The sequence below is a fragment of the Nuphar pumila genome, chromosome 11 (assembly GCF_984573655.1).
Source record: "Nuphar pumila chromosome 11, dmNupPumi1.hap1.1, whole genome shotgun sequence".
Lineage (NCBI taxonomy): Eukaryota > Viridiplantae > Streptophyta > Magnoliopsida > Nymphaeales > Nymphaeaceae > Nuphar > Nuphar pumila.
In genome coordinates, this window is record NC_143259.1 from 116,743,399 (window position 1) to 116,815,487 (window position 72,089).

General features: G+C 37.7%; 3 protein-coding genes across 7 annotated transcripts; all 3 read left to right on the forward strand.

Moving 5' to 3' along the window:
• Nucleotides 1-29,746: 29,746 nt before the first annotated feature.
• Nucleotides 29,747-36,912, forward strand: LOC149823029 (calcium/calmodulin-regulated receptor-like kinase 1). Of its 4 annotated transcripts, XM_089980505.1 has the most exons (9): nt 29,793-29,896; nt 30,105-30,316; nt 31,957-32,324; nt 32,579-32,732; nt 33,633-33,759; nt 34,405-34,490; nt 34,580-34,651; nt 35,671-35,874; nt 36,429-36,912. In XM_089980505.1, the coding sequence occupies exons 3-9, from the start codon at nt 32,011-32,013 to the stop codon at nt 36,759-36,761; spliced, it is 1,290 nt and encodes a 429-aa protein (XP_089836631.1). In that variant the 5' UTR covers nt 29,793-29,896; nt 30,105-30,316; nt 31,957-32,010; the 3' UTR covers nt 36,762-36,912. The 4 variants fall into 4 exon arrangements, with proteins under 4 accessions (XP_089836632.1, XP_089836629.1, XP_089836631.1 ...); XM_089980506.1 differs by lacking the exon at nt 30,105-30,316 and having other exon boundaries at nt 29,747-29,896; nt 36,389-36,912; XM_089980503.1 differs by lacking the exon at nt 30,105-30,316 and having other exon boundaries at nt 29,751-29,896.
• Nucleotides 36,913-39,592: 2,680 nt separating this feature from the next.
• LOC149823030 (large ribosomal subunit protein uL24c-like) lies at nt 39,593-54,507 on the forward strand. Of its 2 annotated transcripts, none has more exons than XM_089980508.1 (4): nt 39,593-39,782; nt 51,405-51,443; nt 51,662-51,892; nt 54,082-54,507. In XM_089980508.1, the coding sequence occupies exons 1-4, from the start codon at nt 39,681-39,683 to the stop codon at nt 54,274-54,276; spliced, it is 567 nt and encodes a 188-aa protein (XP_089836634.1). In that variant the 5' UTR covers nt 39,593-39,680; the 3' UTR covers nt 54,277-54,507. The 2 variants fall into 2 exon arrangements, with proteins under 2 accessions (XP_089836634.1, XP_089836633.1); XM_089980507.1 differs by having other exon boundaries at nt 39,607-39,782; nt 51,399-51,443.
• A 6,267-nt stretch (nt 54,508-60,774) lies between these two features.
• Nucleotides 60,775-71,157, forward strand: LOC149823031 (putative anthocyanidin reductase). The gene is made up of 6 exons (XM_089980509.1): nt 60,775-60,969; nt 65,997-66,152; nt 67,210-67,430; nt 68,030-68,189; nt 69,324-69,534; nt 70,801-71,157. Exons 1-6 carry the CDS (start codon nt 60,834-60,836, stop codon nt 70,958-70,960), a joined length of 1,044 nt encoding a protein of 347 aa, XP_089836635.1. The 5' UTR covers nt 60,775-60,833; the 3' UTR covers nt 70,961-71,157.
• The last annotated feature ends 932 nt before the right edge of the window (nt 71,158-72,089 follow it).

Below are 72,089 nucleotides of genomic sequence, written 5' to 3' on the forward strand. Positions count from 1 at the left end.
GCCCTTATCATGATGTCAAAATTTGACTTTATTTCGTCTCTGAGGGCTTCGTACACCTGGCTTGGTAGCTAGTTCAGTTTAAAAGCAATTATTTTCTTTTTTAATGACCAATGAAAACCCTCACCGAAATTCGAATCACTTCCTGCAACGTAAAACTCAGAGTTGTGAACACAAAACCACAAAGCCTTACATGCCTCAAACTCAGAGTTATTATTCAACGTACCACTCGGGTTTGAACCTGCAATGTCTCACAACGGAGACATGCACTGATAGCTCCTACCAACCACGTGGAGCCCCCATTGGTAAGAAAACAATGATGGTATGCATTCCAAAATACCTAGATCTTCTCAAGATATCAAAGTTTCGAAAAATCTAGATAACTATATTGCGATTAGGGTTTGTAAATAAACCGAACAACTAGCTTGTTCACAAAACATATACATTGTTTCGGAACTAAAAGTTATACAATAACAAAAAAAAAAATACATTATTTATGAGTTGAAAGCTTAGATTTTATCTATAAACCAAATATTTTAATTATTTGCTCTACCCTATATTATATGATATAATATACATCAAAAATATATTTATTACTACTTAACAAGTTTATTGAGCAGAGTTTAATTAGCGGAACAATATTGTTCATGTTTGGCTTGTTGCATCTTGTTTTTCAACCCTAAACTCATTATAGTTTACAAGACTTGGAGTTATTCTTGAAATAGGTCATGTGGCATTGGGATATGGCACTTGGACCAGCTTGATGTGGACTAAACTTAAGCAATTAATACAAGAAAAGATGTTAGAGATGTCAACAAAAGAGCTGACATGACATGAGAATGCAGCTGTAATGTCTTCTTTTGACTTCATGAATGGGGATGATGATGATGATATTTTGTCACATTAATGTGATATTTATAAGTCTGACCAAACGGGTTCAACTAAATTTCAGAGTCCACATGGAAGAATACAACCCTTTACTGCAATGGAATATTTTTTTTTTTAATTGTAGAACCAAATACTCATTACTAAGGGTCAAGGGTAAGCCCACAGAGTTTAGAGTTTTACGCTGCCAAGACAAGTGATCGTAAGTAGGGGTGCCAATCGGTCTGGTTTACCTGGATCCTACCCCCGACCAAACCTTATAGGATCGGGGTATGGTGATAAATAGGAAGACCCCATTAAAACCCAAGTCCAGATCCAAAGGTACGATTAATTAATACATGAACTCAGGTATAATTTGTGAAATTTTATACTAGATCCAAACCCAACCCGAGTTTTGATTAAGAACTGTAATTTTTCAATGTAAAAATGATAAAATTTATTATTTTACTGGGTATGGTCCGGGTCTGATTCATGTAGTTTTTATCAGATCCAGGTATGGTTTCTCTTATAGTAGACCGGATTAGACCCAGGTCTAGACCCAATAATATAGCTGAAAATGTGGTCCAAGTCTGATTCTACCTGATTCACATGACATATTTTTAGATCTTGTAATTAAGGCTTGTGAACGAACACCTGCCAGGGTCACCAGGGTGGTTGTGGGTCTGGAGAGCAGGTGCTGACCATTTCGTCTCAGGTTTGACGACGCGCACCGGGTGTGCATGTGCTTTTAACTGGTGGGCTTTTTATGAGTTCCGATATTGGTGACCCCACCCGGGGTTCCCCTTGCAGGGGATGGCCTATTAAGTGACCTGGTTCTTGGCAAAGGTTACTCGTCATAAAAAAAAAGGTTGGTAAATGAGTCAAACAAACAGAGCAGAGGATCTTCAAGCCCAACTCTTTCTTGTTGTGAGTCAAGCTGACCTCGAGCTTATGGTGAGCCTTAGTTAAACGAGTCAAGCTCAAGATGGCTCATTTATATAAAAAATTATTTTTTAAATTTGAAAATGATAAAATTCTAAGTTGAAATCTACTCAACCAAGCCAAAATTGGCTCATTTGTTAAACAAATGTGTTGTTTGGAAGTTGTAAGAAATAGGGTTTCAAGCAGAGTTACAGAAAGCTTCTTAGATAGTTGGAAAGCTCGTTTCTTGAAAACTCGCTTCGAAAGCGCGATACTCCTCGCTTCCGGAACTTGATGAGAATCTCGATTCTCTTATGCTTCTCGTATGCTTTCCACATGTTTCATCTATTTCTTTTATATATTTTCTCACTCTACTTTTCATATTTTTTATGTGTTTTCTCTCACACTTTACATTCACTTTCATATGCTTTCTCTAAATTGGTAGTCATATTTTTTAGATTTTATTTAAAATTTAATTCTTATACTGAAAAATCACAAAAATTAATAATAATCAACTTTATTTTAGTTTTTATTTGCATTCCATTTTGATTCCCATTCAATTATATTGTTTTTTTATTTCTTGCTTCCCGCTTCCTACACATTTTAAAATGCATCACTTCTTGCTTCTGCTGCTTGTATCATTTCTTGCTTCCACTTCTTAGTCTGACAACCTTAGTTTGAACTTTAAAAATTGTTGCTTGCAAGCCAAACACTTTCAACAATTTTACTCTACTATATGAAATATATGTATTAATAGTTAACCAGCCTGAATATGAACTGCACTGAACAAGGGCTTGTTGTTTTTCAGCTTGTCGAGCCTATTTTACGAGTTAAAACAAGTTCTTTACAAATCGACCATGATTCTAACTGCAAGTTGCATGTCTTGTTTCCCAACCTATGTATCATGAACTGCAAAAATTTTAAAGTGAGTCATAAATTACTTTGATTGTTATGGTTTTACATGTGGTTTGATGAAGATGTATGGTGATATCCATATCGTCCAGTCAAAAGTAGGGATGTAAATGGATTGGATTAGGTTGGACATAGTGACAAAAGTTAAAAATGGCAAATTCTCGGGAGTAAAAAAAATTGAGAGATTTTAAAAATTTTCATAAATCTTGCATTTTTTGGCAAAATCTTGGTAATAAAAAATAAATTAAAAAATAAAAAAATAATTTTTATAAATAAAACACATTTAAAAATAAAAAACTTGGGTTTTTTTTTATGATAAATATATGCTAAAACAGTAAATATCATGATATTTGTCACGGTTTGAAAATCTCGTGAGGCAATTTTTTGCAATACTATCGGGAGATTTTTATAAATCTCACGATATTTGTTACAGAGATCTGAAATGAGATTTTATTCTTGGATATAGATCTTGAAACTAATGTGCATTTGTAACCATTTAATTGTATTTTTTCTGAATTGGGATTTGGATTAAGTACATGAAAATATATGTCTTCAGGTCCGGATTCTTTGTACCTTTTTACATGAAAATACTTGCTAATTTTCAGCCTTTCTTTTCTGGATTCAGCATTACCATATGTAATAATTTTGATCCATATTCAAATTTATTTCATGGGTTCTTATTTAGATCTGGACTGTATCCAGATTTATGTTAGAATATTCATATTTGGAATCCGGCCAACTACGTTGCGAGACATATCCAATTTGTTGCACTCATATTCAAAATTGCGATCTTCGAGAGTTGGGTTTGATCTGTACCGATCGGTACCAATCTATAGGGTCAAGGTTTGGTGATAAATAAGAAGGTCCGATTAAAATCTGGATCAGACCCGAAGGGTCTGATTAATATATGGAGTCAGATATAGCTTGTGAAAGTTCATACCAGACTCGGGCCCAACACGATTTTCAATGTAAAAAAGATAAATTTTTTTATTATTTTACCAGGTATGGTCTGAGTCTGGTTCATGTAATCTTTATAAGATTCGGGTATGGTTGCTCTTATGGTGGGTCTGATTGGACCCGAATCCAGATCCGATACCATCATCTCAAATCAGGTCTGGGTTTGGTTCCACTTGGCTCGGAACCAAAGCCCACCTGTTGGCATCCCTATTTGTGTGTGATTAGAAAGGATTATCTTGGTATAAATGGACCATGTTGTCATATGCAGAACTTGATGCATTAACATTGTATTTGAGGCTGTTAATAACCAACATCTAGCAGGTCATACTAGTTCTTGATTTATCTATTTATTTATTTTATATTTTTTTTAAATCAATCCCTCCATATATGATCTACATAATCTGTATAGTAAGCAACATTTTTGGTGGCCCCAAAGCAGTTTGGTGTAGTGGGATGGGACCTAGGCTGCTAGGTAGGGGATCTAGGTTCAAATCGTATATATGGGCATCACCTCTTGTTCAAGCCAAAGTGCGACAACTCTCTTGTTCCAACAATAATGATATCCACACATTCTTTGTCATAAAAACCTGGCTTACACAAGCCAGACCAAGTTGAAGTTTGAAAAGCTAGGAAAGTACAGAACAAGTCAGACCAAGTTGAAGTTTGAAACGCTAGGAAAGGACAGAACAAGTCGGACCAAGTTGAAGTTTGCAACGCTATGAAAGGGATCGGTCTCTAGATTTGAACACAAAGACATTAAGCTGAATAATCAAAGTCCAGTTATGAGGCATTCCTGTCATGAAGTCAAAGTTAGATTCCTTCTGTCTGTAAATATTTAACACTGCAATCAGGGTTTGAAAAAGTGATCTCTCTTAATTAGGGCGGGTAAACCAGCTGAACGGACCGAACAGGGCATGATCGGGCTCAACTCTTTTACCAGCTGACCGAGCTCGTGCTAGTGTTTAGCTGAGCCAAGCTCGAGCTTGGCACGTGCGTGAACGACACTATTTGAACATGAGCTTGCTTATGTAAATAATCCATGTTAATATACATACAATATATATAATGCTTATATATTACTCTTAAAATTATATGTATTTTATATATTACACATAATAATTCATGTTTTATATATATTTTTCATGCATCTTTCTCTTTATATTTATATTCTATGAATTCTTATTTTCATATATTACACATAAAATTAGCGATGAATTTTATTTCGTCTCCATATCCATCACAACTTAGCGACGTATCAACGACAGAACTGTTCAGTCGCTAAGTCATCGTCAAATAACAATGACTTAGCGTCGAAATGTGACCATCGCGAATCCATCGTTAATTTCTCCGTAAATCCCTAATTTCCCCCCTTTCTTTCTCTTTTTTGTTTCGTCTCCGCTGCATTTTCCCGGCCCGCCTCTTGTCGCCCCCGGCCCGCTTCCTATCGCCCCCTGGCCCCCCTCCTGTCGCCCCCTGACCCGGCAACATCGCCGCTGACCCTCCTACCTAACTCACTGCTACCCCCTCCCTCTCTGGCAGCCTTGCTGACCCCCTTCCACCGCGCACCGGACCTAGGCCGACACCCCCGTCTGGACATCCCCTTTCCTGCTCTTTTCCGCTCGTGTTTCGGACATCCCCGACGCCTTACCCTCATCTTCGGCGACCTTGCAAGTAACCCTCCGGCCCGCCTCCCTGTATTGTACTGTATATTTGTGCTTCGTAGGTATATTGCTGAACTAATTGTGCGATGTTTAGTGCTAAGCATCGCATGTGGCTAAAAATGCAATGCAAACAGAAAGAAGAAAAAAATGCAAAGGCATAAGCAATTCAAATTGGGTAAATAACCGTGGTGAGTAAGTTATGCAAGCACATCACATGTTATTTAATTTATTGGATGCAACATTTTTCTGTTCACACGCTCACTTAGTTGTGGATATCTAGGACTGCTTTGATGGAGTTTGGAGATCATGTTGAGCATGATTTTAATATATGAAAATAGAAGTGTTCTTATTTTTGAGTAAGGATTTCATGCTCAGTGTGGTAGTAGTTAGCGGGATATTGGAGTGTGTTTGCTACAGGTACATGTTTGATATATGTTTTGATATGAATGATTTAAATGTATTGCAATGTTTGATGTGTCTGTATCCATGCTTGCACGAAGTTATTTTCCATTTGATTATGCCTTCCATATAAAATTGTATCCTGAAAACATACTTCAAATAAATGTATCATTTTATGAAATGTGATTTCATATTTCTAAATATCCTCGTGATGTGTATAAATATGATGTGATGGTGTTACACAAAAAAATTTACGTATTAAAAAAATTGCTAACAAATAATCACCAAACAAGAATTAATAGATAAATTAGATATTTTTTTATCATAAGATTATTAAGATTTTTTTTAACTGGTGAGGATAATATATGTAATATTATAGGACAAAATGGCTGGAAACTGTGAATGGATGTACCGTAGGATAGTTGATAATGAGGTGTCGCATGAATATATGGATGGTGTTGACAGTTTTATTGAATTCGCAATGGCAAGTGTCAGTACAGTGGATCTCACCGGTCGGATCAGATGCCCCTGCACGATGTGTAAGAACAATCGATTTGCAGAACCTCATGGTGTTAGACATTACCTATACCATAAGGGTTTTGTTAGTGGTTATCAGAATTGGATGCTTTATGGTGAAGAATTTTAGAATAATTTTGACGCACGGGTAAATGTGGTGCACGATAATCCATATGTGGATTTGATATTTAATATCGTAGAACCAGAAATGGGTTCTGCTATGGGACATAGTGATGCACCAACTGGGGTAGAGGAAGAAGCAATAAACGATGTAGCTAGTATATTTTATGACTTACATAGAGATGCTGATGAGCCAATGTGGAATGATTGTAAGAGTCACACTATCTTGTCTGCAGTTCTTCAACTACTGAATTTGAAGTCAGAGTATAACTTGAGTCAATCATGTTTTGGCCGTCATTGGTTTGATTCTACAACAACAAGAGTCGACAAAGCCTCAAACATTGTGGAGGTGAATCATAAATCAAGGTTTGGAACATATGAATCATTCATATTAGCCTCGCAAGCTCAACAAGTTTATTATACTTCATATCCGAGTACAAGGAAGTCAGATAGAAATGAATGGTGGGCAATTTGTAAGGTGAAGTCTAAACTATACCCCGAGTATGATCAGTTACAGGAAGACAAGATTGCTGAAGATGGTGATTACTATCAATCAGATGATGACTTCTCTTATGATCATGATGTCGCACATGGTATGCATGTCATATCTCCATTGTCTGATAGCACATGCATGGAAGAATGTGATCCAAATGATATACCAAGTGGATAAATGCTAAATGAATAAGAAAAAGATGATGACGAAAAGGAGGAGAAAAAAGAAAAAGTGTATGAAAGTCAAATAACTGACAAGAAATCATTCTCGAGCTAGTGAAATACATCTTGTAATACATACCTGTATTTGATCTGATTGATTAGAATGATTTGAATGTATTGAAATGTATTGCATGAACTTATTTTCGATTTGATTATGTATCTTTGATAGGTTTCAACTACTGAATTAAATGTATTGTAACGTGTTAGAATTATTTGAATGTATTGCAATATTTGAATGTCTTACATGCAGTTTTTTTATTTGATTATGTATTTATGAAGATATAGAGTTATGTAACTGATCTAATTGTATTGCAAGTTAAGGATAAGTATTGCAATATTCGATATCTTATGTTTTAATGTAGGTCCATGAAAATATCTTATATTTTAATGTATTACAATATTTGATGTGAATGATTTGAATGTATTAAAATGTATTGCAATGTTTGAATGTATTGCATAATATTTTTTATTTGTTAGAATATGGTTCGTGGAGGTCATAGTCATCGAGCACCCAGTGATAGCCAGTCTAAGCCTTCATCTTCACGGACTGCTTCGACAGGTATATCATTTAAATAATTGTATATTTGATTAGTTTAAATATGCAATGTGTGAATTTCTAACTCATTATTTTGTAGGTGTTGTTTCACCTACACATGACTCACCTACGCTGGATGCAGGGTCTTCTCAGTGTGACACACGATGAGTAATTCAAATAGTGTACATCGATAGTCGACCGTAAGTATTTTATAGTTACTTATCCAATACTTAACTTATAAAAAATGTATATCGACAATCGATTGTTAATGTGTATCAATTCATGTGCAGTGTGAGGTTTAAGCAACAAGAAATAATACGAGAAATTACGAAGTCATTACTGCATCATCTTTCAGGATCGATATCGCAATGGAAAGAGTATCCGAGAGAGGTGTTGGACAGATTAATGTCCTCATTCATGGTATGCAATCGTTTATCATAATAAGAAGTGTTTCATATTTATGTGTGCTAAATTTTTGAAAGTATTTGTAGGCTTTCTATCACTTCGCGACTGCAAATGAGGAGAAAAATACGAGGGTAGTGTGGCAGAAGGTGACTGCCATTCGATTTGCTGACATGTTGCACAATATAAGGAGTGCAGCAAAAAAAACAGCTGGTGGGATAGATGATCCACTGCAGTAGAAGGGCCATGGGCCTTCTACTATCAGGAAAGATTATTGGGAGGGCATGTGCGATAAATGGGCAAGCAATGAATTTTGAAACCGCTCAGCAAAGGTTGCACAAAATCGAGCAAAGATGCCCGATGCCCATCTACACACAAGTGGATCTAGGACTTTTGGGAGCCACTAGAAGAAAATGATAACTCATCAATATATATATATATATTATCGAAATTATAAGTATTTCAACATACTTATTAATCGATTTTTTATCATTTAACATTGCAAGAAGCAGAAAAAAAAGACATTGTGCCTTATAAGGATGTGTTTGTTGAAACACACACTACAAGAAAAACCCTTATTAGCGACGAATCTTTGCGACAGATTTTTTCCGTCGCAAATTAGCGACGGACTTAGCGAGAGAACATTATCCGTCGCGAATCTTTGAAATATTTTTGAAATTAGCGACGGTATAAATTCTGTCTCAAATTCGTCGCTAATTATCGACAGATCGACGACAAAAAAATTTCACTGCAAAACTATAGGAAATTAGCGAAAGAATTAGCGACGAAATTTTTCCCTCGCTAATTCCGTCGCTAATTTTCGATTTAAATCGTCCCACCTAAGGCGCGGAATTTTCCCTCTCTCCCCTGTTCGAAATTTAAACTGATGTTCGATTTAAACCGAACCTTGTGCTCCCGCTGGTTGATGAAGCTGAGCCTCATGCTCGCCACAGTAAGGCTCACCGGACGATCCTGCTGGACGATGTCGACCGCCGCGACTGCCGTCGCCCAACTCTGACGCAGCAGAGGAGGGTGAAGGAATCTCGATGAAGGTCATGCAGATAGCGGGGCGGCCGTTGTACCTGGACATTCAGGCGACGTCGCCGGTGGACCCGCGGGTGTTGGACGCGATGCTGCCCTTCTTCACTGGTCGCTTCAGCAACCCCCATTCCTGCACTCACCTCTACGGCTGGGAGTCGGATGAGGCGGTCGAGCGCGCCAGGGAGCAGGTCGCTTCCACGCCACCTACCTCTCTGTCGGCTTTGACGACCTCCTCAACCTCGATCGCCTCCGCGACGCCATCCGCTCCGACACCGGCCTCGTCTCCGTCATGGCCATCAACAACGAGATCGGTCCATTTCGACCTCTGCGAGACCCAATCAGAGATCTTGGGGTCGAGGGAGTACGACTTGCTGGGATCCGGTGGTGGGTCGTCCTCCTCCTTCGTCGTCGTCGACGAATAGCTCCAAGTTCGGCCTATTGCTGCCAGAATACCTCCCGGCAGCGAGCAAATTTTTTTTTAATTTTTTTTTTAAATTTAGCGACGGATTAGTGGCAAATATTATTCATCACTAATTTAAAATAGCGAAGGACTCGTGACAGATATTATCCATCGCTAATTTAAAATAGTGACAGACTCGCGACAATTCATTTTTGTCGCTAATCCATCGCAAATTAGCAACGGATAAGTTTTGTCGCTACTTAGCGTCAAAAAATTCGCGATAAAAGCTATCTGTCTCTAATCTGACGCTAATTCATCGCTAAACTGTTTAGCGATGAATTAGCGATGGATTAGCGACGGATTTAGGTCGTCGCTAATCCACAGGTTTCTTGTAGTGACATAAATATAAGAGTACGAGAGATTTTGTATCAGAGAAAGCTAGAGCAACATCGGTATGTATTTATTGTATTAATAAACATTGTAATATATAAGTTACTTTGAATTACGTTATCATAAAAAATATAATTCTAAATTATTAATTCATATTCTAATCATTACTTTGTAAGAGTCATACGAGCAGCAAATGGTACAACGATATGACGATGACTCCACTCAGCATCCGCCTTTTGATCCTGCAGCATGGGTGACTGCAACTAGTGAACCCAAAAAGGGTTGTGTGTTCGGATTTGAAAGTAACATGAACACCACACCAGTCGTTGCCTTTTGCAGCCACGACTCTCAGAGTTCTCCCGCCAGCATCAACTCCCAACGTCTGATTGACACTGCTATGTCTTGGGATGGTGTTTGTCAGCGTCTTGAGGACAAAATGCAATACTTATTAAATGAAGTCATTCCCAACATTGTCCGTTATGAGTTGTGCAACTTTTTCAGGACAGAGAAACTTCGTCTGCATTCAACATGAGCTCTGGTGCCCGTCAGGTATAAAGATTCATGTCATTTGTTTCATGTCGTTAGATTTTAAGCTAGTATATGCATGATTGAATACATATATGCATGATTGCCTCACTATGATTTTTTTTGACATTTTATAACACATATATGCATGATTGATTCACTATACAAATTTTTTTGACACCCTTATAACATATATACGCATGATTGAATCACTATGGAAGTTTTTTTATAACCTTACAACACATATATGCATGAATTCATCACTATAAATTTTTCTTAGTACCTTATAACACATATATGCATGATTTAATCGCTATAAAAGTTTTTTGACAACTTTAGAACACATACAAGCATGCTTTCATCACTATGACGACCTTAGAACACATATGAGCCTGATATTAGCATATATGAAAGTTTTTTAATGTCTTATAACACATATATGCATGATTGAATAACTATACCTTTTTTTTTACTGTTTTAGAACATGATAGGCATGATTGAATCACATATAAAGATTTTTGACTGCCTTAAAACACATATAAGCATGATTTCATCACTGTGAAAGTTTTTCGACTATCTTGCAACACATATATGCATGATTGTGATACATAACACATTTATTTGACAGCCTTATAAACTATATATGCATGCGTGAATCACTGTGAAATTATTTGACAAACTTAAAACATATATCTGCATGATTGAGTCAGTGTATATTTTTTTCAGTCTTAGAACACATATTTGAATTTTGTTAATGTCCTTGAGTTTATTGCTATTCTTTGTGTCATTCAATCATTTACTTTGTTGCATTAGATTAGGTGCATTGCATATAATTTATTTCATTATATTTTGTTTATAAATACTCATTTTTTTTCTCTTGTAGGATGTTGGAGATGATCAACGTAGAGAAGTTGATGTAGGCATGGAGGGAGGCGCAGATCGACAAAATGAAGAGGATGATGCCCAAAATCTTGACGAGGATTAGATTTATTTGTTTAATTTCTTTGACATACTTGTAACTAATTATAACTTGGCAAGGACTGTATTTGGTTGTTAAAGTTTGCCTAACTTAGAACTTGTGTTACATTTGTTCTACCTGCATATGTATTTTTTTATGTGTATTTTGTTTTTTATAAGCAGGTTATATGATTTGTATAACGAGAAATTATTCTCGAGTTTAAAAAAATTTAAATTTTTTTTTAAACTTAGCGACGGATAATATCCATCGCCAATTTGAAGCAGTCATCGATTTGTGACGAAATTAAATTTGTCGCTAATGTCCATTGCTAAATTAATGATGGACATTAGCGACAGATACGTATCCCTCGCTAAATAGTAGTGACTGATTAAATTTCATTGCATAACCAAATCAATCTCTATTTAGCGACAGATTAATGATAGATTGACGACAAATAAATTCTGTCGCAGTTTAGCGACTAGGGTTATGCGACGGATGCTATCCGCCGCAAATCCATCGCTAACATGTTTAGCGACGGATAGCGTCTGTCGCTAATATGCATTTTTCTTGTAGTGTGAGCTGAGCCAAGCCAAGCCAAACACAAGGTGTTTTGGCTTAACTTGTTTAAGCTGAAAGAGATGCTCACAACTTGGCTCATCAGTTATACAAATGGATCACGAATGAGTTCATGATAAGCCAAACTGAGATGAGTCAAGAGTTGCTCGGTTCGTTTACTAGCCCTAATTAACACGTATCTAGCAAATGAAACAAGCAAAATATTGGGGCATCTTTTACTCACCCCACCTCCTAAACAGTTTTATCTCCTAAGCATTGAAAACACTTAAAGCAACATAGTTGCATGTTTCTACCCGAACAAGTTCGAGCCGCGCTTAAACGAGTTCGAGTTCGAGCTCGAGCAAAGCCCGAGCTAGTTTGGCTCTTTGTGCATGTCTAGTCATAATCTAGAGTATGCTAAACTACTTTACATCTGTATTGCATTATGCTCTTTAGTTATACTACAACGATCTTTGAAACCTAAAATTAGGCTCTATTTGGGAGCCGGTGTCAGGAGGGATATCAGAGGAGCGCCAACATCTGCATATTTTACAACATTCTCGCATGGACATAGCTGAAATCCACAGATTTTAACACTAATGCCACTCAGATCTCCTCTCCTTATCCCAAATCCATGCTACCGAACCAAATTAGTTTCACTCATTCCCTATATCATCCCTATCTTCATACCCCTCGTTGGGATTTCATTGATGCAAGTTGTTTTGATCAAGTCAGAATCCATACTGGTCTACATCATTCATTTAGTGAAGATCGACATTTAAATCACTGGAATCCAACTTGCATGTAGAATTTTCCGATGATTCAAAAATGGTTGGCAAAATATAAAATCTTGTGATCTAAAAATCACATTTTTTCATTGAAAAAATATGGTCTAAGCATCGATGCTTATTAAATCGACCATGCTAAATCTATCTATAGGGTTAGATCTGATCAAAACAACTTGCATCTTAAGATTTAGGTGGGATATGAAGATGGGAGATGACATAGGGGATGATTGGAACTGAACTGCTGCCAAATGGTGGACACTGCTGCAGATTTAGTGAATCCCCGTTGCCATTCCTAACATGGTCTCCCAAACAGAGACTTAGCCTCTCATACATGGAAAATCTGAACTTTAGCTTTGAAAGCTTAGATGTGATCTAACTAAAGGCTAAAATAAATTATTAGTTCGCAAAAAAAAAAAAAGGTTTCCTCTTGTCTGTCTTGCCAATGGTAGTATCGAGCCATTCTATCTTGCATGCATAGCCTTCTCTCCTAGCGTTAATAATCGGTGGCTAAATCCTAACCCTTGGCATAGTTTATCTACTAATCTGATTGTGTGTGCGTGTGGCGCATGTGTCTGTGTGCAAACGCGTGTGATCCTCAATGGGAGGTTATGCAGATTGTCATATCAGCTCTTTCGCTTAAGAAGAACAAATCCAATAATCGAACCGAGCACTTAACAAAGTATTCTGACCATAAGTATAATAATAAATTTTTTATACCGCGCATATTGCGTGCAGCAATTGTTGCTGTTTCATACCAATGGGGGCTCTGTTTGTCTGGTAGGAGCAGCTAGTGCACGTCACCTTGCATTGGGACGTTGTAGGTTCAAAACCCAATGGTATAGTTGTATAACTGGTAGGGTCAGCCTAACCCTAGCTTGCCTTTCAAAAAAAAAAAAAATTTGTTACTGTTTCGTGCAGTGATTTTTTGTGCCGAGTAAGTTGACGTCGACTGCTCGACCCTATCATTGGATCTGCTCTCATGCTTAAGTGTTACACTACCCACATGCCCAAAATACCTGAACGTGGACTTTGGTTTGAGGGGCCGTTTGTTTCATGCCCTTTCCTATGAAAGAGTCTTTCATGGGAACAAGGTATCTTTCCAACAAACAGCGAAACAAACATGTCTATGAAAAATATATGCTGGGACCTAAGCAGCTTTCATGTTGAAATGGGCTTATACATCCTTTCGGGGGGAAGCACTTTCCATCCAAAGTGGCGCTTTCAAAGGAAAGAGGCTTCCCTTGAGTGAGAGTGTAACAAATGCCTCCTAAAGGAATTCTTTGCTTGTTTCTCCCCAACTTTTCAAGGAGAAATTAAACAATTGGTTTTGGATTTTCATTTCTCATTATCATCTTTATGGGTTCAAGCTCGGGTTTGGGTTATGCCCGGTTGAGAAAATGAAATCCCAATACCAAACCATATGATATAGAAAAATATCCAAATTAAAATAAGAAAAAGTACATGTAGAATAGTCAGTTAGGGTGAGTATTGTTAGGGTTCTTCGTCTTCCCGCTACTTTGATTTGGGTCGGGCAGGGTATCTGACATAGATCCACATTGATTATTCTATGTGAGATCTTGCGCTGAATAATTTGGGATCAATTCTTCTTGCGCCACTTTTTTCTTTTTGGCCCTTATTCACACAAAATGAAAATGACATTCGCATTGGATCTGGTTCTGGATAAATATGAATGCCCTTTTCCACAATATTTTAAAATTTTCAGTGAGGTATCGATCTGTATCCAAATACATAATGTATGGTTGTTGGGTACATGGATTAGATCCATATTCATGTTCACCAATATCCTGCCTATATATGCATAGAACTACACTTCAATCAACCTAAGTTTTATGAATTGCTGAATAATTTGGGATCCAAATGCATGTGTTTGCTTTCAACTTCATCAGATCTCTTCACACTAAGGAAGCACAGTACAATTGCTTTGTCCTCAAAAGCAAATACAAACACATCAATGAGAGATAGACAGTGAGTTCAGGTTGAATGCATGCACACGCTCACATATGCATGCACTTGCACACATGCATGACTGCATATGAGCCCGTCTGTCGCGCAAGTTTGGATCAGGTAATACGGTGCATTACAACGTTAATGCAAAACATCAAGCAAGATGTGACACCTGTCTTGTTTGGTATTCCAAGTAGCTGTAAGTAGGGGTGTCAACAGGTCGGATTTGGTTCAGATCCAAGTGAGACCAGTCTTGGACCAGATTTGTTTGGGTATGATATCGGGTCTGGACCCTGGTCTAATCGAGTCCACTATAAGAAAAATCATACCCAGACCCGATAAGAACTACATGAACCAAACCTGGTAAAACCATATATTTTATCATTTTTATGTACTGTCCTCACCATATGGACCCAAACCAAGGTCCAAACTGGTCTTGCCTAAGCTTCATCAGGTCAGCCCTTTGCCCACACATGGAAACTCGGGTCAGGTCCAGGTATAAAATTTCACAAACTATACCCAGGTCCTTGCATTAATCGGACCTTCAGGTCCGGACCCGAGTCTTAATCGAGTCTTCTTATTTTTCACCTTACCCGGACCCTATAGGGTTTGGTTCGGGTAAACCAGGCCCGTTAATACCCCTAGCTATAAGTCCTACAACATAGGACGGGTGTGCTCTTTTTGTTAGATGCTTTGCATAACATAAGTGCATGTCCCTTGCCACGATGCCGAAGCTGGGTATACTCCCTAATGGGCAAGGGGGACCTGGGGTTTTTACATCAATAAGATTTCAGGTAGGTCTGGTAAACGAACCGATGAGCTCATTGCTTGGCTCAGTTCGGCTCGTGATGAATGTGATTTTGAATGGTTTGTGTAGCTGGAGAGCCAAAAACCTTGAGCAGCTCATTTAGCTTAAATGAGTAGAGCACAAATAGAAATAGGACGGCTCTGCTCAGCTTGAGCAAACTTGCATAGATGAAATATATATGTTTTTTAAGTGTAATACATGTGATTAAGATTATTGTTTGATTTTTACTTGGAGAAACCACCACAGGATCATAGACCTAGTTGGGCTGGCTCTGCCGCGAGCAGGTTGTATGTTCCCCCCGCAAACATGGGGCTGCATGTTCGGGGGGTCCGAATGAGTGCCACGTTGGCACTCATTCGGGAGTTATGTACGGAGGAATATCTTGGGATCCACAATATTCCTTCGTACACACCCAAACTGACGAATGAGTGCCAACGTGGCACTCATTCGGACCCCCGAACACGCGGCCCCGTGTTCCACGGGGAACATACACCACCCTCTCGGCTCTGCCTCCTATATATATAGGGTCACTGTCCTGACAGCGTAAAACTCTTAGGGCTTACCCCTCACCCCTGGGGTGATTAATTAAGATTATTTGGTATAACAGCTTATAGCAGGTGGGTTTCAATTTCAATGTCTATGTTTCAAATCTCACTGTCTCCGTTTCTTAAAAACACGGACAGGCCTGCTCGTGTTTGGATTGTTTAGCTTGGGACAAGTAGACTTGGCTAAACACAAGCATGAGCCCAGCCCATTCCACTAGTACATGAGCCGAGCCCCAACACATTGTATTTGGTTTGTTTGTTTACCTGTGCTACTCGCAAGCGAGGTAGTTTTTCCTGTTATCCCATGCTCCCCACCCCACACGAAAAAAAAAACAAAACAAAAGAAGAAACATTTTGCTTGATCTGCTCTCTCTATATATCATGCTTATATATGCTATGCATGTGGAATACACTAGCCGCTTTTGTTTGTCTCGGAATTGTGTATTTTGAACCTTCATATTTGGCCATTTACCCACCTTTTTGCCTAATAGTTTTTTTGAAGAGAAATGTCTATTTTATGGAAATTATTTGGTTCCATATTGATCGTGTAGAAGAACTCCTCAGGGTTAATTTATATAGAGTAGAAGTGACTAACGGGTTGCCCTACTCTTCTCTTAATAAAGTTTATTTTATTCGTCATGAAAGAAGTGACTTCTAGGATTAAGCTCTTTAGGGTATGTCAATTGAACTTTAAACTTTGACTTGGATTTGGATTTGAATTTGGTTTTGGCTTTAAAATTGACCTGATCCAATTTTTGCTTAGATTGGATTTGGTCTTGGTTATAATTTGGTTTGATTTTGACTGTGGGCTATTGTTTAACACTTTTATCTGGAGTCTTTAAAAGAGTTGAGATCGTAGTGTTATGGCTAGCCATTGGCTGGGTGGCGCACTCAAAACAAATAATTAAAAAAAAATTGGCCCTTGACTGGTCAGTCAAACTCTCAAGACATTAAATTTTTAAGTACTCCTTTTAAAAAAGATAAAAAGGATAAAACACCACTCAAAACAAGTCAAAAATGACTCTTGACCCATCAAACTCCTAGGACATTACACTTTTAAAGACTAGCAGTGATAAGAGAGTGGCTAAGTGCCATGATCTATTTGACACAGCCTATCACATGACAACATTTCATGTGGGGCCTGCACTCTGTAGCTGTGGGGCCCCATACAAAGCTGTTATGTGATTGGCTATGGCATTTGCAATATGTTTGGCCAATGTACCACTGTGGTCTTATTGCGAAACCGTTCGACCTAGGGTCCTTGTGTACCCTAGTTGGTCCCTGGTCCCTGGTCTCTTCTTCTTCTTCTTCTTCTTCTTTCTTGTGTTTGCCTTTGAAGCTGCTCAAGGTTACAATATCATGATGGTCAATCCTCTTAGTGCAAAACTATGTCTTATGAATACACCATTTTGGTGGCGTGTCCTGGGTGATACAAGCAGACATGGTCGGACACATGAACACAGACACTGGAATGTATGGTCAATATTTTAATAAAAACTTATTTTGATATTAGAATATCAAAATATTAATCTTTTCCAAAAGAATGTTTGAACTTGTGTCATGCGTTTTTAGTGTCCAAGTATTTTGTGACATAGGTGCAAAGGAAGAATGGTAGAGTATGATAAGGTACAGACTTTGGTTGTGTCCCAAAAGCGCACCCTACTGCACCTAGGTCTTCACTTGGAGAGCTAACTGTCACTTCTAATAAAGTGACATTGCTGCATGACTCCAAGCCATTTAGGGTCGCCTCTCGGTACTCTCAGTTCGTGGTTTTCCAACACTAACTAATGGCGTGTCCCCTATGACACGATCAGACACTTAGAAACTAAAAGTGACACATATTTGTAATATTTTAATATTATTTTCATATTTTCAATACTTTTATGTGTTATTTTAACAAAATTAAAATATCAAAAAAGGTTTTTATTGATTAAAAAATTTAAAAAAACTGTGTCCTCGTGTCCTATTTTTCAAAAAAAAATCTAACTTACAAGTCGCATCCCGCATCCTCGTGCCTTCGTGTCTCTGTGACATAGCTTATATATAAGACCAGAAAGAATTTCATGATAGGTGAATCAATGGACGGTGCTGGTAACGTTGTGACACAAGCTTAATACGACAATCTACCAAGCGGGAATCCTAACATGATCAGTATCATAGGTAAAGTCATAGCACTGATCACATATTGATTTTCAGTGGGGTCCATGCAAGAGGGAAGATCACGTGCAATGTGATTGCACACTTTAGGTGTGCTGCTGCACATGATCACCGTCCATCTGTTGTTGGGCCCTCAGCTGAAAGGTTGTATCCGAAAGATGAAGGGTGATCAGGTGCAGCAGCACAGTAAGTGTGCAATCACATTGCACCTGATCCTCCCTCCCCATGCAATGCTGCTATGTAATTGGTCATTCTGATATCACTTATGACAGTTTTCTTATGAGTGAATTGGGTCGTCTACGTAATTTACTGGCCATGATATTCTCAATAGATTTCAAAATTTTCATTTTTTATGGGTTTATGCGAAAAAGCTCATCCAAAATAAATACATTAAAGACATTTGGGTGGCGCGTCTCTATGCTTAGACATGTGGACATTGACACTGACATGTATGGATAATATTTTAATAATATTTTGTTATTTGTTAACGTTATAAGGTTTTGTTTTTAATAAAATATATTTGTTTACATTAAAATATCAAAAAATATTTTATTATTGATTAAAAATTTAAAAAAGGAGTTTTAAGAGTTTTGGTTGGAACTGCTCTTCTTGACCCAGTCCCAACGTGGGCTTGGGTTGGACCTGGCCAACCCTTATTGGAGGCTATAATTGGATCCACTTAACCCCCACCCTCTTGTAACCTACCAAAAAGCATGCTGTTTTATAAGTATGAGATTACCTATGCCAACTTTAGTGAAAGAGTTATGTTGAAATGTTAGTATCACAAAATATACATTTTTATATCTGTGGTTTTGTTATAATGGATAGGCTACTAATCCAAATCTCAACTACCATTTCTGAACCATGCTTTCTTCAATAAAGAATATTTGTCCTGTGACTTTTTCTCCGTCCTTGACCTAAGCGTTTTCTAAATTCTAACCCATACATTACCACGACTCCCAAAATCTAGTCACCAAAACCAACCAACCTGACTAAATTAATCAAATGAGTCCCACCCCAAATAGGTTGCTTGGATAACTAGGGGTGTCAATGGGTCTGGTTTACCCAGACCAAACCCTATAGGTCCGGGTAGGTGATAAATAATAACACACGATTAAGACCCAGGTCTAGACTTGAAGATCCTATTAATACATGAATTCAGGTATAGTTTGTGAAATTTTATACCAGACCTAACCCCGACCCGAGTTCCGATTTAGACTGTAATTTTTCAATATAAAAATTATAAAAAATTATTATTTTATCGGGTATGATCCGGGTCTGGTTCATGTAGTTCTTATCGGGTCCGGGTATGGTTTCTCTTATAAAGGATCCGATTATTAGACTTGGGTCCCAACCCGATACCATACCCAAAAATCGAGCCCATGTCTGGTTCTACCAGGGTCCAAACCAAACCCGACCCGATGACACCCCTATGGATAACCCACATATTTTTATGAATTGAATTTTAGCAATTTATCTCTTGAATGGGTGGTATTCTATAAAATAAGTATGCATAAGCTGAAGACATGGAAAGTCCCATCTCCTTTTTTTTTTATTTGGGGTGGGGGGGGAATAATCCAAGGAAAAAGCCCCTATCACCAACCACACATTAGATGGCCTCCTGTTGGTAAAACCAAGGTTGCTAGGAAGGGAAACGAAAACAAGAAACGTGTTGGGAAACAGAAACGGGAAACGAGGCTTTCTAAAATTCATGTGAAATATGAAACATGATATGCGTGTGGAGCAAAAATGAAAATGCCAACAATATGCACGAAGAATATTATATGTTTACATAAACTTTACTTTTTGCCTGTTATTATAATAAACTAAAACTATTAATTTTTTATAAAATATATAATTACATTGATTACAACTAAAATGAGTAATAACAAATTTTAACGACACATATATATATCTCAATTTTTTATTGAAAAAAGATCCTTATTTAAGGAAAACTTGTAAGAATAGTACGAAAACATATTTTCCAAATAAGGAAAATGTGTTTCCCATATAAAGTAAGTAGATCTTCATGTGATGGGAAACATGTTTCTCACTTGATGGAAAACGGTTTCAGAAATGCAAGGTTTCTGGTTTCGAAAATGGTTTCTCAAGAAACGAGTTTCCCATGTGAAACCCTGAGTAAAACCCTTGAGGTTCTCGTTGCCCAACAGGAATGCATACCCAGCTTCGACCTTGTAACAAGGGATGCCACCCATGGGTTTTGAACTTATGACGTCCCATCAACTTGGTGACATTCACAAGTCGCCCCCTACCATATGAGCGGGAGCCCTTGTGGGTGGAACTCCCAGGTCTTAATGATACATTTGGACATCACATATGACCGAGTCCATGAACTCCCAATACTTTTCTACCAGTAGAAAGTTCTTGTTCCAACATTTCAGAGTAGAAAGTTCTTGTTCCAACATTTCAAAGCTGGACCTTATGGGCTTGGTCAAGTTTCAGACTAAAGCTAGATGCACCCCTATAAAGCAAAAACTAATTTTGATATGTTCAAAATATATCTAAAAAAATGCCTCTCTTTTTCTAGATACAAGACTTTTCAGGGTTTTCAAATTTTTCCTTTAAAATGAACAAATGAAATCCAAGAAACTTTGGTCTAAGCAGCTTACCTATATCTGGATTCCAGGTACTGTTTGAAAATTTGGAAGCCCCTGAAGTTCTCGAGACGTTTAGAAGCCGTTTGATTGCCGGTACTAGGGTTATCAGAAACTCCTCTTGAATGTGGGAAACCCATTTAATGAGAAACCGATTCCAAAACATGGATCAACATTTCAAAAACTTGTGTGAAATTCATGGAAATCATGTTTTGGATCGTGTGAGAAACTTGTTTTCCATCACTTAAGAAACCTATTTATTTTATATGAAAAACACATTTTATACTTGTTTTTCATGTATTTCCCTTAAATAAAAAAATTTATTAAAAAAAGCCATAGACACGTTTTTCATTTCACATGAGCCTAAAAATGTCCTTGTTTTATGTTTTTGTTTCCCAAGATGCTTCCTGTTTCCATTTTCTTTCTTGGCAACCTTGGGTCAGGACACACTCTTCTATAAGGGCATGTTTGGAAGTGGGAAAGATGTAGGAAAAGTGATACAAAATGAAACACTGGTATGGTTTTTCCCACCTTTTCAAACAAGAGAAATTTTTTTCTAAGAGAATTTTTTAAAAAGTACACTTTTTGATATGAAATATTCTTTCATGAGGGGAGGTGGAGGAATGTTTTATAAAGAAAATGTTGATGACCACTCTCCACCTCTCATCTCACTACATCTCATGACCACCACCACCATTCACTATCTCACCACCAGTCACCTACCACTCGTGCCCCACGATAATTTTTCACAACCACCCACCATCATCCATCTCTCAGAAAAAAGCTCTTCCCACCATCCATCACCACCCACATCCTGAAAAATGTTGCCCAACAAGTTCCACCACCATGACCTCACAATGATTTTTCACCACCACCCATAATCACCTACCTCCTGAAAAACGGCGTCGGAGAAGCTCCACCACCATCCCCTCCTCCTCTCTCTTATTCTTTTAAGATTTTTTTTTTTATTTTATTTTTCAGATGCTATCCAAACAAGGGAAAATTTTTCATTTAAAAACAAAAAATTATCATATAAAAACTTTTCATAGGCAATTTTTTTTTCCTATGAGAAATTCTTTTTGCTTTCAAACATGCCCTAAGGGTGAGTGTGTCCCACCCAATGTTGTCGGTATCAGTATCGGCCCTGAATTTTTTTATCACCGATTCATCTGTATCATCAGATACAGATACTCTAGTGAATCATTATGTAGCAGCCAAACAAAAAAAAAATTTATGTATCAATTATAACGGGACCCGTGTTAAAATAATATTAAAAAAATACTTTTTAGTATTTTTTATATTTATTAAAAATTAGCCTATTCAGGGGGTGAAGGGTATTGATTTTCTGCCGATACTCACCGATACAGATAACATTAGTCCCACCTCACGTCATCAATCAATTGTGATACCCTGCACTCTAGGGACAGACATGTCCTACAAATGCTTTTTGTCCTTGAAATATGAGACACAAGGAGATGGGGAAAAAGAACTCTTGCATCCCGGATAAAAGGCTTGGAGGGGCTTACTTTCCACACTCCAAATGCACCCTTAGGCTACGTCACACCATTAATTAGTTGAACAAATTTGAAGATCGAGAGTAAGTTTCATTTCTTTAGGAAAATACGGACAAACGTTGCCATCCTCAACATAGAATCCAAGAAATTTCGTGTTTTGGAGTTCCAAGTAGTGGAAAGGAACTTTCAAACCAATGAAATTGTGAAGATGTTGATCTTTTAGTTTTAAGGTCCAACTACTCCCTTATAACGTAAAGTGATGATCATAACATTTGGTTGAACAAAATTTGAATAATTAGGGGTTTTTCAATAAAGAAGTAAACGCAGCAGCCCAACCTCATGCTTATCTTGTCCATATATATTTTTAAAGGACATATATATGAGAACTTATTGTGAACAGCTATTTTTATGGGTTTTTTTTTACCCTTTTTTCTTGAATCTAACGGTACCAATGTGATCTACATGCTTGGATTTATAAGAACCTGCTCTTGAATCATCAGATTTTGATTTAAGGGTTTAAAATCAATGGCTCATAATCTTCATAAATATTTAATCATTTAAAAATCACATTTTTTCATCCAAAATATATGATCAAATGGTTGGTTCGTAGCAAATTCACAATGCCAAGCACATCCACGTGGTTGGATTTGCACAAAAAGTGTTGGAAATGCTCATATTTTTAGTTACTATATATATATATATATATTGGCTACTAATGAAGGTAACTAAGTAATGAGTAAAAAACACTCAAATTTTTAATTTTTTGTAGATTAAATGTTATTGATGTGATCGACATGGTTTGTTTATTAAGAAACTTGTTTTGAATCATGTGAATATGACAAGTAATTAGGTTTTTAAATGAGTCAAAAAATCAACAGCCCACAATGTGGGAAAATTTCATAAATCAAAGGATCATATTTTTACATCAGAAAAGTATGATCCAAGGGTGGTTAATCTTTAGCAAACAAACCGTGTTTGACACATCTCTGTGTCTAGATTGAGTCGTTACAACTTGCACCTATGATTTCTTGCTCATTAGTTTTTTACCTTCATTTTTTTTACATCTTTCTCCCTTCCAAACAGTTCCCTAGAGGTTGTTGGGCTCGAATTCTCCCAGCTCTGTTATGAAAAAAAAATACTCCCCTACTCTTTTCAAAACCGGTATTGATCCGAAGCTAAAACAACCCAATTCAGAATTCTCACCACCAACATCTCGATTCAAGCAATGATCAGAGGGCCACTTTGTCAAGCCGGAAAGTGATGCCATCTTGAAATTCCGACCACCATCTTCTTCAATAAACCCCTCCTCTCCATTCCCCAATCAACCGAGACCATGGTCGTTCTATCTCAAGTGACGAACTGCAGTCACCCCTTAATCATGAAAGCAGAGTCCTTGTGAACAAAGAAGACAATTATTAAAAATAATAACATGGTGAATGCACTAACCATGGACCATGAGGGCAATTAACACACATTTACATGAGAAGTAAAAGAGAAAATCTACAATCATGAAATTCTGAGAAGTGAGAACTAGGGATGCAAACGGTAAAAAGTTAAATACATGGACCATAGAAGTATTTGTAGCTACTAATTAAATTGAAACTTCACCCTAAGAACCTTCTTGAAGAAAGTATCACTCGATATCGGTAGAATCCACGAGCTTCTTGTGTAGAGTAGGGAGTAGATGCCTACAGCAAGCAAACGAAGGTTTTCAGGATTTTTTTTTTTCAAATCTGATCATGCAGGTGTGTTCGACATAGTCTATTTGCTAAAAATCCATACATGGATCGTGTTTTTTCATGAAAGAAGTGAGTTCTTAAGCTTAAATATTTATAAAAATTCTACACTCAATTATCAAACCTTATAAAAACTTACCCGTGTGATGATCCAGTCCATTCCTATAAAATCAAGCATATACAACACAACTGGTCAAATTTAAGAAAAATATCAAAAAACAAAAAACCTTGAGAAACCCTATATTATATATATAAGGAAATGGGTCCCTATTAAACCTATTTGGTGCTAAAGCTCTGACCGTCCATCACGTGCATTGATGGACGGTCAGTGTGCAAAAAAATTGTGTCAAAAACTCATTATTGGCGCACGAAAAGCACCAGTAAAGGTCTCGGTAAAGGTTTGAGACCTTTACTGTCGCTTTTATTGCACCACTAAAAACCTTTTTAAAAAATGTGTTTCGCTTTTAGTATGCCACTAAAGGTCTTTTTTCCCAAAAATCATATTTTTGAAGCCATTTTTACATTTTTTGTATGCTGACATGTGCGATGGACAGTAAGCGTGCTTTAGATCCGATTTAGCACTAATGTGGTTTAGCATGGACCCATTACTATATATATATATGAGAAGTGAATATATTAGGCCCCATTTCTCGTTCTGCCCCATTGGTTTTAAGTGTTTTATGATAGATTTGAACCGTTAAATATGTTTAGCATACTCGATTTAATAGGAATTGGCTCTTAGATCATGTTTTTGTGACAAAAAACATATTTTTATGAGTCGGAAAAAAATGATACCTTCATACCATTGATTTTGGATCATTGAAAAACCTGTCAGATTCTAGCAATCCAAAAACGGCTCCCACTAACCAAAACCTATAGATCACATCTAGGGTGTTAGACGTGAGAAAAAAATCTTATTTTTTAAGGAGCTTAATGAAACCTAAGGAAAAAAGAAGGCCTCAAGAACGCATTACTCTCTCTCTCTCTCTCTCTCTCTCTCTCTCTCTCTCTCTCTCTCTCTCTCTCTCTCTATATATATATATATATATATATATATATATATATATATATATATATATATATATATATATATATATATATATACACTGGCGGAAGGCACAGATCGGGCAAATATCACCTACATTATTGTGTATTCAATGTTATCATTAAAGTTTCATAAATATTTTGGTGACCATAGTTATTTTGGCTGGCCCATAACTTTTTTGGTTTACACCTTTAGGAGTCCTTTTTCTTTTTCCCCCTTTTCTTCTTTTCTTGAAGTTGAGGTTGAGATTGTAATTGCACAAAATTGGTCAGTGCATGTTCTACAGACCCAGTAAAACTTGATCGACTCACATTAAAGTTCGTGAACTTAGTTATGTTTGATGCAGTATATATAGATTACCAGAGTTCCTGAAATTGGCCATCTTCCACGTAATACCAAAACGCATGCCTACCAAACCAATTTGATGAAAAGTATTTGTTAGGTTTGACATTATGCAATGATGTTAATAACCTAGTGATATGTGTAGGGCACAAACATAGCACTATATCTTATTAAGACAAAAAAATATAAACAATGAAAGGTGAGGAGTAAATCCTTTAGTAATATAATAGCTACTTGTTTTTTTCCTTATTGTAAAATGCCTCTTACTCACCTAAAAGTTGAACAATCATATTTTAGCAACCTTTCTTTAATCAACAAATGACTTAATGGAGCACCAATGTTAAATGGAGTTAGTTTAGCTAAAAAAAAACATGCACTTGCCCGCAAGGGCGCCGCTTATCTAGCAGTGCGTGATGTCACAAGTTCGAAACCCACGGGTGGTGTCCTTTGCCGGAAGGTCAAAGCTGGGTTAGTCTCTGGTGGGCAGGAGTGACTTCAAGGGTTTTACCAACGGGAGGGCAGCCAATGTGCAGCTGGTGATTAGAGGGTTTTTCCCTTTGGATTATCCAAAAAAAGATAACCTTGTACTTGCATGTCAATTTCAAATGACAATGATGCATACAAAGACAATCACAAGTTGCTGCCTCTCTAAAGAAACTGGATGAAACCCAAGTTAAAAAATAGTGCCCCAAGGGGGTTGGCTTAGTGGGTGGGACCTTGGATGCTAGACAAGTAATCAAGGTTCTATTTTCATGGGTACCACCCCTCTGCGCAAGCCAATGCATAGCATATGCTCTGGGAACAGGGGTCCTAGCCTCGGAACTTTACTCTGCCAGCATGACGACCGTAGGATTGGCAGGCTGAGTCAGCACAACCAGGTCTTCGTGTCGGGTGCAGTTTCTTCGGGTTATAAATCCAAAAAAAAGTGAGAAAAATAACCAATTTTTTAAAAAAATTACATTTTTATTCTGATATTAATGCTATAAAAACAATGTTTGTAGCTTATTTAGTTTGTTTGTACTTTATTTATGTTATATTCTACACAGTTTTCATATTTTTGTATAGGTCGATACTTTCTCAAGATTTTCCTGAGAGAAACCAAAATTTTCAAAATATCGTGAGATTTTTCACCCAAACATGATTTGTGATACTGTGTCCTACTAACCTAGGATTAACTTTTAACATAATGGAAGATATATATGATATTGGCCCATGAGGGAATGTCACCAGGCGTTTTATGAAGTGAGGCCATAGCCTTGTGTGCCCTGGTTGGGCAAGGGGAATTTGGGGCTTTTATACTCACAAGTGAGCGAGTGTGATTTTTCTTGATTATAAAAAAAAATACATTTTCTCAACAAAAATATTTCACTCACCCTAGATTATGGTTTTGCCATCACCAAGTAAGGATTTGACTTATGTATGAAAGATTAAGAGAAACAAGTTTATTCAAGTTAGGTGGCATTTCACTTCATCCAAAATTTTCATATAAAACTTTAAACATGATGTTAATCTATAGTAGTTTCTAGACTTATATAGAGTAGGATGTCCAACTTCTTTCTTTCTCTTTTTTTTTTTTTTACTCAAAAAAATCACCCACAATCATAAACCTAGTGGCGCATAAAACTCTAAGTGGTTACCCCAAGCCTAAGGGGAGTCATCCACGCTTCCCCTTGCATAGAGGGCGATGCTCATGCCATTTGAACCTAAACTTGGGGCTCCTCAACTATGATAACTTAACCTAACCATCCAGCTATCTCGAACCTCGAGGAGTCACCCACATGGTCTCAAGCTCGGAGATAAGGTCTTTTCTTCGAGTTTCCGTGCAGGCACCCCCTCCCGCAAGGTGAAGCAAGAGGCTAGGGACAACCACAAAGTTTTACACCGCTAGGACAACGACTACAAGTACAACAAGCTGAGCCCAGCGCGGCCAGGTCTTCTCTCCCGAGTGCAGTTTATCGGTGTAATAAAAAAAAAATCAGCTATTTGCATATATTATTTAAATTAAAAATGTGGAAAGTTTTTTAATTATAAAAACTTTGATCGTGGCCAGCTATTGAGTTTTCAGATTCTTGCAAAACCTTATATGAAACATTAATATTCTTTAATTTAATACTTCTCCACTAAAATACAACTAACAAGATCAGATTGTACCATGAAACATTCACTGCAAATATATAAAATAAACGAAACTATTAAATAGTATGGTCTATGGTTGCATAGATAATAAGGCGTCAACGGGTCAGATCTGGTTTGGACCCGACTTTGAGGTGTGGGTATGGGGTTTGGACCTGGGTTCGATTGGGTCCACCATAAGAAAAAACATACCCAAGTCCTATAAGGTTTACATGAACCAGACCAGGTCAATAAATTTTTTATCTTTTTTATATTGAAAATTCAGGGGTCTTAATTGGAACTCGGGTTGAACCCGGGTCTGCTATGAAATTTTACAAACCATACTCTGCTCTAATCGATATTTCTTCTTTATCACCAAATCCTGGGTTTGGTACGGGTGGGTTCTAGGTCAAACCTAACCCATTGACACCCTTAATAGATAATACAAAAGTTCAGGGATGCAAACGGGTCGGATATCTAACATGGGTTTGGATTGATCCACCTGATATCATCATATATAGCGGACTCCAGGTTGTATTCGGAACAAATATGACTGAATTTTATTTGCATCCAGGTTGGAATTGGATAAACAAATGTGATTAGTTTTAGGCTGGAATCCAATTTAATCCGACCCATAAAATTTTCATATAAAAATCCATACTTTTTTGCCCATTCCGAACAGATCTAGTACCATAGGAACCCAAATCATAACCGAACTTATCACATTTGATCAAGAACTGGAACCAAAACTCCTCAAGATTCATATATAGTTTTGCGTTTTGATCTAGGAATGTCAACAGACTGGATTTTATCCTACATCCGACCCAATATGACTCCATTTAGTTGGACTTGGTAAGCCAAAACCTATCCAACTATAATTGGATTCGGATACAATTTTGATTTTTTCCATAGCAACTGATAGATAATTGGATTTATGGGTTTACAAATCTAATTACATGTAAAAAATCGGTTCGACTTTACTTCAATATGAATTCGAATCCAAATATGTTTAATCAATATCTGATTAGCCTAATCTGTTATCGGCCACATCTAACCAAATTTTTACTGTTTACATCCCTATCTTGTTCCGGTCCATATCGGACTAATTTTAGACCCATTTTTGTCACTAATAATAGAGTTGTCAATTTGTCAGGTACCCAAACCATTAGGGTGTATCCAAACCTGCCCAAATAACTAGCTTATAGATTCAGGTTAAATCCCAAACTCGTATCCATATAATTTTAAAAACTTATATTCTTTAAAATAAAAAAATTACTCGGGTCATGCGAGGTCGGATTGTATATCCAAAAAAATCATATTCCAAACCCGGCCACGTGTTACTCCAAGCTGAATAACATTCGGTTTGGTTCACACCCGTATCCCCGTATTGAGGTTTGGATCGGGTCAGGTACCTGATATAATCCCAACCCATTGAGGTGATCTGGTTTGGACTAAGGTGATTATAAACCTGAATCTGATTTTAATGTGCGAGTACCCGAGTTGGGACTTGGGTCTAATCGGGTCCACTATAAAAAAAAGGCATACCCAAGTTCTATAAGGATTACATGAACAAGATCCGATTCATACCCAGTAAAATGATATTTTTTTACTTTCTTTTAAACTAAAAAATCACAGCTCTTAATCGAACTCTGGTGGAACTCGAGTCTGGTATATAATCTTACAAACCATATTCCACATAGACCATTCGGATCTGACCTGGATTTTAATAGAACCTCCTTCCTTATCACCAAACCTTGACCCAATAAGGTTTGGTACGGGTTGGATATTTGGTTCAGACCCAGTGGAACCAAACCCAGACCTGATTTGAGATGATAGTACTGAGTCCAGTGTCGAGTTCAATCAGACCCACCATAAGAGAAACCATACCCAGCTGCCATAAGGATTACATAAACCAGACCCGGACTATACTCAATAAAATAATAATTTTTATTTTTATTACATTGAAAAATTAAGATTCTAATTGAACCTTCTTATTTATCACCAAACCCTGACCCTATAGTGTTTGGTACAGATCGGGTCCGGGTCAAACCCGACCCATTGACACCCTTAGTAGTAACTAGTACGCGATAAACATGAAAGGGCGATTCAGGTATTACGAAAACTTGACGGGATACTTTCGTACTTTGTCCACTTTCTCGCGGGTAAATCAGTGCGCGTTAAATGACCGACGGCGACTCACGGCGTTGATTTAAAAAAAAATTAAAAATTTGACTTTTCTTGCGCCAGGCGAGACGCCCACCCTACCATTTTCACCATCTCTCTCTCTCTCTCTGTCTCTGTATATCATCATCATCTCTTCTTATCTTCATCTAAACCCTAATTCTGGTGCATCTTCCATCACTCGTGGCCCTCTGCTCTGCAATTCTTTGGAACCGCACTCGGTGAGTCTGTTTCAGCGTGATTTCTCAGGCTCTGATTGGGCCGTGACGTAGCGATTATGCTCCTTTCTCTCTTCTTTTAATTTTTCTGCCGACGAGTTTGTTTTGGATCAAAATTCTTGTTTTCGCAGATTTTGCCCCGTTTACGGTGTAGTCCTTGCCCTGGATTTTAGTTTGACTAGTTTTTTTATGCTCTAGCTTGATTTCCTAGACGATTTTCTAGAATTTCGGTGATTCGTTCTGTTGATTTTGGCCGTACTTTCTGAAGATTCGTTCGGTTTTGGAGTCTTGTGGGGCACGGACGATGAGATTCAGCTGAATTAGTGCCAAATTAGGCTCCTGTTCTTCCGATAAATTCTGATTTCTTGTCCAGTTGTTAAAAAAATTGCGGATTGATGTGGTGTGCGATGCATGGAGTAATTCGTAAGTCTTTACTGTGATTCAGTAGTTAGCTTGCCTTAGAAGCTTCTGTTTTTTTTAATGCTTATAATCCTTGGATTCCTCCTTTTCTGTTTCATTTTAATTTGTCCCTATACTAGTTTAGTGTCGGTTTGTTTGAGGAAGGAATGAGAATTACATCGAGATATTAAGCGAGCAAGTATCTTGATTTTTTCTGAACTTGATGGAGCCGTAGGAGAATCGTGGTGTCTGATTCAGCAGGAACTGTACGCTTAGAAGAAATTTTGCCGTTCATCTGTTGGATTTGAGGCTTCTGCGTCTGGAATCTTGTCGACTGCGTGCATCTTACTTGTTTATGTTAAGTTTCCACTATTTTTTGATGTATTTTGTTGGAGAAACTCTTCTGTTCAGGAGACTCGACTTAATCCCCTCAGTTAGCCTGGGGAAGCTAGTCAGTGCGGAAATCGACTCTTTTTCCTAGTTGTTTTGAGATTGCGTTGCTTTTAGACTTGTATGTCTTGAAGTCTTTTACGGTTTGGTCCAGTTTGGTCCGGTTCGGTCTCTGTAGATTGACCTTCGTCGTTCAGTATTAGGCTACTAGAGTGCACAGATTTGTTTGTCTAATGATCCAGGTAGGCATTCTTAACCTTGAAGAGGTTCTATGAGTATTTCACCCTTTGTGATGTGTCCTGGACGAAGGTTTAAACCTGAGATCCTGCTAGTGCTCAAGTATTGTGGTAAAAGATTAAGTTCCTATCTTTGCAAGAAGCACATTGGTTGTCGTTGTATCAAAGCCAAATGAATGTTGTGGAAGTTTGTTATGTAGAATAGGATGCCTTATGATCATTGACACATATTTTGCAGAGTCCAGGATAGCTTTCAGCGCCAGAATTAGTTGTGTTAATTGCTGGGATTACAGAAAGAATGTATGCTTACATGGTGTAAAAATCTACATTTTGGACGGTATTCAAGGCTTCTTGTCGGGGTCCCATCAACTTGTTCTTAAAAAGGGAAAGCTTTAGGTTGTTTTTTTTGGGGAATAGGTATTTCATTGTTTTCTCTTTGATACCTTGTCTATGGTTACATAACATAGTATTTGGCTTGCTATTAAATGAAGAAATTAAAGCTACACATCTTACTATGACAGTCAGCAGCTAACTTAAATTGAGAATGTGGTGATTGACTGATGTTATAGCATGTGTTAACAAAATAGATGCTATAATTTTGGTACCTATTTGATTATAAGTGTGATGTTGGGGTTTAGCTCTTGTTCTGCTGAACAAATGAGCAGGATGAAGAGGAAAATGGTTTTTATGTAACTGCATATTTGCCTTTGAAATGCATGTTTAGATAATAAGTTTTTTGTGATGGATTTGACGTAATGTGTCATTCTTTAACTTTTCTGTGGTTTTACCACCGTGGGGGTCGCCCGCGTGGTTGTGAGGGTGCTGAGATGAAAGCACCAGAATAAATCCCACTGGCACACAGGTGTGTCCGTGGCTTTCAGAGGTGGGCCACATAAGGCAGGGTGGTCGTGGGGCCCCACCCAGGGTTTTCCTCGCTTCGGCGAGGGTTCCTCATCATCAAAAACTTTTCTGTGGTTTTGTTTGGTATGTGGTCTTAATGCTTCAGCTTCTCGACTCTGCTGACAGTTTCTTCTGCAGGAATTTATATGGGGTAGAATATTGAACCTGAGAAGTATTTCCTCATGCGTAGAAATGAAAGGTGCATCACGGGGATTGATAATTGGCATCACAATAGGGGTTATGATAGGACTGCTTTTGGCTGTATTTGTTCTCCTTTGCATTCGATTTCGGGGAAGACGTGCACAGATTGGTAGCAGCAGTTCACGAAGGGCTGCCACCATCCCCATTCGTGTCAATGGCGTGGATGCTAGTACAATAATGTCTGATTCAACCATTGGTCCGGATTCACCGAGACATTCAGATGCAAATGGCATGTACTCATGGTTTGACGGTCCTAAAAGAAAGAGTTTAGCTTCGATGTCTGGAATACCAAAATATTCGTACAGGTATCATGCTCAAAATGAGCAGTTTGTTTTTCTAAAAATAGGTCACCTAGTGGACTTGTGTCTAAAACTTTAAAAGGTTAATCTAGTCATTCTGCACTTTCTCTCTTTTTTAAATTGTTTCCAATGAAATTATATTATTTGTAGTGCACAAACAATTGAAAGCATCCATTTCAGTCTCTTCATTCATCCATTCAGATATTCTTTATATTTGGGAGCTTTCTTTTGATCGATCCTTTTTGGCAAAATATTCACAGGGATCTTCAGAAAGCCACTCATAACTTCAAAACGTTAATAGGACAGGGGGCATTTGGTGCTGTTTACAAAGCACAGATGCCAGGTGGTGAGATAGTTGCTGTTAAAGTTCTTGCAAAAAATTCTAAGCAAGGGGAAAAGGAGTTCCAGTCAGAGGTAGCATGATTAATAGTTTTTGAAATTTGATTGTCATAGTTTGTAGCATTAGTAATGATCTGCCTGTAATGATGGTTTAACAAGTTCACTATTTAAATGTATGCATTATGTACTAATCCATGGTGTCTTATTTTCACCTTTTCTGCATATTTATGCAGAATGCATGTTCTCATCTTTGGAATCTCAGATTTTTAAATGCATGATTTTCATCAGCTGAGTTTAAATACTCTTGGTCGTTTGTCATTGTTCTTAATTATCCTTTTCTTCTTTTGGACAGCATGCTTGGGAATGGCCCCCTGTGGGATTTGAACCTAGGACCTCTTGGCTACCAGCATGACCTGACTAACTCTAGCTATATTTTCAAGCCATGATGTCCTGTGATCATGAATGTTATGGTTGGGAATTTGGCAAGGCAATATTGTAGAAGTTTTAACCAACAAAATTTCTCTGCAAATTTTATGAAAAAGAAAATTGATTAAATATAAAAGAATATGTTGGTATTTACTATTGTAATTTTTTGGATAATATCTGAATAATCTGATGCTATTGTTGTTATAACATATGGAGACATTTAAATTAAATCTTCTGTACATTTCCAAATTTATTGGGAATTATTTGCATTGAATGTCTTTGAGAGAGTATTTACAGAGGTTATCATTTGAAACTTTGAACTGATCTTTTTCTCCCCTTCTTCGATTGTTGCATTGCTGTGAAAAGACCATTTAACATTTAATTTCAAGGTTAAGTGGTCTCAGGATATGACCATTACAAGTTGAGCATATATTTTTTGCTGTTTTATCTTGATTTTCTTCTTGTTTGCTTTGGTTAAACTATGTGAGAGTAATGATTCTGGCAATTTTTTTGTAAAAACAATTATTGATCCTTTTCTTTCATTGGAAGGTTCTACTACTTGGGAGGTTACATCATAGAAACCTTGTAAATTTGGTGGGCTATTGTTATGAGAAAGGCCAGAACATGCTTGTATATGTCTACATGAGCAACGGAAGCCTTGCTTCTCATTTATATAGTAAGTAGATCTATCAACCCTACTTTAGGGGTGTGAGCATGTCCCTGTGCTCTTATCGTATCATATATGAAATCTAAATTACTGTTATTTTGTTAACACTATCAGGATTCACATTTTGGTGCAATTTTTACAGCCTTTCCAACATGACATGTGGATATTGTGTTCTTGCATTCTTGCCTTTCTGCAATTAGTTGGCAGTGTTTTATGGAAGAAGATTAATTGATTTGAATTATTTTATATCCTCGTGGGTTAATCCAATGCTACCTATGTTTGAGCACAGACCAATTCTCTCTGATTCAGGCACCTGATGACAAAATTTTATGCCTGGCATCTCAATTTACATTTATTTTTCTTTTCCTTGGTCATGAATGGTATCGATTACTTCCTGTTATAGTCTGTGTAATTGTGCAATATACACAGTAATTCGATGTTCCTTTCAAGTACTTCATAAACAACCTCTCGGATCCTCAGAGAAAAAGCTAGCAGCATGACCTTTTTGCTCCACATATTGGCTGTTCTGAACATTTTAAACAAAATTGGCAACTGAAAGTCCCTGGAAGACTTCAAAATGTTACCTGATTGTGATGATGGGTGAAAATTTTTCTTGATAATCATTCTAGTTTCCTGCTTCGGTTACATGTGCAGATAATAAACATGAACCTTTGAAGTGGGATCTAAGGGTGCTCATAGCACAGGATGTTGCAAGGGGTTTGGAGTACCTTCATGATGGGGTGAGTTTCTTGGTATTTTATCAGCTGAATGCATGCCTATTGGGTTTCTAGCTTTATATATGTCTTGATTTTGTTTAACTTCTATACAGGCTGTGCCACCAGTTTTGCATAGGGATATAAAGTCTGCTAACATACTATTGGACAAGTCCATGAGAGCCAGAGTATGCATTCTCCACTAGTCCTAAAGGATTTAATTTAGTTCTGATTTTACTTGTCTACTTTTTTTGGGCTTGTCTTTTGGTACTGTAATTATGTAAAAAGTTAATGAGAGTTGCAGATCATTGGGCTCCCCTTGAACTTGGATACGGGCTGAGAATATGGTGTATGTTTGAGTTTAATCTAATCAAATGATCTTGATATCAAATAATCTACTAATAGTAATGATATATTTTAAATAAAATTTTGTCCTGTTGAAACGCCTCCCTATAACTACTGAAAATATAATCCAATACATAAAAATAGCTGATAATAGTGAGTAGGAAATGACCATCTTTTCCCAAACTAGTTCAAGCAAACTACAAAAAAATTGGGGAAAGAAACCTCTGTGTAATGCTTCCTGATAAAAAGTAGCCATCCTAACACTCTTTGGTGTCAATCTATTTCATGCAATGGTCTGATATTGATATCATTGCAACGGCTTGACGAAATCATGTCTTGTAATAGAGAAACATAAAGGTTTTTGTCTGGGAACTTCTGGGAATGGAGTACATCTGTCAGCATTTCCTCTGTTAAGGAGTGTGTTTTGTGGGTTTCTTCTATTTCTGTGGAAAAGAACTTCACAGTGTCAATGTAGTTGCCAGAAGCAGTTTTGTTTTTTTGAAAGCTGCTCTAACTACTGAAATTTTTTAGGAAATTTCCCCTTGCAGGAAGGTCTGAACTCTGAACTGCTATTGTTTTTCCTAGGATTAGCAAACTTTAGTTTTTTCTTGCAACAGTAAGATCTTTGATGCACGGGGACTAGCCCACATTGTCTGATTTGCTCAAACTATACAACAACAACAACAACTACGCCTTCATCCCAAAACAACTTAATTTGAACTCTCAATAAAATCATGCCTGTGTTGTTCTTCATTGGGCACTGCGTACGCCTGTAGCTCATAGATCATTTTTGACAATTGGATTATGAATTATTCATGTTTTTAAGCAGTCTTGAGTAATTCATCAAGGCATTCTTGACCAGGTGGCTGATTTTGGGCTTTCAAGGGAGGAATCAGTTAGTCAACGGGGCAATGATATCCGGGGAACCCTTGGGTATCTCGACCCTCATTACATGTCAACAAGGTCCTACACCAAGAAGAGCGATGTTTACAGCTTTGGAGTGTTGCTCTTTGAATTGATCACGGGCAAAAATCCCAACCAGGGGCTTCTTGAATTAGTAGACCTTGTAATGCTTCTTTCCTCTTTAATCTGTCTGATTTAATATTATCTCATGCATTGGCACTTGCATAAAACTAAAATTGGTTAATTTCTCTTTGATGCTAAACATTAGTTTCATCAGCTCATATTCAGCAATTGGTCACTATGATTAACCGAAGCAAGCCAACTTTGATTAGACATTTAACTGTGAAACTTGTGCATATACAGGAATACTGTTTGCAAATTTGCATTACCTTTAGATTGTTCAAACCAGATTAGTCAAGTTCATTTTACTTGATGCTGAAGTTTCTGGAGAACACTTCACAGTAAATAACTGGCCGCTGCTATGTGTTGATGATTTGATGAAAACACACAAACGCATGCCAAAGAGAAAATTCACTCGTCCTATCTGGTCATCGGTTATTTTGTTTTGTTTTACTATAATTCTCCCTTCTTCTTTGCCTAAAGCATCATACAGTTTATTCTGAGGTCTTGGTGGTCCGTAGTTGGGTTTCTAATCTCTGGTGAGTGGTGACATAAAGGGGCCTTTGTTTTTAAAATCCCTTGTATGTTTCCACACAGGCTGCAATGAGTGCCGAAGGAAAAAGTGGTTGGGAAGAAATTGTTGATCCTCGACTTGATGGCAACTATGATCTTAAAGCATTGAATGGTGTGGCAAGGCTTGCATACAAATGCATGAACCAGACCCTGGAGAAGCGACCGTCAATGGGGGGCATTGTGCAGGCTCTGTCTCAGATCTACAAGCCAAGGTACAGCAAGGGCCATACACCAACATTGTCTCTTACAATGGAAGATACTGCTTTAGATATGAGCAGGCTAGAATCTCAGACCCCTGATAGAGAACTCCGCAGAGAAGAATCTGTCGACAGCATACCAGACCCTACAAAAGTGTAAAAGACTCTTGCATTAGATATGCATATACTTGCACCGTGTAAAAGGAAAAAAACTGTGGTTAAATTATACCTTCTATGTTTCAGTGGTTGACAGTGTTTGCAGGTCCCTTGTATCTTGTTCAATTGTAATATAGTCTTTTTGGGATCTTCAATTCTTTGTTTATTTTTCTTAGACTTCTTTTGAAACCGATACCAGTAGCTAACTTGCAAATTTGTAGAAATTCATTTTGGTCGGTTACTTAAAAATACTTTACCAGTGTACTGCATGTCTTACAATTGAGGAAAGTTGAGATTAATTTTCTTTGGATGATAACTTGATTCCTCAAGACAACTGATGTGTACCAAGATCAGTAGAACATCTCTTTGGAGGAGTATTAAAAGTTCCATTGGTTACAATCTTTGTGCAACTGCTGCAGCCATCTTCTGGTTTGGACTTGGCTTGGTGATTGATTGGAGCCCAGTTGGTCTTTGCCGGAATTTGGACTGAACCATACCAAACCATGACCTATAAAGCCTAGGTTTGGGTGGTTCTCATCTTAAGCTTGCACGAACCTAGAGCAGTAGAGCTAGGTCCAAGGGCTTGCTAATCTTCAAGCTTACGTCAAGAATTCTCTTCTCCTAAGCCCTAGGGGATATTATTGGAAGAGAGAACATTTCTCATAGGAAAGGAAAAGTTTTGATATATATATATATATATATATATATATATATATATATATATATATATATATATATATATATATATATATATATGAGAAGTTTTTCAAAAGAAATTTTTTAGCTTGTTTGTGTAGCATGAGAAAAACAAAAGTGGGAAAATCTTGAAAAAAATGAGAGAGGCAGATGGTGGTGGAGTTTCTCCACCACTGCTCTCTCTTTCGCCTTAGATCGAATCATCGCCAATCGAGGGCCTCCATTCTTGAGCTCGCTGGAATTCATCATCCTCATTACCAACGCCGTGGTCGGGGTGTGGTAGGAGAGTAACGCCGAGAAGGCGCTCGAGGCCCTGAAGCGCATCCAGTCGGAGACTGCCGTGGCGAGGTGTGAGGGAAACTTCGTCCCCAACCTCTCCGCCCATGACCTCATCCCCAGCAACATCGTCAAGCTCCGTGTCGGAGACAAGGATCATGTGCCTGATCAGGTCGATGGACCGGGTGGAACAGGGAATGCTCACCGGCGAGAGCATCATCGTGAACAAAATGCACCACCACGTCGAGGACACCGACATCCAGGGCAAGGAATGCATGGTCTTCTCCAGCACCACAGTCGTCAATGGCTGCTGCATATGCATCGTGCTGCAAACAGGGATGAACACCGAGATCGGGAAGGTGCATTCCCAGATCCGCAAGGCGTCGCAGAGCGAGGAGGACACCCCGCTCAAGAAGAAGCTCAACGAGCTCAGCGAGGCTGGTGGTGGTAACCACTGCCCACCACCTGCTGGGATTCTGTCGGTGGTGGTGGTGGTGAAATGGGTGGTGAGTGTAAAAATTTAGTAGGAAACATTCCTTCACCCACTTCTTGGAGGAATGTTTCCTATCAAAAAGTATACTTTTTAGAAAAGCTGTTTCAGAGATAAAGTTTCTCTCGTTTTGAATCGAAAGGGTCGAAAAATCTGTATGGATTTTCTATTTTGCATTACTTTTTCTGCATCTTTCTGGCTTTCAAACGTGTCGTAAGTGCTAAGTTTCAAAAAAAATTCATCAGTCCATGTCTGGATCTGAATTAAATCCAATCCGTTTAATGAAAAAAAGCTTGTTTTCAACAATTTTTTCCTAATCCTCCATGGCCAGCGGCGGATTGGTTGTGAGTAGGGGTGGCCATCGAGCTGGGTGCCCAATGGGTTGTCATGTACTTGGCCCATATCGGGTAGGCTTTGGGAGCCCAAATGAACTCGGGTCAGGATTGGCCCGATTAAATAATCGGGCCCAATTCTGGACGAGCTTTGGGGCTCGACAGGCCATGGCCCACTAATTGGGTTGGGCCTAAAGGGTTCAGTCTAAGCCCAACCTAAGCCTGAATATAAGCGGCTGAGATATGGGTCAGGCCTGTCAGGTTCTTATTGGGCCCTAATTGAGCCAAACCAGCCAGCCAGATGGCCATCCGTAGTTGTGAGGATGCTGAGATGAAGGTACCCGATCAAACTCCTCTGTCCCATTGGGTGTATGCATAGCTTTTAGAGGTGGGCCATGTAAGGTAGGATAGTTGTGGGGCCTAGCTTGGGTTTTCTTAGCTTAGGCAAGAGTTCTTCGTCATAAAAAAAACTCTAATTCACTACTGCCATGTAAAATCTGTTCCGGATTCAATTCCACTTCAATGGATCTAATGCTCTACCATCTTAGATAGAGAGAGGTGCACATGATAAAAGTCACGGCTTTCACCAAACACTAGTCTTATTGTCATTAGGTACAATTTTGATGTTTAGATTTCACGTTGTTGTTAGATTAGGACGTGAAACCTACAAACCAAATCTGGTTTACTAACCAAAAGACATTCTTACAAGGGCTCATCCGGTAGGGGTGACTTGTGAATGTCACCAAGTTGACAGGACGCCACGAGTTTGAAACCCATGGGTGGCATCCCTTAAAGGTGAGGTTCAAGCTGGGTGTACTCTTTGGTGGGCAGGATGACCTGAAGGGTTTACCAACCGAAGGCCAGCCAATATACGGTAGGTGATAGAGGGGTTTTATCCTTGAACTATAAAAAAAAAAACGAAAGGACAGAAGAATGAACTAGGTAAACTTGAACCTGCCAATCCTATATCCAAACTAAACCCGATCCGAGAGAAAGAAAGAGAGAGAATGGAAGAAAACAAAGAAAAAAAGGGGGAGAAAAAGGGACTCGTTTGCCCATCAAAACGTCATCTGCTTAGCCATTCGTACATCCTCCGAAGTGTGGAGTTCCGGCAGAGAGGAAGCCAAACATGGCAGCCATGGCGGCCTTGCAACTCTCCATGTCTTCCCTTTCTCTCTCTAACTCATTCTTTGGCCAACGCCTTTCTCCTTCCCTTTACCCATCCCACCAGGTAACCCTCTCTCTCTCAAATTCTGCGTTGGGAAGTTTGGAACAATGATGGGTTTCTAACAAGTCTTGTGAAATTGTGAGACTGCAATAGTAGTTCCCATTTATCATCATTAGCGCCTTGTGGCCAATGTTTTTTTCTCAAGTTTCCCTTCTTTCTGATCTTTATTTTACTTCTCTTTAGGACCAAACTTGTGTATCTCCTTTGCAGTATGTTGTATTGAAGTTTTTAACTGTTAAGATGGCATAAATTTCATGCTCTTGATGTCCATTTTGTTGTTTCCTGTAACGGTTGTTGTGTGGTTGGATTTTGAGCGTGTGCAACAGAGTCTCGTTCTTTCTTTAGTGTTAATGATCTTGTGATGGCGCTAGTTGATTCAATGTCATTACGAGCCAGTTGAGTTCGGTGGAGAACAACTTTGAAGATGATGTCCGGGCATTGATACTGTTGTCCTCTCATTTGGCAACAAAGTAAATGTTACGAGCAAGTCATTTTGTATTAAGGTATTAGATGATTGAGTCGCGCAAAACTTTATCCTCATATGTACCATTCATCAAATTGGTCCCATCCAAACCCAAATTCAGCCATTTTAAGATCCTATTTCAACGAGAAACCCTTATTCACCAATATTAAATGCAAATCCCAATGCAAAGGCTCATAATTATTAAATAAATCCCCTTTATAAAGGGTCCAGAAATTCAGGGCGTTATAGCTATTAGGGTGCATTTGAATTAAATCTGAGGGATCTCAACAAGGGATAATCCTATTAAATTATATATATATATATATATATATGAGGTTGGACAGCATTGGACCCAAGTCAACTTAGTTTACTTGGAGGCCCAACGGTTGGATTTCCAGCCGTTGGACTAAGGCCCAATGGCTAGAAATCTAGCCGTTGGAGCCTTGTGTTCTCTCTTTATGCTCTCTCTCTTGGCTCTCCTCTCTGGCTCTTATGTGTATAAATAGAGGTCTATCTCCCTTGGAAAAGTATGCTTCTTGCATACTTGTTCTTCAATATCTTTTGTCTATGCCCTTAGTGGCACTTATGATTGTGCTCTCAGTAGCACTTGCGATTGTGTCCTTGTTGACACTTGTGCTTGTGTATTGCACTTGGTGGTGAATGATTTATTGGTGCTTGAAGGTGTTCAATCCCTCTTTACACCGTATTAGAGCTTAGGACTATTTAAGCCTATTTAAAGATCTTAAAGTGTTGGTGATCTTGCAAGAGTTTGAATTGATCATGTGAACCATTGGTGGAGTCCTTGTGTTGCACATATTGCTTTCTTCCCTCTTCACTTCTAATCTTCTCTTTCTCTCTTCCTTTTTTAGCCCTTGTAAAATGAATTACAATGATAATGTCACCATCAAACTCAATGATTTCAATTATGTAACATAGGTTTCTATTATGAAGCACCTTATTTGGGAAAATGGGTTATGTGGACTAGTAGATGGGTATGATATGGAACCTAAGCTAGTTCACACTAAGGTAGAATGTGAGAAAGAGGCGCCTCTATCCGAAAATGAAAAGACCAAGGTTACAACCTCTTATGACAAAAAGTCGAAGGAATGGAGGACGAGACATGTCAAGATTATGTCTTGGCTTATTAATAGTATGGATGTGAAAAAATGTTCAAGTCTTGCCAAATTTAAGCATACTAATAAGGCTTGAAATTATCTTAAAAGAATGTATTCTCTTAAAGATATTGCACATATATGCAATGTGCAAGATAGAGTTTGGACTATGGTCTAAGGATATAAAACTATTAGAGAATACTTTAATGACCTATCTAAACTCTGGAAAGAATTGGCTCTTCTAGAGCCAAAGTGGCATTGTCCCGAAGATATAAAACTCTGCTAAAGACAAATAGATGTGGAGCACTTTTACCAATTCATTAATGGTCTAAGACTAGAATTTGAATCTACAATGTTTATTCTTCTCCATAAAAGAAAAATGCCCTCTATTAAAGATACTATAGAAGAGTTGAGTATGGAAGAAAATAGATTGAAAAAGCATGTAAGCAAAAGTGAAGATGACTCAGTCTTAGTAGTTTATAGACCAGAAAACTATGTTTGTGCATATAAACTACCTCACTATAGAAGACAAGAAAATGACTATGATAATAGAAAAGCTATTTGTCATTATTGCTATGAACCAGGATACATTAGGCCCCAATGTCCTAAATTGAAAGGGACATATTGGAAGAAGGTTGCATCTGTAGGATCTTCACAAGAGACGAAAGATATTTCTATATCACAAGATTCATCCATTGGGAGTTTTGTTAAAATGTAATCCTTAAATCTCATTATATGTGTATATATAACATAGGTATCCCTATATATATATATATATATATATATATATATATATATATATATATATATATATATATATATGTCACATGGGTGCGGGCGCGGGTGCGGGTGCGGGGATTCGGCACTTCCAAAAAACCCGGGTGCGGGGGTGCGGCAGGGGCAAAAATGTAAAATATATATATATATATTTATTTATTTATTTATTTATATATTTATATAAAAAAGGGGTCAGCAGCTGACAGCTGCTGTCAGCTGTCAGCATTACTTTTTAAAAAAAAAATTCGCAACCCATTTGGGCAATTTTTTTTTTAAAAAAAAAATCCAAAACAAGAATGGACTTAAATGATCCTGGGTGCGGTCAACGCACCCAGGATAGGGTTGACCGCACCCGGTGCCGCACCCGCACACGCACCCGCGTCGAGTCGCGCCGACGCGGGTGCGGCACCCTGCTAGCCGAATCCCTGTGACATATATATATATATATATATATATATATATATATATATATATATATATATATATATATATACCCAAAAATGGTATTTCTGTAATTTCCCATTTTACGCATATTTCATTTGGAATATGTTTGTACTTTTTATTTTTATTCTTTTTCTTCTTTTTTATTTTATTTTTTCCTTGGTTTGCGCCACCTAGGGGGGGGGGGCAATAGAGTTGTTGGGGCCCCCAACGATCACATTTGTGATCGTTGGGGGCTCCCAACGACTCCTTTGAAAGCTCCCCTTGTGGCTTCTTTTGATGTATATAAATAGGGGTGTTCCCCCTTGTAATTCCTCTAGCTTGTGAGCTCAAGCTTTTCTTATTTCTAATATATTGTGGCATTTCATGCCTTTGTGCATGTTCGTATTGCTTTATGCCTTTGTGCATATTAGTTCAAGTGTTCTTTGAGTTCCTTTGTGCACATCTCTTGTGAGCATTTTGTGCTTGTATGAGTATTGTCTCATTGAACACAATTTTACATTGTATCAAAGCTTGGTTAAAGATTGAAGATCGTGTGATTCTTTGTTTTTTGAGTGCCTCGAAAAACATGACTTTGGCTTCTTGGAGTTTGGAGTGGTTTCTTCTCTTTCTTCAATATTTTAGAAGGGTTCTACGACAAGTAAGACTTATAAGTCTTATTGTGGTACGTATTTCTTCTTCCTTCTTTCCTCTCTAATGGGTGAAAAAGAGTCTCATTTCTCTCTTGGATTTAAACTCAATGGCTCCAACTATCACGTTTTGGCCGAAAACATGGAGGCTCACATAATAGGAAAAGGTCTTTGGGATTATGTGTAAGGCACAATTCCGGAACCGGAACCCAAAATAACTTTGATGGAGAAGGGTGAAATTAAGATCCTTGAAGGGGAGGAAAGAACCAAAGCCCTTGAAGAATATTCAAAGAATCATGATGAATGAGAAATGAAGAATTTTAAAATATTGTCTTGGATTTTTTCTTTTATTGAGACCAAAATCAATGCGAACATTATCAAATTCAAAAAGGTTTCTCAAGCATGTGAGTATCTTGAGAAAATGTATACCTCAAGGGACTTGTCCCATAAATATTATCTTCAGAAGAAGGCGCTAACTCTTCTTCTAGGCAAAATGACCATTAGAAAATATTTCGCTGAACTTTCTTCCATTTGGGACGAGCTTGCTATGCTCGAATCAAAATGGAGTGGAGAGGCGATTGAACTTCGCCACAAACAATTAGAAGAAGATCAATTCTTTAATTTTTTGAATGGGCTAAGGCCCGAGTTCGAGCAAATAAGGTCTTCTCTTTTGTCTCCTTTCACTCCCCCTTCTCTTGAGGATGTTCTCACCAAGTTAAGTGGGGAAGAAACTCGTATGGATATAAGTAAGCAAGGGTCAAAAGTACTTGCGGTTCCATCCAATTCTGAAGAGAACGATGGGGTCAATGCGGTGTCTAGGCTCGAAAACAATTTAAGAGCTTATCGTCCCCCTCATTTTAAAAATCAAAATCAAGGAGAAAATGGTGGACAAGGTGGAAAAAAAGATTATAGCAAAATTGTTTGCCATTTTTTGCAAAGAACCGAGGCATATTAAACCCGTTTGTCCCAAGTGGAAGAAGTTATTAGCCATGGCCACCACTTCTCAACTGCAAAAAGAGGAGACTTCTTCAAGTGGATCCCTATCACTAAATCAAATTGTGGAGGCACTTCAACCTCTCCTCAAGGGAGCCATCTCGGGAGCCGCCGTATCCACCTTTTCTCCTCCAGGTAAAACTTCTTGGCTTTTGGATTCGGGTGCGTCTTTTCACATGTCCCCAAACATGTATTCCCTTTCCGGATATTCAAAAAATATTTCTCCATCTTTTGTTTCTACTGTGGATGGGACTTCTCTTGAAATTAAAGGTGTTGGGAATTTTGAAACTCAAAGGTTTTTCATCCTCAAAATTAGATTTATATCAAAATTAAACTTGAATCTTCTCTCGGTTTCTCAACTCTCGGACTATGGATGTGATATTAAATTTTTCTCTGATAAATGTTTAATACAGGATCGTCGGTCCGGAAAATTGATTGGGGAAGGCTCTAGGAAGGGAGAGTTATATTATATGTACTCTCTTCAAGTTCCTAAAAATTCTTTTTGTAATGTTGTCCAACATAAGGATATAAATGCTTGGCACAAAAGACTTGGTCATCCTAATATTACCAAGTTATCTTATTTGCATTTTGCTAAAAAGCTTTGTAAAAATACATTCTCTTGTAATGACTGTATTCTTGGAAAAATGAGAAGTATGCCTTTTGAACAAAGATTTATGTTTACTTCTAAACCTTTTGAAATTGTTTATTCGGATGTTTGGGGACCGGCAAATGTTGTTTCAAAAGGAGAGTTTGCCTATTATGTGATTTTTGTGGATGATTTTTCTAGGTATTCTTGGATATATTTTCTTAGACATAAGCATGAAGTTTTTTCATGCTTTAAATCATATCATGTGATGATTAAAAATCAATTTAATAGTGAATTAAAGATATTTAGAACTGATTCTAGAGGAGAGTATCTCTCAAATGAATTCAAGAAGTATCTTGAAGATAGTGGTATTGTTCATCAAAGGTCATCCCTTAAGATCCCTCAACAAAATGAGTTGGCCAAAAGAAAACAGGTGATGATATCAAAGGAGTTAAGAACATTAAATTCGTCTTGACTTTAAAATTTGAAATGTCAGACTTAGGTTTTCTGACATATTTCTTGAGGATTGAGGTTGCTTACTCTCAACGTGGTTATTTTTTATCTCAAACTAAACTTGCTTGTGAGATTATTGACAGATCAAGAATCTCAAATGACAAAATTTGTGAAACTCCTGAAATAGTGGGCTAAAAAATGAAGATTGATGATGGCATTCTTCTGACTGATCCTACTCCTTACAGGCAACTGGTAGGCTCACTAATGTATCTTAGCATCACCAGGTCCGATATATCACATGCAATTCACATTAGCAGTCAGTTCCAACATGCTCCTACATCGGTTTACATGAGTGCAGTTCTTCGCATCATCAGATTCTTAAAGGGAATTGCAAATAAGGGAGTATTTTTGTCATCTTCAGAATTAAATTTAATTGCTTATATTAACTTTGATTGGGGAGGTGACCCTAATAATCGTCACTCCACCACCGGTTTCTGTGTCTTTTTAGGAGAATCATTGGTCTCTTGGAAGTGTAAGAAGCAACTGAAAGTTTCTCTGTCCTTCACTGAAGCTGAATATAGAGTTATGGCATCCACAACCATGGAAATTGTATGGATTTGGCATCTTCTAGAAGATATGGGTGTTTTTATTAAAAAGCCAACAAAGCTATGTTGCGACAATAAAAGTGCAATATATATTGCCAAGAATCATATTTTTCATGAGCGCACGTAGCATATCAAGATGGACTGCCACTATGTCAGAGAAGAATACTTGAAGAAGGTTATTGAACTCCCGTATGTAACGTCTGAGTACCAACTGACCGACTTCTTCACTAAGGCACTTTGTTCGCCTAGATTTCACTTCCTTCTTGGCAAACTTGTGGTCATAACATTGTAAGTTTGAGGGGGGGGGGGTGTTAAAATGTAATCATTAAATCTCATTGTATATATATATATATATATATATATATATATATATATATATATATATATATATATATATATATATATATATATATATTCCAAATACCCAAAAAGGGGTATTTCTATAATTTCCCATTTTACGCATATTCCATTTGGAATATGTTTGTACTTTTTATTTTTATTATTTTTCTTCTTTTTTATTTTATTTTTTTCCTTGGTTTGTGCCACCTAGCCCCCCCCCCCCCCCCCCCAATAGAGTCATTGGGGCCCCCAACGGTCACAAATGTGACCATTGGGGGCTCTCAACGACTCCTTTGGGAGCCCTCCTTGTGGCTTCTTTTGATGTATATAAATAGGGGTGTTCCCCTTGTAATTCCTCAAGCTTGTGAGCTCAAGCTTTTCTTATTTCTAATATATTGTGGCATTTCATGCCTTTGTGCATGTTCGTATTGCTTTATGTCTTTGTGCATATTAGTTCAAGTGTTCTTTGAGTGCCTTTGTGCACATCTCTTGTGAGGCTTTTGTGCTTGTATGAGTATTGTCTCATTGAAGATAATTTTACAAGTTTGTCTTTGGCTCAATTAGTGGAAACACTTCAACCTCTTCTCAAATGAGCATCTTTCTCAGCTGGGGTTGTTGTTTCATCTTATTTCGATCATGGTAAAATTTCTTGGCTTCTTGATTTTGGTTCATCTTTTCATATGACTCCAAACAAAGATATTTTATCCGAATATCATAACAACTCAAGTGTGTCAAATGTTTTCACAGCCAATGGTACATCTCTTCAAATCGAAGGAATATGGAACTTTGAAAAAAAAATCAAACTCAAAAAGCTCTTTTATTCCCAAAGTTTGTTACATCCCTAAACTAAACTTAAATCTTTTATTTGTTTCTCAAATTTTCAATTGTGGTTGCAATATTTTCTTCTCTTCAAATGAATGTTTGATACATAATCGTCAGTCAAAGAAGTTGATTAGGCAACAACATAGAAAAAAGGGACTCTACTATACGAATTTTTTGAAAATACCCAAAGATGTTTTTTGTTGTAACATCCAAAAATTTGATTTAAATATATGGCATAGAAGATTATGACATCCAAATGTATCCAAAATCCAGTATTTTCAAATTTGGAAAAATTTTATAATCTTAGTGATTTCTCTTGCGAAGACTATGTTGAAAAAATGAAGAGATTGTCATTCAATGATAGAACTTTTGTTTCATCTAGACCACTTGAGCTTGTGCATTCGGATGTTTGGGGTCTAGCACCTATTTTATCTAAAGGTGGATATGCTTATTATGTTATCTTTGTGGATGATTCTCCTAGACATACTTGAATATACTTCCTTAAGCATAAATCAAAAGTATTTTCCCATTTTCAAAACTTTCATAAATTAGTTACAAATAGATTTGAAAATGAATTTTTTATATTTTAGACTGATTTATGGTGAGAATTTGTCTCAAATGAATTTAAAAATTGTCTGACTCTCTATTGCATCACACATCAAAGATCTTGTCTTCACACACCGCAACAAAATGGTTTGGCCAAAAGAAAACATAGGTACATCATTGAAACTTCAAGAACCTTATTGCAAGTCATGTGCCAAAAAATTTTGGGCAGAAGTTGTCCTATACTTTGTCTATCTTATAAACAGAATGTCATCCTCTTATTTACAAAATATTTTTTCTATTGAAAAACTTGTTAAAATCTCTCTGAATATGCCAGATTACAAGTCTTTGGTTGCAAATGTTTTGTATTAACCAACAAAAATGACAAATTTTCACCTAGAGTGATTATGTGTGCCTTCTTTGGCTATGCTGATAACCAAAAAGGATATTGGTGTTATGATCCTGAAAATAAAAAATTATATATTTCTAGGAATGTTACTTTTTTTGGAAAAAAAAAAATAGAAAAGATCAAGTGAAGGAAGTAACTAATTACTCTTTTTTATTTGATCTTGGGTTCAACCAAGATATTACTGAATGTGATTATGAATATGATTTTGAAAATGTTATTGAATCAAGTGAATCAAGAGACAACGAGTCTCATGATGATCAATCTTGCTTACAATATTCTAGATGGGGGCCATCCAAAACTTTCATGTGCACTTGAAAAATTTTCTAACTTAAATGAAAGGGAACTGCAAACTAGGAAATCATCTAGATTCTCATAACCTCCATCCAAGTTTGTATCTTGTGACTCTTTTTCGTCTAAATATCAAACATGCATAGCTCTAATATATTCATATATAGAACCCTCTTTATACACTCAAACTAAAGATCACTTAGAATGGGTTAAGGCTATGTTACCGTGACACGACACGGGTACTGGTACTGGGACACGACATTTGTCGTGTCCTATATTATATTATATTATATATTATATTTTCAATATATAATATATATTTTAGATATATAATATATATTTTCAGTATATATTTTAGATATATAATATATACATTTTAGTATATATTTAGTCGTGTCCCCATACTCAATTTTTTTGAAATTGTCGTGTTGTACCCTCTGTATCCATACTCGTACCTAGGTGACATAGGGTTAAGGCTATGAAAGTAGAATTAGATGCATTAGAAAAGGCTTATACTTGGACTATTCAAGATCTTCCTTAGGGAAAAAACTCATAGGTGTAGATGAGTATATAAGATAAAAACCAAGAGTGATGGAACCCTTGAGAGATATAAAGCTAGGCTAGTTGTCAAAGAGTATGCACAAGAATATGGTATAGATTATGAAGAAACTTTTGCACCTATTGCTCAAATAACTACAGTTAAAACCCTCATTGCAGTTGTTTCGATTAAAAATTTGCCTATATATTAAATGGATGTTAAAAATGAATTTTTAGATGACAATATTGAAGAACGTACATTGAGGCACCTCCTAGTATGAAAATACCTTAATGGAAGTCTCTTCGTCTAGAAAAGGCATTGTATGGCCTAAAACACGTTCTCAAAGCTTGGTATGGTAAATTTAGTGATGTTATGCTTAATATTGGTTTTAGATCTTGTTTGACTGACACAACTTTATTTAAGAATTTTGTTGCGGATATTATCATCTTATTTCTCTATGTAGATGATATGATAGTCACTGGAGGAGATAAATAGGGAGTTCATAATATTAAAAATATTCTTAAAAAATAGTTTTGAAATGGCTGATTTGGATTTTTTATGATATTTTTTAGGAATAAAGGTTGCTTATTCTTCTAGAAGGTATTTATTGTCTTGATCTAAGTTTGTTTTCGATATTATTCTCAGATCTGGAATATCAGATGACATAAAGGTTGACACTCCTAAAGTAACAAATGTCAAAATGAAGGTTGACGATGGGGAGCCTCTAGATAATCTGACTCCTTATCAACAGCTTATCAGAGCAGTTTCTTACTTAACTATTACTAGATCTGATATAACATACGTTGTACAAACAATTAGGCAGTTTTAACATGTTTCTGCATCTATTTACATGAGAGTTGTTTTGCATATTATTAGATATCTAAGAATTTCAGTTTATAGAGGATTATTTGTCTTTATCGTCTATATAGATTTGTTTGCATATACTGATGCAAATTGAGGAGGTGATCCTAATAACCGACACTCAACTACAGGTTTTTGTATTTTCATAAGTGATTCATTAATCTCGTAGAGGTGCAAAAAAGGAGCAAGTCTCCCTCTTCTCAACTAAAGCTGAGTACTGAGCCATGGCTACAACTACAATAGAGGTGGTGTGATTGAGAAGATTGTAGGCTGATATAAGAATTAAAATTCTAGAAGCATCAAACATGTGTTGCGACAACAAAAGCTCTATCTACATTGCCAGCAACAATACTTTTCATGAAAGAATAACGCACATTGAGATGGACTGTCATTACATTCGAGAGGAATATCTTCAAGGAGTCATCGATATGTCCTATGTCACATCTGAATATCAGCGGCCAAACCTCTCTTTGCTCCTAGATTCCATTTCTTCTTAGGAAAACTTACAATTATCGTGCCGTAAGTTTGAGGGGGAGTGTTAAATTATATATATATATATATATATATATATATATATATATATATATATATATATTTATATATATATATATATATATATATATATATATATATATATGAGGTTGGACCCAAGTCAACTAAGTTGACTTGGAGGCCCAACGGCTAGAAACCCAGCCATTGGGGCCTTGTCCCCTCTCTTTATGCTCTCTCTTGGATCTCTTCTCTCCCTCTTATGTGTATAAATAGGGGTCTATCCCCCTTGTAAAAGTATGCTTCTTGCATACTTGTTCAATAAAAGATTTTCTTTTTTTATATTTTGTGTATGCCCTTAGTGGCACTTGTGATTGTGTCCTTGTTGACACTTGTATTTGTTTGTTGCACGTGATTGTGAATGATTTGTTGGTGCTTGAAGGTGTTCAACCCCTCTTTACAAATCCTCACATCTTTATAGTGAACCAAAGCCAAACTCTACCCCACCCGTGCCCTCTATCTAGCTTGGGTGGGTGTTGGCACGGTAATTATTTTAAACTTTTTTTTTATTTTACATAAAAGTAGCTGTAATCCATACGAAGTGGCAATAGAGGGAAATTGCTTGTTAAAAAATAAAAACATCAGCCATTGATGAAGATTATGACAAAAGTCTGTAATAATCCATGATCTTTCATGGTAGTATCCATAGTTCCATACTGTATAAGAAAGTGTAAATATACTAGAAGCAGTCAAACACTTGCCTGGTCCCAAAGCCTTCAGGAATCCTGATTGTTACAGATCAGCTCAGAATGAATATGAAGTTGGTAAAATTGTCCCTCTGTATGTCTTAAAAAGATGTCCATTACAGCCTAAATTATTGACTCAGGGGATCATCAAAGCTTTGATCTGCCAGCTGATGGGTTATTATGAAAAGCTGGATAAGGAGAACAGTATGATTGGATTGATTTGTAAAGGAAGATCAAATTCACAGGATCAGAATATTGATCCAATGCTTTATCTTTTACTTTTGTTTTTGAATTTGGGACAATGCTAAAAGTTTGTTACCATCATCTAATCAAATAGCTATCATTGACCCATGATATCTCCTTAGCTTTGTATTTGTATGTCTTTAATATGATGATTATTTAATAGAGTTGCAAATACTAGGTGTAGTAGATATGGAAGTTTGCATTATGTTAAATGATTTTCTGCTTTTATGCTTTTCTTATTTTTTTATCAAAATAAATGTTCATGCTCTACATTATATGCAAATGCAGGTGCAACAACCTAATCAACCATGCCCGATAGTAATGAAGGTAAGGACTTTGCAGCTATACCAGTTTTCTGTTTAATTTCCATATACCTTCAAGGATTAGCCTTTTTCTCTTTTTTTTTTTAATGAATTGTTCCTGGTGACACGTATTGCTATACAAAATTTAAAATAATAACTGATTGCTCTGCTAGATGTTTATTCCATCTGCAGTAGGATGTTGTGCCTCTTTCTTACTCTTCCCTTTCTATCTCTGGCAACCAGCTAAAACGATGGGAACGGAAGGAATGCAAACTCAATAGCCTTCCTGTGCTGCATAAGATTCATGTCAAAGTAGGGGACACAGTAAAAGTCATATCTGGTCGTGATAAAGGGAAGATTGGTGAAATAAGTTGTGTGTTTAGGCATAATAGCACTGTCATTGTTAAGGAAATTAACTTGAAGACCAAGCACATGAAGAGTAGAGAAGAGGGTCAACCAGGACAGATTGTCAAGGTTAGTTTTTACTTCTTTATTTTTACGCTTCTCCATTTTATAGAGTTTTCTGCTTATGCTTCTCTCTCTCTATATATATATATATAGATATATACATATATAGAGAAAGGATAGCTGCCTTCTCCGTTTTGTGCCTATGCAAGCAAACGGGTGGTTCCGAGGTTGTTTTTCTCCAATCTGACCCTTCTGATATGTTCAGCATGATCGATTTACTAAAAAATGGCACTTGGATCGTGTTTTTTCGATAAAAGAACATGATTTTTTAAGCCTTGGTTATTTATGATCTTTATAGAAATTTTGCACCGTCGATTTTCAAACCTTATAAAAACCTTCCTGCGCGTTGGAATCAAATGATGCAATAGTCGGTTCCTATAAAATCAAACATGTAGAACGCATCTGTACAGTCAGATTCAAGAAAAACATGGAAAATAACCCTTCAAAAGGCCCGTAAGCTGTGCTACGCATGTATAGGAGTAGGCAGCTGCCCTCTCTCTCTCTCTCTCTCGAATGATGCAATAGTCGGTTCCTATAAAATCAAACATGTAGAACGCATCTGTATAGTCAGATTCAAGAAAAACATAGAAAATAACCCTTCAAAAGGCCCGTAAGCTGTGGTACGCATGTATAGGAGTAGGCAGCTGCCCTCTCTCTCTCTCTCTCTCTCTCTCTCTCTCTCTCTATATATATATATATATATATATATATATATATATATAAGAAAAATATGTGGTTGTTCTGTACCATGATACTTGTTTGCATAGATCTAGCCACCAAATGGTAAATCTAATTGTACAGATGTATTTAATATTTACTATCTTTGAAGTGTTCATCATGTCTAATACATCATAAGATTCTATTTTTGAGAAGGTGAAAATCAACAGATCACAATTCATGAAAATAAGTGGTTTAAAAATGGTATAAAATATCATATTTGAGTCAACTTTAACACATGAAAATAATGAATACAACAGGTTAAACATGATCCAACGGTAAGATTTTGCTTTTGAAGCTTAGATCTATGTAAATCAAGTGTGTACCACCATAAGCTATGGTGGTACAGTACCACCATAGAAGTGCCTACACCCACCCACACACACACACACACACACACACATATATATATATATATATATATATATATATATATATATATATATATATATATATATATATATATATATAGTAATGGGTAGGTGCTAAATGAAATATGCTAAAATGGTACTTGCTAAATGAGTTTTTCAGGGTTTTTTCATTTTGTTTTTAAATTCTGATGGTACAAATGTGATCTATGTACTTGATTTTATAGGGATCAGCTCTTGAAGTGTTCGATTCCGATGCATAGGTGAGTTTTTATAAGGTTCGAAAAATCAACGGTCCAAAATCTTTGTAAAATTTTTAGGCTCCAAATATCATTTTTTCCATCTAAAACACATGATCCATGTGTGGATTCCTCGTAAATCGACCATGCCCAACCATTATAGGGTTGGAACTGCGAAAAAACACCAGAAGAACAGAAATACCCATTTAGCACGGATCATTTAGCACCTACCCATCTCTCTCTCTCTCTCTCTCTCTCTCTCTCTCTCTCTCTCTCTCTCTCTATATATATATATATATCCAAGGACTAACATTATATTCTTAGTTGTGGACACACTTTGGTCTCCTCTAACTTGTGGGTTCTTAGGATGGTGCTTTAAATGCTTTGCATATCATAACTGCTATGCTGAAGGGAAATTGACAAATTGGCTATTTGGCTGAGCTTCTAGGTTATAGCAAGCTCTTGTCACTAGACATTGCATAGTGAGTTGAAGCAGGAGTTTCCCATGTGAAAAAAAACTTGCAAATAGAAGAGATTTCTTGACATGTTCTCAAACAATTATAGAATTCTCTCAGATAAAAACATGTGCAATGTGTGTCTTCACCTTAACATTGTCGGCTAGTACTTGTATCTCACAAACCTAAAACATGTTTCAGCATTTTTTAAGAATTTTCCAGTTTCTATTTATTCATCTCTTTGCATTTTCTAAGAGATTTGATCTGTTATTGGAAGAGTTATACAATCTAACTGATCGTGATATGGCAAAATATCTTTGAAAAGCTGACTGGACAGAGGCATTTAGCTTTCTTTCAGACACTTGGAATACAAAAAAAAAGGTGAATTGACTATGGGTATTCTTTTTACTTGGCAGATTGAGGCTCCAATTCACAGTTCAAATGTGATGCTGTATTCCAAGGAAAAGCAAGTTGCAAGCCGTGTTGGACACAAAATTCTTGAGGATGGTACCCGAGTACGATATCTGTTGAAAACTGGTGAGGTGATTGATAGTCCAGAGCAATGGAAGAAGGTGATGAAGGATAAGAAAAAAGATGAAAATTCTTCTTGAAAAAATGAACCTATTTTAATGTTAGTTTTCCTTGCTCCCTTCATATCTCTTCAGTATGTAATCAAATGTGTCTTACCATGTTTTCCATTGTTAGTGTGGACTAGGACTATACAATCATTCATTTGCTGTACATTTATGCTAGGAAAACTATTGTTCTCTACAAAAGTTATTCCTGGAATTTTGCAATTGTATGAATTGTTATATTATTTCATATGTCTGTTTTCTCAAAAATATCCTTTTTGTCTTTGTGTAGATGTAGATGGTAAATGTCAATGTGAAGTTACTTTTTACACATGGACTTGCTTTTCACCAACTCTTGTGTTATATGCTAAATAAGCATCATGGGAATTGGTCTGCCTTAGCTTGCTTTTGCAATTTGTGAAAACATAACCGAAAAGCTCTTTTAGGAAGGGATGAAAAAGGTGAAAAGATCAGGTGCAATATGATTGCGCAAGTATTTGTGCATTAAGCACCAGATCACCCTCCATATTGGGGACAGGGCCTGTCAGTTGTGGGGCCCAAGGCCTGATGGAGGGCAATCAGGTGCTTAATGCACAAATTTTGTGCCATGTGATTGCACCCGATTCGGACTCATGAAAAGGTCATTACAGAGTGATAAGACCTCTGATGTGGTTGGGGGAGATAGATGGGCAGCATATCCACTGCTCTCTCTCTCTCTCTCTCTCTCTCACACACACACACACACACATCTCTCATAGCCGCACTATGGATTGCCAATCGACCCAAACCAGGGCATGGGTCAGACGAATGTGGGGGTGATTAGCTGCCTCCTCTGCCTGACGTCCAGCCTTCTTGAGTGCTGCCAACCCTGGCCATGTCCTCATTGTTTATAGCATGCAGTAGTTGTGGATCAAAACAAAATTCCCGTCTCCGTGGAATAAGTTTTCCAAATCATGAACCAAACATGTGGATGGTTATGGACAAGCTCCGCTGTTTCTGATTATCCATAACAAGGATCAGTGGTGCTGAGATGCGTCACATTTTCGACTGTCTTATCAATCTCTGAAATGTAGAACAAATTCTGGAATTTGTGTAATCCAAACGTGCTGTTAGTTGGCTGTATCCCTTCTTTCCCACTTCCAACGGATACATCATCTTAATCAAAGCTACTCTATGTTATATGCATCATGAGAAAGGCAGCCATGCCCTTGTGTTAGCGATTTTGGTCAGTGGAATCAATCTTGTAAAAATTTGATCAAATTGACGTAAATTTGGATTAGAGTAACTGTTTGGGCAAGGACGCCAACACGGGCTTCCAACTCATGATGTCCTGTCAACTTTGTGTGGTTCACAAGTCACCCATACCAGATGAGAGTAGGGGTGTCAATGGATCGGGTTTGACCCAGACCCGACCTGTACCAAATCCTAAAGGGTCAGGGTTTGGTGATAAATAAGAAGGCAAGGTTAGAATCAGGGTCAGACCTGAAAGGTCTGAATAATATATGGAGCCGGGTATGGTTTGTGAAATTTTATACCAGACTTGGGACCGACCCGAGTTCCAATTAAGATCTAAAAATGATAAAAAAATATATTTTTACTGGGTATGGTCTGGGTCTGGTTCATGTAATCCTTATAGAATCCAGGCATGGTTTCTCTTATTGTGGGTCCAATTAGACCCGAGTCCAGACTCGGTACCAACATCTCAAATCAGGTTTGGATCTGGTTCAACCTGGGTACGAAACAAACCCGACCCATTGACACCTCGAGGAGCACCTTGTCAACTGCCTCATTAATTTTTCATCTTACATACTAGCATGTATTATGGCTCTGGAAAATTATGGGACCATTCTAATTCTTCCTATGCCTACAACTTTGGATAAGTGCACATTTATGTTCATAAAGTAGTCAAGGGGTTAGATTCGAATAACATTTATGAATGACCTTATTCAGTGTTTGGGTTTTAAAGTATTAAAGGCTGTCTTCAGTATAGATCTGATCCTGTTCTGCGACGACCATGGTTGATTGTGCTTCATTGAGCAACAATTAAGATAGGGGCTTCTCAAACCAAGCTGGTCCTTAGCGAGACTCCAGTAAAAAGTTCCAGCTTTTGGGTAAAAACAATGAAAAACTAGGGACATAAATGGGTCGGATTCAGTTCGGATCTTTGCATTAACGAAACCGAGCTATGGATATTGTCTTATCAGATTCAGAGCTTGATGGGAAAAGCTACTGTTGGATCTCAAATCTATATCCATTCAACTAATAGGATATGTATTGCATGTGAATTTGTTGGATTATCTTTCCGATACAAACTCATGCAAATCTGCAAACCAAACCCAAATTCGATTTAATTAGATGGTACCTGCCTTACTGAATCCCACTAATATGATTCTAATGTGGTCGGATATCCAACTCAAACCCAATCCATTGACATCCCTAAACATAACAAGTTGGTTAGATTCAGTTGGGATCCAGTCCAATCCCAGGTTGTAAAATATATAATCTTATATCAGATCATGTCAAATTAGGACATACCCAGTTTTGAACCCAAAATAAGACCTGTTCATAACCCAATAGATGCATAAGGGAGCCACCTTGCCAGACTATTGAGAGAGGTTCACATGGGTTTTGAGATTTAGGTGGAATTTATCACTTCAATGGGGTTGTTGACCAACCTTTTTCTGCATAGTGAAGATAAGTGAAGGCATTTAGGAGAGCAGATCAGGTGATCTGTCAGATCGCTTTAAGAAAGTGATTTGACATCTTTGCCGTCCATTGCTTCATCCCACAAGGTTTCTGTGTACATTTGTACGGTGAGGATGCTAAATCACTTTTCTAAAAGTGATTTGGCAGATCACTTGATCTGCTCTCGGGCATTTAGAGCCATTAATATGTTGGGTGCCGACCAGGGGGCACCATGTCCCAGTAGGCACAGTTTTGTGAGACCTTAATGAGTGTTCACTCTGGTCCATTGACATCCATAATTGCTACTTCACTTTGTTAGATCACAATGTAGCATAGAAAAATGAATCCTCTTATGGAAAGAGCCTTACGTCTTCCTGTGGGGGGCCTTCTTTTGATTTTGCATTTCAACCTTCCTATGTATATATATACCCCAATTTTTCATTGCCCTTGATGAGCAGAGCTTTCTCTCCTTTAATTTCTACCTTTTTTTTTTCCTTCTTCTGCACCACTTAATATGTAAGTACCGTTCTGATCTTTTCCGACTTTAGAGATATATGCTGGTATCTTATTCATACTTTTGATCTGTAATGAACATACTGATGTGTGCCCGTGTGAATGCACCATATATGAGTATATGTTTGTGTGTATTTTTTCTGTTGTTTATGTCTCTCTGGTTTTTTAGTTGGAAACATTCACTGGACATTTTCATCACATAAGTACGTTCAGCATAAATCTCAGGAGGAAAGAAGTAGAGATGTTAAATATACTTGTTCAATGTCTTGGGCCTGGCTACCACCTGAACCGGGGTTTTCCCTATATATATATATATATATATATATATATATATATATATATATATATATATATATATATATATATATATATATATATATATATATATATATATATTAGTAATGATAGGGTATTCTCCGAACAACGTACAACAACCTAATAGAAGCTTCAAAAATTTTGAGTTTTTTTTTCAGTGACGAGACTACAATCATTATTTAGTGAAAAACAAGTTTTGGATAATGTGATTACATGTAGGTTTTTAATATCTTAAAAAATCAAACGACTCACAATGTACTAAAAAACCCTATTTTTATGCAACCTACAACTATGATTTCTAGTATTGGGGAGTAGGTGACCCATGCATTACTATAAATATATAAGTAACTTGTGAGAAAAATAAATAAATGACCTCATATGGTCAGGCCTAAATACATTTTTGGATGTCCAAGTTAATGGGGGTGATTGCTGGCTTCATGTATCAGTGTAATTACTGTCTATTTTAATAAAATTTTCCTTTCATTCAAAGACAAAAGGACGGAATTGGATAAGTTATTGCAACTACGAATTGAAATAACATGTGAAAAATGAAATATTGATTCCATATAGGGATGTCAACAAATCGGATTTTATCCAACATTGATTCCGTTAGTTGCATTTGGTAAGTCCAAACCATATCCAATTATAATCAGATGTGGATATGGTTTTGATTTTTTTCTTCCGAGCCCAACAAATATAATAACAATATTAGGAACAATGATTACTTTTTCTTCAAAAGAAAAACTCTATTATTATTTTTTTCTTGCACATTTGACCTTCCAGATGTGATTTACATGTTTGGTTTGGTAGAAACAGACCCTTGGATCATATTTTTTCTAAGGGTTGAAAAATCAATTGCTTACAATATACCAAATTTTCAACCAATAAAAACTTACACTTTTACATTGAAAATATGATTCAAAACTTTTGACCATGCAGGGCACATCCATGAAGGTCAGATTTGGTCAAAACAACCTCCTTTTCATATGAGTTCTGACTAGAGGGTTTTTTACCCATGAGGATAGCAAACATTTTAAATGTATTGAGACCTAATATTTAGACCAAGTACTGCATCCATGTCCTTAGGATAAAGTCTTCACATAATTTGTCCTGATGGGTCTACTTGGCTAGAAGGGCCAGTGGGTCTGAGCTGCTTTTGGTCAAGGTAAAGCAGATTTTGGTCCATTCCAAGGCCCACGAACTGTGACTGTCACCAAGTCGACAGGACATCACAAGTTTGAAATCCATAGGTGAGTTCCCTGTTATAAGGTCAAAGCTGGGTGTACTCCTTGGTGGGCAGGGTGACCTCAAAGGTTTTACCTAGGGGTGTCAATGTGTCAGGTTTGGTTTGGACACAGTTGGGACCAAACCAGATTTGACTTAAGATACTAGTACTAGGTTTGGACTCAGGTCCAATCGGATCTGCTATAAGAGAAATTAACCATACCCAGGCCCTATAAGGATTAAATGAACCAAACCCGAACCATATTCGGTAAAAATAATATTTTTTATCTTTTTTACATTGAGAAGTTGCAGATCTTAGATTCAGAACTCAGGTTGGGTCCGGATCTGGTATGAAATTTCATAAACCATACCCGGCTCAATATATTAATGAGATCCTTTGAATCTGGCCCATATTCTAATCAAACCTCTTTGTTTATCACCAAACCCTGACCCTATAGGGTTTGGTATGGGTCGGGTTTGCTTCAAACCCGATCCATTGACACCCCTAGTTTTACCACTCAAAGGCCAGCCAATGTGCAGTAAGGGTGTCAACATGTTGGGTTTACCTGGACCCGATCCAAACCAAACCCTGTAGGGTCCGGACACAAAGCAAACCCTATGGTCATAAATGATAAGACTCGATTAAGACCCAAAGGTTCGATTAATACATGGACCCGAGTATAGTTTGTGAAATTTTATACCAGACCCGAATTCCGATTAAGACCCGCAATTTTTCAATGTAAAAATGATAAAAAAATATGGTTTTACCAGGTATGGTCCAGGTCTGATTCATGTAGTTCTTATCAGGTCCGGGTATGATTTTTCTTATAGTGAACCTGATTAGACCTTGGTCCGGATCCGATACCATACCCCAAAATTGAGTCCAAGTCTAGTTCCACCTGGGTCCGAACCAAACTCAACCCGTTGACACCCCTAATGTGCAGTCTGTGATGGGGTTTTTTTGCCTTGGTCTATCCAAAAAGAAAAATCTAAATGGGCAGTTAAATTTAAGACTTAAGTACAAATCCAAAACTCCCATTTGTTTGGTTTGGACAACCAAATGCACTTAATTTGAGGAAATCAGTCGTGGTTGTGAACCACGATACTCTTATTTGCATAAATCTACCCACCAAATGCTAAATTCGACCAAATAGACTTATTTACAATGTTAGTGAATTTAATCACCTCTATTAATATATTAAATTAAATTTTACAAGGTACTGAAGAACCAACAGCTCAAACTGCACAAACATCATTTTGAAGTCAACTTTAAAACATGAAAGTTATAAATAGAACATGCTAACCATGATCCAAAGGTCCGATCTTGCTTTTGGAGATTAGATCTATATAAATCAAGAGCGTATGACCATAAGTTTAGAGTGATCTCTTGACATAAATAATGCATAATGCATTTTTATTAGAGAGAGAGAGAGAGAGAGAACACCCTCACAGCATTTCTTCACAAGTCTGTACTGTAGTAGTTGGGTGCCACAATAAACACACTCATTTACTTCACTGGCTGTCCCTAGCTTTCAGAGGTAGTCCACGCAAGGCAGGGTGCTCATGCTCTCTTCGGTAAGGACTCCTCGTCATAAAAATAATAATAATAATAATAATAAATACACTCATTTAATTCGGTTCTATATTTAGGTCTAAAGTTTACTTGGTGGGAGGTGGGACCCACAACACATGCACCCCACGTGTTATGAGAAGAGAGATGTAAAACACAGCCCATGGTCCTCACCTCACTGCTCACTCTGTGCTGCCTTCTCTCCTCCTCCTCCTCCTCCTCCTCCTCTTCCTCCAACAGCCTAAAAGGCAAGACAAGGGTATAGGAGAAGAGCTTCCACAAACCGGTCATGGAGTGTACAGACCACAAGCTGGAGGACAAGGGGACCTTCTGTGTGACCGGGGCAACTGGCTATATTGGGTCATGGCTCGTACGGTCGCTCCTCCAAAAGGGGTACAAGGTTCATGCCACAACCAGGGATCCAGGTACGCGCCCCTTTAAAATTTGGAGTTATGAATCATCTTGGCTTTTGTGAATCAGTTGTAGTTGCTTGATCTTATCTTTGTTAGAAGCGACTCGGCTCCGGTGGCTGTAATCCTTTTTACATGTGGTTGGATGTCATTGAGAATCTAGAACTCTTCAAAATTTTCTTTCTGCATGCATATTTTCTTCCTCTTTGAAGGGGGGGAGGGCTTAAAAGTGATAATATAGTGTAAAATACATAAATCTAGAGGATCTGCAACTTAATTATGCTCACCCTCAAGGACTGCATCCTTGCAGCCAGCAGTTGGGCTCTCACTTTGAGTCCAGGTTGCTGATTTGTAATGTTGGGTACACTGCAAGGTACAATTTTGGTCAAGGACTCGGCTCGAGTCTGCGTGCGCGAACTAGGCTAGATTGCGTTGACACCACCACAGTCTAGGTATCAACTTGGTTCATGTGTGCAATGACCATTTATGTGGAGTTGAACCAAATATTAGTTGTTTTGATACAATCTAACCTCATAGATGTGTTCAGCATGCTCTATTTAGTGAAAATCGACCCTTGGATCATGTTTTTTTCTCAATGAGAAAAAAACATGATTTTATGAATAAAAACATCAACACCTTCACAACTATTGGTTTTCGGATCACTGGAAAAACCTGTATACAGGTTGGATTCCAAAGATCCAAAAGCTGGTCCCCACGAGAAAATAAACTAAAAAAAAAGTGGTTCCACCCTATTTGCTAGGTCGTTTACACACACACACACACACACACATATATATATATATATATATATATATATATAGGGGCAGTGGTCACTTAATGGGCTCACCTCCTTATAAAGAAAAGCCCGAGAAGTTAACTGAATCCCATGGCTTGTGGAGACTGACCGGTTAAAGCCATATGGTACATCTTGCAAGCAATGGAGTTTGATCTGGAATCCTTCATGTGAAAGTGGCTTCACATACCCCATGCTAGCCATGTGTGCCAACCCATGAGGGGCATCTTTCTTAATTCTTTTTCTTTTTTGATATGCAAGCTGGTGTTAGAAAGACCACTACCAGATATCTCTTAAGCCCCATGTGGCAGAGGGATTCGAACCTGGGCCTTCAGCTTGGCACAGGACCCCGCTTACCACATGGAATACCACCACGGTGGTATCTTTCTTAATACATTTTTTTTTCTAGAAAGGCAAGCTGGAGTTAGGCAGACCCCTGCCAGATAACTCTTAAGCCCCATGTGGCAGAAGGATTCGAACCTGGGTCTATCTTTCTTAATACTTGGCTCATATGAAGTTGGACAAATGAACTTATATGCCATCCAAATAGGATTAATTGTTCTCAATTGACTTAGGTTATGTGCAGAATGGGACCTACTTGCACCAGAAATGTTTTAATTCAATCAACTTGACCAGACTCACCACTGCTTTATAATTATAATATGGTGCACACTTTGGTTTGCATGAGTTTAGGCACCGAATGTTAGATTTAACCATGCAGGCCTCAAAGGGGTTTGACGTAGTGAGATGAAACCTAGGCCGTTAGGCAGGTGGTCTATGTTCAAATCATGTGGGTGTCATCCCGACTCCCTGGAGGCAAGGGTTAAGCTCACAAAGTTTTATGCTGTCAAGACAGAGACTGTAAGTATATGACAAGCAAAGCCAGTGTGGCTAAGTCTCTGATCCTGAGTAGGGGTGTCGACGGGTCGGGTTTAGTTCGGACCTAGGTGAAACCAGACTTGGACCAGTTTTTTGGGTATGGTATTGGGTCTAGACCGGGGTCTAATCGGGTATACTATAAGAAAAATCATACCCGTACCAGATAAAAACTACATGAACAAAACCTGGATCATACCCGGTAAAACCATATTTTTTATCATTTTTATATTAAAATTTTGAAGGGTTTTAAATGGAACTCGGGTTAGGTCCGGGTCTGGTATAAAATTTCACAAACTATACCATGTATTATAATCTGACCTTCAAGTCCGGAACTGGGTCTTAATCAGATCTTCTTATTTATCACCATACCCGGACCCTAGAGGGTTCGGGTCGGGTCTAGGTAAACCCAACCCATTGACACCCCTAATCCTGAGAGTGGTTTCTTCATCTAAATAAAAAAAAAACAATGCAGATTTATTCAACATGACCTTTTTACTACTTTAGGAGGTTTTGTCATGTATAATATACTATAAGATTTGGTTTTTGAGGTGGTGAAAAATCGATTTGATCATAATTCATGAATATAAGGATGGTTTAAAATTTGTCTAAAGCGTGTTTTTCGGTATTAAAAAAATGCTGGCATTATCGATGCAAATGGACCAGACATTAGATCTAAATCCAATGCATTATTTTTATAGTTGGACTTTAAGGTACAAATGTTTAATCGAACTGGATACAGGTCTACTAAACTGAATTATTTTCAGTTTCAAATTGGACTTGGATCAATATTTTAACTCGAATCTAATTCAAATTCAGATTAAATCTAATTCAGTCGCATTTTTCATATGTAAATAGCTTGCTTTTATTCTTTTTCTGCAGGAGCTATTTGGATTCAAAATTAACATTACCTCATTATATTCAATTAGGATTCAAATCTAATTTTGGACCTATTATTTTTATTTCCGATTCATATTTGGATTTATGTCATCACCCAGCACAATTTGACACAATTTAACCTCTATCGAACAGTCACAAATCTTGTTATCAACATTTTCTCCGCAAAAAGAGTCTGGAGATAAATTAATTTTTTCCAGAAAAAAAACTCAAAATATTGATATGGAAGCATACCAAATATAGGAATAAACATTTAACAATAAGAAATATATATTTTGCTAGTAATTCAATAATATCGTGATAAAATCACAACATTTTCAAAATATCATATTTCGTAGGTTTATATCGGTTTTAAAATATCTCATAAGAATTGGCTGATATAAGTATGTTCAGCAATATATATACATTCTTTAGTGAGAGAGAGAGAGAGGTTGGAGCCTTAAAGGGTCTCGTAAAAAATTAAGATGTTTTCAAGGAAAGTCAAAGGGTTTTAAAATGGCATGCTTCTTTTTTTTATTGCAAGGTGGAACCGGCTTTAAGAGCCAGACGGCTCCAGGGGTACTAATGGGTCGGGTTTGGTTCAGATCCATGTGAAACAAAATTAACCCAGACCTGATTTGAGATGATGGTACCGGGTTCGAAGAAGGTCTTATCGGACTCACCATAAGAGAAACCATACTGGATCCTATCTATTTTATCAAATATAAACCTTATATATACCACCGAGGTGGTATCCCATATGGTAAGCGGGTCCTGTGTCAAGTTGAAGACCCAGGATTGAATCCCTTTGCGACATGGGGCGGCTGTTGTTCTGGTAGGGGGTTCGCCTAACCCCAGCTTGCCTTTCAAAAAAATATATATGAACCCTCTATGTGTATAGGGACTCACTATAAGGTTTTTATGCACCAGACTCAGACATTACCCGGTAAAATAATTTTTTTATCTTTATCTACATTGAAAAATATTTGTGGATCTTAGTCTAAACATGGGTCGGGCCTGGGTCTGGTACAAAATTTTACAAATCATGTCACGGAACCACCATATATATATATATATATATATATAAAGAGAGAGAGAGAGAGGGAGAGGGGGGGTATATATATTTTTTTGAAAGGCAAGCTGGGGTTAGGCGGACCCCTACCAGAACAACAGCCGCCCCATGTGGCAGAGGGATTCAATCCTGGGCCTTCAGCTTGACACAGGACCCCGCTTACTGCATGGGATACCACCTAGTGGTATATATAAGGTTTATATTTGGTACAATAGATTGTACCTACAATCTAGTTTGAATCTCACGCCGCAAGCTATTTTGACGCAATCTAACCTTATAGATGTATTTAACATATTAAAATATATTTTTCGGCAAAAAAATATATTTTTATGAGTCAAAAAATATTGATGCCTTTATAGCTGTTGATTTTTAAATCACCAAAAAAACCTGTATACAGGTTGAATTCCAGCGATTCAAAAGCCTGTTTTCACTGAACAAAATCTGCAGGTCACACCTATGGTGTTAGATATGAAAAATAAATAGAGGGTTCCACCCCGGCCATTTGTTAGGTTTACATACAAAAACTGTAAAAAATCTTAACCTTTTATATATATATATATATATATATATATATATCACAATGAGTTATATGGTGGTTTAGTACTATAATAGGACTTACACCTTGTCATCTAATAGTGCTTTTCATGTATGTAGAGATTATATTTTCAAATCCGAGTCCTTTGATATAACTTTTTTTTTTTTTTGGGTGTATAATTCAAGGGAAAACCCTCCAACCGCTGTATATTAGCTGGTCTCTAGTTGGTATAACTTTTGAGGTCCCTCCCTGTCCACCTGGGAATACACCCTGCTTGGGCTTGTCTCAACTACAATAAGCAAGCAAACAAGCTTTTAATGCATCATTCATGCTTATATGATCAGCTTTTGTGATGGCCTTACGACACTAAAATCAATAGTCACTCACAAGGGCTCGAGACATCCGGTAGAGGTAACTTGTGGACATCACTAAGCTGAAGGGACGTCATGAATTCAAAACGCACAGGGGGCATATCTTGTGGCAAGGTGAAATCTGGATGTAGTCTTTGATGGGTAGTGAAGGCCTCAAAAGGGTTCTATCAATCAAGGTCTGACAATGTGGGGGTGGTTGATGGCCCCTCCTTGGCATAGAGAAAGAAAAAAAATTTAAGTACCTTATCAAAGATGTAAACATATATATTAATGCAAGTCACCGTTAGGTGCGCCTCATGTCACCTTGTGTTGAGACATTGCAAGTTCAAATCCCATAACTGATAGGGGTCGGACTAACCCCAGCTTGCTTTTAAAAAGAAAAAGGTAGTGATATGAAAATCAAGTACCCAATCCGATCACATAAATATTTAGATGAACTCTACCATGTTTGTGGGGTAACACTTGATCATGAATGTAAGCCAACTGATTGTAATTAAATTTTTTTTTTTTTATATTTAGAGAAGGCATCTAGGGTACTATCCTTTAGTGATGAAGGCAGACTCAAGATTTTCAAGGCAGATATGCTTGAAAAAGGCAGCTATGATAAAGCACTGGAGGGTTGTGATGGAGTCTTCCACGTGGCATCACAGATGGAGTTTGGCGGACAAAATCCTGGTAATTTATCCTATCTTTAATGCATACACAAATATGAGTGTATATGTGTGTGCACATACCGGCCTGCTAATGGATTGGGTGGACCGGGTCGCCTGGCCTGTTTACTAACGGGTCAGGTTTTGGCCTGGTTTTTAACGGGCTCGGGTTTGAAGAGAAGCTCATGGCCCGGCTTATTGGTCCAACGGGCCGATGTAAAGCGGGTGGCTTGGTCCAATCTTAAAATGTTTAAATGCTTGACTGAAATTATGAGTTAATGAGAGCATAACAAGTTTTCATGCAATTAATTCTTAATTAATAAATAGCAAGCTCCCATGCAACTAATTAAGTAAATAATAATAGTTATTCAAGTTACTATGTAATAGTTAATTTTTAAATTTTTTATATTATTAAAAAAATAATAAATAACTCAGGCCCATCAGGCAAGCCCAGTAGCTCATGGGCCGGCCCACATATATAACGGGCCAGATTTTGGCCCGGTACCTAATGGACCCGGGCCTAAAATCATGGCCCAAACCCGGCCCATGACGGGCTGGGTCGGCTTCTCCCATCAGGCCCTATGTGCATGCACCGACACACACACACACACACGCGCTTGAGGATGTAAATGGATCGGACATAGTCATTACTGAATTTGGCCTAATCATTCTCAAGTTTAAATATGGATCTGAAAAGACATCCATAATCCTATTTTAAGGGCACCTTTGCTTGCACTTTCAAATGTGAAAATGAATCATGTGATTCGAAATCACGGTATCAAGCACTTGATTTTTTTTTAGTCTCGTGAGACAGTAAATGAATTACATATGATTCATTTACTCACTGCGCCATTTTCTCACGTTCGCTTGCATATGAGAAAATGGGGATCGTTTGAATGATTCTCATTTTGGGTCCAAGCAAACAGGCCCTAAACCCATATCTAAAATTAAGGTATTGGATTCAATAAATAATCCAACCTAATCCGATCCATTTGCACCCATGATAAGAGATATTTGGCCAACCATACATAAGATCTATATATATTAAGAACCTTATTGAAAAATCTTCACATATGTTGCAGGAAGCTACCTGGTAACCAATGCCCATAAGCTAGCAACAAATGGTACGCTGAACATTCTAGAAGCTTCCTGGAAGGCTAAATCGGTCAAGAGGGTGGTCATCACATCTTCTATAAGCATCCTCTCTGCAAGGGACCCACAAGGAAACCTCAAGGCCACGGTGGTGGACGAGTCTTGCTTGAACTCCATTGATTCAGCACTCAAGAACCGTGCATACGGATGGGTAAGAGTGGATCTCTCATTTTGGACCTAGACCCGGTTGGTATGAATGTAAACGGGTCAGACTTGGTTAATATCAGGTAATCGGTTCTGGAGTCATATTTGGAATTGGACGGAGAACACATACTGAATCTACAATAAGAGAGAGAATATATATATATATATATATAGATAGATAGATAGAGAGAGAGAGAGAGAGAGGTCACAAACTCACCACCCTTATGTTAAATGCACACAAAAAAAAGTTTCCTAAAAACTACTTGTATGGGAAAGGCATGCGGGTATCATGGTCATTTTAATAAATTTAAAACAGAATTCATTAGATGTAAGTAAAGCCTGGGTCATTTGATTAACCCAGGTAAAAACTTTGGTGGGCAATTGCAAACTCTAAACTATTTGGTGTGCAAATGAATTTGACAGAAAAGTTTGGGGTTTATTTGAAAATTTTCCTAATTTTTATATACTATATCTGCCTGAATTTCCTTTGATCGGGCCCAAAGTGAATAAAGATCCAACCCAGTATTTGCACCCGTAGTTTAAAGATCCTAAAGACTGGTTGTCACTATGACTTCAAATGATTGTTCTGTTCTTGGTGATGATTAGGTCTATGCGACATCGAAGCTCATTGAGGACCAAATGGCGTTTAAATTTGCCAAGGAGAAAGGCTTGGACTTGGTGTCCATAGTACCTGCAACAGTGGGTGGTCCATTCTTGACCCGATCCGTTCCATCAAGCCTTCAAGTATTGCTATCACCTATCACAGGTACTTCTGGTGAAATAGAAAAAGCTATTTAATCCAACTTACACCTCACACTTGATTTACTTCTTAACTTATGTGAAAGATGCCACACCCAAATTGCCTGTTTAGTATAATTAATGTATGGTTCTAATTAGGGATGTCAACAAGCTGGATCCAGCCGGATCTAACTAAGAGGTATTGGTATTGGATTCAGACTGACTAAACCAAACCAACCACAGACTATACCTGGTAAAATAATGCTTTTATATTATTTACATAGAAAATTTGCAGATCTAAATTGAATCTAGGGTCAGATCCAAGTCCGATATGAAATTTTCATAAACCATACCTGGTCCATACTAATCAGACACATGGGTTCGACCTGGATTCTTAACCAGACCTCCTTCTTTCATACCAAACCTGGATCCTACTGGACCCATTTGGGGTCAGGATTGGGTTATACATACCCGACCCGTTGAACCCCCTATCGGTAATGTTATAACATTTTTTTTTTCATAATATCTGATGAAGGCACCAGATCAAACCCTTCTGGCACATGGGTGTGTGTGTCTAGGGGTGGCAATCGGGTCGGGTTGGCGGGTTGGCGTGTCAGCATACCTCAACCTGAACCCGACCCGTTTATTAAACGGGTTGGCTGTGGCAAACACGAACCTGACCCGTTTAATAAACGGGTAACCCGACACGACCCACCAACCCATTTAATAAATGGGTTGGGTCGGGTAAACGGGTTTTCAGGTTGGCGGGTCAGGTTGGCGGGTCAGGTTGGCGGGTCGGGTTGGCGGGTCGGGCAGTCGGGTTGGCGGGTTGACCCACCCACCTAACCCGTTTATTAAACGGGTCAGCCGGGTTGGCGGGTTGGCATACCCCCAACCCGAACCCGACCTGTTTAATAAACGGGTTACGCGGGTCGACCCGTTTATTAAACGGGTTGGCTTAAGCCCAACCCGAACCCGCCTAAGAGGCGGGTTGGCGGGTCGTGTCAGAAATTGCCACCCCTAGGTGTGTCCATAGCTTTTAGAGGTGGGCCACGTAAGGCAGGGCGATCGTGGGGCCTCACCCGGGTTTTTCTTCACTTCGGCGAGGGTTCCTCGTCGTAAAAAAAAAAAATAATAACTGATGTATAACATTAACTTGCAGGAGACCCAGACCTGTATCCAATATTAACTGCAGTGAGTTCCAGATTGGGGTCCATCTCCATAGTTCACATAGAAGACGTATGCAATGCCCATGTTTTCTTGATGCAGGAAAGGGAGGCAAAGGGACGCTACGTTTGCTCTGCCCATAGCTGTGGTCTCCCTCAACTCGTTGATTTCTACTCTCAGCAGTACTCTTTTCCAGTTAAACACAAGTAAATCTTCTATAACTTCTTGGTTACCTCAAAATGAAAAATATCACACCTTTCTGGTTTAGACCAATGAGCTAAGTATGCCTAGCTTGCTCCAGAGTCCTAGCCTAAGTTTATGTTTGGGTCTCACATGAAAAGCATGAAGTTTGTCAATTCCTAAAACGCATACTAGAGCATATATAACATGAAACTTGACCAAGTTTATGGACTCTAATGATGCTTTCAATAGTATAAAGATTGGTGTTCAAATCCTTTATCAAGTTTCACATGATGGTCTTAAAGAGTTTTTGAATGCGGCCTTATATATATATATATATATATATATATATATATATATATATATATATATATATATATATATATATATATATATATATATATATATGGTATCTTGCCCATGTCCATATCCAACTACAGATTTCAAATGGGACCACCAAGGTAGTTTGACCAAGATTTTACCTCCGGAACACCAAATCCAAAAACGCCCATCCCAGCTATCAGATTTCAAACAGGCCCTTATGGATATAGTCAGGTCCACTGTGATCTAATACATGCTTTTGAAAACAACTAATAAGTGGTCCGATCAATAAGCCTGTCCATACCTAGGGTAATGAGTCAGGCTATTGTTTATACTCGGGCTCAGTTAGGTGATCGGCCGAGTACTTCACAAAGTACTCGGGCCTAGGGGTATCAACGGGCCTGGTTTACCTGGACCCGACCTGAACCAAACCCTATAGGGTCCAGGTATGGTGATACATGGTAAGACCTGAGTCGGGACCCGAAGATCCGATTAATACATGGACCTGGGTATAGTTTATGAAATTTTATACCAGACCCAGACCTGACCTGAGTTCCGATTAAGACCCATAAATTTTCAATGTAAAAATGATAAAAATATGATTTTACCGGGTATGATCCGGGTATAGTTCATGTAGTTCTTATCGGGTCCTGGTATGGTTTTTCTTAAGAATAATTAATTTGTAATGCCCAACCTAATGTTTGAAAGCCAACACCTGTGCCAACGAGAGATGCATTGTTTAAGACTGATTTTTGTTAGGGCATTGCAAAAGGTCATAGTTATGTTTTTTTGCTTAATCTGAACTTATAGTGGTTGATTTTGCACACTCAGAGAGAGAGAGAGAGAGAGAGAGAGAACATTTAGAGAGAGAGTATAGTTCTTTATAAGTTTGTTGACCGGTACAAACTCAAAACCAGTCTCATATTTGAACTATCACAAGCCTCATTTATGGGTTCTTTTTGGTTAAGCAGATTGCCAGATGAGCCTCAAGGATGGAGCCCTACCACAGTCTCCTCTCTGACACTGAAGGAGTTGGGTTTTGAATTCAAGCATGGGATGAAAGAGATACTCAAGGAAAGCATTGATTGCTGCATTGAATGCGGGTTCCTGAGCAGCACACCACCAAAGTGAGGACTATTTGATTCAGTGGTAGATATAAATATGTATGCATGAAAGAAGCAGGTTGTTGATATCAACCAAAGCTTAGCAATAACTCCTCTAGGTTTTTGAACACTGTGTGTGTGCTCAACTGCTATTGTCAGAACTGCATACTTTGTGAGGCAAAATAACAACTGGGTTTGTGGAAATGTCAGGCCCTGCGCTAGAAAGAGAAAGGTCTGTGAGTGTTTGCAGTGGGATGTTTTAAATTTGAAAATTTGAAGGTAGGATAGTCTTCCTTCTGTGCTTCATGGATGACCATATTGGAACATGGTGAGCCAGGTATGAACCCGTAACAAGGTCCATTATTAAATCTGACAAGGGCATGACCAGATCAAGAACATACACAAATGTTCAGGATCTGTATAGTGATACTGACAAAGTGCCCATGAATGAGCTTTGGATCCTGTCTGGCCTGACGCACTAAACCTACCGGACGAGAGCAGATCAGGTGATCCGTCATCACTTTAAGTGATTTGACATCTTCACTGTCCATTGCTTCATCCTACAAGGACCCCCACGGTTTTTATGCATTTTGTGAACAGTGAAGATGCCAAATTACTTAATTAGAGTGATTTGGCAGATCACCTGATCTGCTCTCTCTCTTTGCTTGCCGTGAAAACTTGAGGGTTTTGCAGAAACCATGAATCCACAGGAGGACAAGAAAAGCAGTCGCCTTTTTCATGGTTGGCAAACTCAGAACTCAGTCTTAGATTGGCCTAATTTGACAGTGGCTCAGGCAGGTTACATTAATTAAGTGTTTAAAACACAAAATAAATGAAAAATAAGAATTTAAATAATGATTGTCAGTGTTGGGTTTTCTCACTAAGGACAACCAAAATGACATGCCCCTCTGGGATAGATCTGAAGATGGATCTTTTCATTAATTACATCTTGTATCTTTAATTGGATGTCTGATAAAGTGCAATCACATTGCACACTTTGAGTGTGCCCACCATCTACCAGGGCTCACAACTAGCAGGTTATGTAACATGAACTCTTCTATGAGGTTCATTTCTGTCCAAAATTAGATTCAATTAACCTTAATTAAGTTTTTTATCTATATTACATATACACACATACATGTTAACTTAAAATTGTT

Excerpts from the sequence above, each read along its gene's own strand:
- LOC149823031 (XM_089980509.1), top strand. The coding sequence starts at position 60,834 with ATGGAGTGTACAGACCACAAGCTGGAGGACAAGGGGACCTTCTGTGTG. Across the intron at positions 60,970-65,996 it reads TGCCACAACCAGGGATCCAG|AGAAGGCATCTAGGGTACTA; the intron begins GTACGCGCCCCT and ends TTTTATATTTAG. Across the intron at positions 66,153-67,209 it reads GTTTGGCGGACAAAATCCTG|GAAGCTACCTGGTAACCAAT; the intron begins GTAATTTATCCT and ends CATATGTTGCAG.
- LOC149823030 (XM_089980507.1), top strand. The coding sequence starts at position 39,681 with ATGGCAGCCATGGCGGCCTTGCAACTCTCCATGTCTTCCCTTTCTCTC. Across the intron at positions 39,783-51,398 it reads CCCTTTACCCATCCCACCAG|ATGCAGGTGCAACAACCTAA; the intron begins GTAACCCTCTCT and ends CATTATATGCAA. Across the intron at positions 51,893-54,081 it reads AACCAGGACAGATTGTCAAG|ATTGAGGCTCCAATTCACAG; the intron begins GTTAGTTTTTAC and ends TTTACTTGGCAG.
- LOC149823029 (XM_089980503.1), top strand. The coding sequence starts at position 32,011 with ATGAAAGGTGCATCACGGGGATTGATAATTGGCATCACAATAGGGGTT. Across the intron at positions 32,325-32,578 it reads ATACCAAAATATTCGTACAG|GGATCTTCAGAAAGCCACTC; the intron begins GTATCATGCTCA and ends AAATATTCACAG. Across the intron at positions 33,760-34,404 it reads CCTTGCTTCTCATTTATATA|ATAATAAACATGAACCTTTG; the intron begins GTAAGTAGATCT and ends TTACATGTGCAG.